Source organism: Pleurodeles waltl, chromosome 5, assembly GCF_031143425.1.
Source record: "Pleurodeles waltl isolate 20211129_DDA chromosome 5, aPleWal1.hap1.20221129, whole genome shotgun sequence".
NCBI classification, from domain to species: Eukaryota; Metazoa; Chordata; class Amphibia; order Caudata; family Salamandridae; genus Pleurodeles; species Pleurodeles waltl.
In genome coordinates this window covers 1,368,778,229-1,368,850,317 of record NC_090444.1, presented here as the reverse complement: position 1 = coordinate 1,368,850,317, position 72,089 = coordinate 1,368,778,229, and the positions used below count along the sequence as shown (strand labels likewise).

The window sequence follows — 72,089 nt, the reverse complement described above, 5'->3', positions numbered from 1 at the left end:
ACGTTTTGCTTTTTACAGTCCCCCTGGGGTACCGCTCTGCTGCCCCAGGATCTTCCCCTTTGTCGCTGTTGGGGGCCACTGCCCTGTTACAATGTCCATAATTAGTATGGTCACATGACAAGAATATTTGTGAGTATTGAAGATGCCGTGAACCACTGGACTGAAACAGATCAATGTTGTGGTGATGCTGACAGCAGATGTGTCCACTTCTATAAAGCATAAATAGATGTTGCGCCAGCCACAAATTGTCAGTGCTTCATAATTCATAAATAGGAATCATGTATTACTTTACAGAAAATATGAACTGCTATGATTGAAACCTAAACTGCATCATATATACGTAGTGCAGTCATAAATATGCATTTCTCTTTGTAACCCCATCAGACATTGGTTGGTTAATGCAATAACAATAATAAAATTATAACCATCATTTATGTAGCCCTCATTAAACATGCAGTGTCTCCTCTTGGTGCATGTTAGTAAGAGGAAGGGCCACTGGAATGATGCAGTTCTGTGACTCTGGCATATTCTGCAAACAGGCAAATCCTTTGCAGAGGTCATCTGTCACTTTTTAGTTGCTGACTCTTGTGGTCATGCGTTAAACTGGTAGTAATAAGGAGAAATCTTTGCTCAGACTGTATTAATGTGTGTTATATGACAAAACAGCAAAATAATGTTGCCACCAAATGTGCACCATTAAGCAGCACAATTTGTACCTTCTAGCCACATAAGTTAGGCACCTCTGCCACATACTTTTGCCCACCATTTTCTGCATAATTCCAGTGGCCCTGATAATAGGTGATCTGAGGAGAAGACACAAAGGCACAGCACATGAGGCAAGCAAATACACATGTTGAAGTATTTATTACCATGTAAATCAGTACAGAAGGTAGGTGATCAGTCATGTATGTGGCATTGTACCACCAGCAGCATGATTTTACCACCTATTCCCTGATTAGCTTCTCCTCTTTCAAAGCTGACATACAACATTCTGAGGAACCACATGGCATCACACACAAAAACATGATAAAACAGGAAAGGACGAAGAGACAGGCACAATATATATTATCTTCCAACCATTTGTTTTGCACACTTTCGCCTTCTGTGTGGCGTCATCTGAAGCTGTGGCACCCTTTCCGCTGGGTTCTGAAAGTTCTCACTAACTGGGATTGTGGTGGTCTGGGTTCAGTGTGTTAGTTCAGTGACGGCCAGTCTCCTCCATGCATTGATGGTGTGAAAAATCATTCAAAGGCTCAGGTGGTATCACCCTGGATGATGAAAGGCCAAGCTAGCCCCTCTGGGAATCAAACATTTAATCCTTGCTGCCACACAGATATTTGCTGAGGACACATTAGGCCTCTGGGCTTCCTAGCCCATATTCAGGCTACCTTCCCTTAAAGGTTGTAGATCTCAAATTTCAAATATTTGTAATGTGAACAAAATGTGTGATGCAATCATGTTGTCTTATACAAAAAAAGACTTAAGTAACAACAACACATTTGAGTTACATAAGTACAAGCAGCGGCTGGTCCTGGTGGCCGCAGTTTGTGAAACAACAGTTCTCCTGTTTAAAACATCTACTGCCCCTGGAGTCTTTACTGTTACTCTCCAGGATTGACTTTGAGATGTAGTCCTTGGGGTGTGTACCCATATAAACAAATACACATATATTCCTATATACACGGGGAGGCATGGTGAAGCACTGAGAGGTACACCAGTAGAAGCAGGAGTGAAAAAGGCCACTTAGGGTCAGAAAGATATTTTCTTGAAATTGATTTTCCATGTAATTCGTAACCAAGGCAGTCAGAAACAATGCATAAAGTTTACATCAAATGATGCATGATGCATGGGAACTTAGTGGAGTGGTTACGTGAAGCCTGGGGTTGGAAGAGAGGAGAGCAGGTTAAACATTACTGGACAAGGACAGAATATGCATGAATCATTATACACAGGAGTCCAGAGGGTGATGTGGAAGCACTCTGCGTCTGTGACAGCGAATGTGGGCTGTATTCGAGGTGGAGCCTCTTCAAACAGGAAGCAGTGCTTTTTGAGCTCTGTTTTAGACAGGTCACAGTAGCTGTGAGGAGACTGTCAAAGCCATGACACCAGTGATTTCTGAGAGGAGGAAGTGATGTAGTTTGCTCCACTTTTGTGCCATATGATACCCTGCTCCTCTCACTGTGACACCCTTGTGTTAGTTTCTTTGCACTACAGGGTTATTTAAATGGCTGCCTCTACTAACTGAACTCTATTTGAAGAGGCCCAATTTACATCCAAAGGCTAAATGTTTTTTGCTATCATGCTTGAGGGGATGAAGTGCTTGGGTCTGGAGTCACAACTCCTTTTCCACCATTTTGGAGGCAGCACCTTTCGCCATCTTCTTTCCTAGAACTAACCTATGTGCTTGGTTGGTGACTCTACGGAGGTTATCAAGAGCACCTGCTATCACTTAATGTTAAGTTCTACTCAAGTAAGTTGGTTAATACACCCACTGCAGATATCTTGACAGAACGAGAATTTCACAGTTCACAATCCTAACGTAGCTTTTCTCCGCAAGGTTGATGCAAATTAACTATAACGATTTTGTTAAGAATGGCCCTAGCTTTGCAGCACTATGAAATGGCTGTACCTATATTACCAATTGCTATATTAAAATAAAAAACGAGTTATTTCCAGACTGCCCCAACACGCACCAGACAAAGAACCCCAGGATAAAGGATGTGGCGTAAGGGCCAGAGTTTCCGAACTTGGGGCTCGGGAACACGGTTCAAACCTCGGCGCCGGCTCAACATCCTGTGATTTAGTGCAAATCATTTAATCTCCCCATACTACCAAAAAAGAATGTGTTCTCGTGTAATGTAACTGGTGCTCATGTAAAGCGCTGTAATACCTTTGTATTGTGTTCGCACTAACTGAACTCTATTTGAAGAGGCTCAATTTACATCCAAAGGCTAGATGCTTTTCACTATCAAGTTTGAGGCCATGAAGTGCTTGGGTCTGGATTCATGACTCCTTTTCCACCATTTTGAAGAAAACACCTTTCACCATCTTCTTGCCTCGAGCTAACCTATGTGCTTAGTTGATTACCCTCCGGAGGTTATCAAGAGCACGTGCTATTGCCTACTGTTAAGCTCTACTCAAGTCAGTTGGTTAATGCACCCACTGCAGAGGTCTTAACAGAATTACAATGTGACAGATTACAATCTTGACATAGCTATTTTACCTCTTCATGTCTGCAAGGTCAAAGCAAAAGAATTATAGCGATTTTGTTAAGTGCTATGAAATGGCAGAACCTGTATAACCAAGTGCTATATTAAAAAAATGAGTTATTGCCAGACTACCCCAACACGCACCAGTCAAAGAACCCTAGGGGAGAGGATGTGATTTAAGGGCCAGAGCTGCAGACTTTAGAGCTGGGGAACACGGTTTGAGTCTTGGAGCCAGCTCACCATCCTGTGATTCTGGGAAAATCACTTAATCTCCCCTTGCTACCAAAAATAAATGTCTTCTTATGTAATGTAACCAGTACTCATGTAAAGCTTTGTAATACCTTTGTGTTAGAAATGGGGTCTCTATTTGGCAGGGGTATGCACCCTTATCCAAGTAGGAATCACAATCCTAGTCAGGGTAAGTCACAACACAATCCAAATTATCCTGTGCCCACCCTCCAGTGGCTTGGCACTGAGCAGTCAGGCTTTAACCTAGAAGTCAATGTGTAAAGTATTTGTGCAGAACTTTATACAATAACACAATGAAAACACCACAAAAAGACACCACACAGGTTTAGAAAAATATATGATATTTATCTAGTTAAAGTATTTATAAAACAATGTAAAATCAATGTGCAGTAATTAAATTCTGAGTTCTTTGAGGTTTAAATCAACTACAGTACTGAGAAGACACAATAGCTCCCACTGGGGTTACCATGGTGTCACTAACAGAGTCGTTCCCAACAATCCAACACCACTGGTGCCGGTCACGGAATCGCATGGACCCTAGGTACAGTAGCTTGTGAAATTGAAGCAAACGAAGAACAAGTGTGCCACACAGAGTCGGAGAAAGACGTCACTGTAGTCAGTGTGCCGTCAGTCCCTTACAGCATCCGCAAAAAGAGGTGTTGGTTTCACGCACCAAAGCTGGTGGAGGTGAAGCGTCGATCCCGTCTGGATGCAGGGGGAGATGAGGCGTTCTTTTGAGAGATGTGTCAATCTTTTATGACCCGACAGGGTGCTGTTTCCGGTCCGTCAGGAAGTGATGTGTCCACTTCACAGGGTTGCGATGACCCTGTGTAACGTCAGCGGAGTTGCGGCAATGTCAGAATTGCGTTACAGGCTGCGGTTGTTCCATGCAGCAAGGTCCACGGAGCGGGAGCAGGCTGCTGTGTCGCTGGTGTCTCTGAAGTGATTACGAAGTTGCTGAAGTCGGTGTACTAGCAAAAAGCTAGCAGTGGAGGTCTTTGTAGTCCCTGAGACCCCAAAGCAGGATGCACACTCAATCCAAGCCCTTGGAGAGCACTTTTGGGGGAAGGTAGAGTCTTTCCAGCACAGTCAGGGGCCAGCAGGGCAGCAGGGCAGCAGGGCAACAGCAGGGTAACAGTCCTTTGAAGCAAAGCAGTCCAGTGAGCCCTTTGGGCAGCCGGGCAGTTCCTCTGACAGGATGCAGGTGTAGGTCCAGAAGTGTCTGAGTTGGTGGGGTCAGAGACCTAGTTTATATACCCCAAAATGCCTTTGAAGTAGGGGAGGCTTCAAGGAGTGGTTTTGAAGTGCACAAGTTACTCTTTTAGGCCAGTCCTGCCCGCCAGGGTCCCAGTGGGGGGATATCAGTCCATTGTGTGAGGGCAGGCCACTGGTCTTTGAAATGTAAGTGTCAGGCCCTCCACCCTTCTAGCCCAGGAAGATCCATTCAGTAAGGAGATGAATGCAGATGTGACTTAGTGCCCTGTTTTTACGGTTGTCTGGGTGAAAGGCACATGGGAGCTGTCAACCAGCACAGGCCAGACGTTGATTGGAGACAGGCTGTAAGGCACAGATGATTTTAAGTGCAGAGAAATGTTCACTTTCTAAAAGTGCCATTTCTAAAATAGTAATATAAAATCCAACCTCACCAATAAGCAGGAATTTCTATTACTGTTCTGGCCATACTCAATATGACCTGGTTACCCCTTTCAGATCAAAATCTACCACTCACAAAGAATATAAGGGCAGATCTAATGCATTCTATGAAAGGTGCCAACCTCACAGTAGTGGAAAATGAATTTAGAAGGTGCCCATTAGCAGGACATATAAAACATACATGTACATGCCCTGCCTCTTACCTACCCAACACTCTCCCCTATGGGTTATCAAGGGCCTACTTTAGGGGTGACATGTGTAGCAAAAGGGGAGTTTAAGGCTTGGTAAGTACTTTTAAAGCCAAGTCGAAGTGGTGGTGAAACTGCACACAGAAGCTTTCAATGGCAGGCCTGAGACATGGTTGAGGTGCTACTTGTGTGGGTGGCATAATCAGTGCTGCAGGCCCACTAGTAGCTTTCAATTTACAGGCTCTGGGCACGTGAAGTGCCCTTTAATAGGGACTTATAAGTAAATCAGATATGTCAGTTGGGGATGAACCAATGTTACCATGTTTAAGGGAGAGAGCATCTGCATTTTAGCACTGGTTAGAAGTGGTAAAGTGCACAGAGCCCTAAAACCAGCCAAAACAGTGTCAGAAAAGTGGAGGGAGGCAAGCAAAAGGTTGGGGGATGACCACTCTAAGGCTGTCTGGTCTAACACTTTGGATCAACCTGGCACTAACAGAACTCTATTTGAAGAGGCTCAATTTACATCCAAAGGCTAGATGCTTTTTGCAATCAAGCTTGAGGCCTTGAAGTGCTTGAGTCTAGAGTCACAATTCCTTTTCCACCATTTTGGAGACAACACCTTTCACCATCTTCTTGCCTAGAGCTAACCTATGTGCTTGGTTGGTGACCCTCTGGGGGTTATCAAGAGCATGTGCTATCGCCTAGTGTTAAGCTCTACTTATGTCAGTTGGTTAATGCACCCACTGCAGAGTTCTTGACAGAACGAGAATGTCATAGAATGTCATTACAATCTTAACATAGTTTTTTTACCTCTTCATCTCTGCAAGGTGGATGCAAATGAATTATGACAACTTTGTTGAGAATAGCACCTGCTTTGCAGTGCTATGAAATGGCAGAACCTGTATTATCAATTGCTATATTTAAAAAAATAGTTATTGCCAGACTACCCCAACATGCACCAGACAAACACACCTAGGATAGAGGATGTGATGTAAGAGCCAGTGTTGCGGACTTTGGACTGAGGAACATGGTTTGAGTCTCTGTTCCGGCTCACCATCCTATGATTCTGGGCAAATCATTTAATCTCCCCTTGCTACCAAAAATTTATGTGCTCTTGTGTAATGTAACTGGTGCTCATATAAAGCGCTGTAATACCTTTGAATCGAGTTCATGCTATATAAAATTGCACAAAAAATAAATACATAAAATACTCCAATACCTTTGTGTCGAGTTCAGGCTACATAAAACTTCAAAATAAAATAAAAGAGACTCCGCAGACATCGTAAAGAAACAGCAAGATGGCCAAAAACAAGGGAGAGGAAGAAACAAAATACCGCCATGAGTATGAAGCGGTGAGGCAAAAGAAAAAATAGTGTGCCAAAATAAGGTACGTGCCGGATTGTGCAATAATCCATGTAACGGGGTCAGTCTCAAGGCGGTAACAAAACAGCCTCAAGGGGGAACAAACGTAAAGCATTTACCAATGACATGAAGGGATTTTTGAAAGGCAGTCCCAGGAACAAATGAAAGTGATAAGAGTGAGATAGGCATGGGTAAAGCCCACAGAATAGATTACAACTTGTTGAGAAGAGCAGTGCTTGCATGCTGCTATGCTCGACCTAAAAACCAGAGCAACTTTTGCAGAGCACCACTAATACGGTTGAGACAACACAAAGAACTAGACATAGTAAGTAATCTAAATGGCTGTGTTTTCTCAGATGTTGTGTGACACCTTTAATATCGGGGACAACTAACACATCAAGGTTTATCTTTGTACCACAACAACTCCCAGCACAAGCGCAACCACTGCTGACGGCCTTTTCTACACGTCCGGAGCAATGCGTAGCATAGTCACGCAAGCATTACCATGCTTGCCTGAACCACTCATGTGCCTGAACCATGCAAATGCGTGATTAAGGCACCATGCATATGCATGGTTCAGGCACACAGCAGGAACAGCTGGGAGAGGAATGCAGTGGCCCGGTAAATGGGTGGTGGGTGGGGGGATTTTTAAGGATTGGGTGGGGTAGAATTTAGAGTTCAGGGTGGGGGTGGGGGTTTTGGGTACTTTTAAGGACAGGATGGGGTAGGTTTTAGGGCTCAGGGTGGGGGTGGGGGCTTGAGGTCGTTTTTAGTACAGGGTGCAGTAGTTTTTAGGGCAGGGTGGGGTAGGTTTAAGGTGGGGGCAGCGGGCAGAGTACTTTTTAGGATAGGGCAGGGTAGGATTTAGGGTGGGGGTTGCAGTAGTTTTTAGGAAAGGGTGGGGTAGTTTTTAGGACAGGGTAGATTTTAGGGTTGGTGCGAGAGGTCAGTGTAGTTTTTTCGGCCAGGGTGGGGTAGGTTTTAGGGTTCAAGGCGGGCCTAGCAGTTTCATATGAAAAAGAAGTTTTTGTCCTTTATACGACTGCTTTAATTATACTCTGTGACCGGGTCTGTTTTTTCCCTCCACTGCTGGCTCTAGCAGCGGTGATTCTGATGTCAGAACTCAATTGTAATAAATCATTACAATTTAAGGACTACCTAATTTCTTTATAATGGGCAAATGGGTGTGCCACAAGTTGCCCACGATAAAGAAATTAGAGACCAGTTTCTATACAGGAATTGCAGAATCCTATATTGTTCAAAATGTAGCCCTTTTCTTTTTTTCAGTGAATATATACATATATATATATATATATACAAGATGTTTTGAATCAGTTAACTAAAATGAAAGAACGAATTAAGAATAAAGAAGAAATCAAATCACGCAAGGCACATAAATTCAACAGAGATAAATTAGATTATGAACATGGAAGAATTTATACATTCGCACGTAAGTATGACATTTTAAGAACAAAAGATGTGCCAATGAGTGGAATAGAGGCTGTTGTACATCAGGCCTCTACCGATAACAGTTCGGAGGTAAGTTCCTCTGCAGATGAGGCACCACACAACAAATTGGATTTTCAGGGGGAATTGCGACTTATGCAGATGGCCACGCCACCCGCTGGCCCAAATCGAAGACGGGGCCGAGGAGGCGGAAAATGAGGCGGGGGAAGAGGAAGAGGCAACAAACACAAGGAATAAAATCTAGCACTCATCCTCTGACCGGTCTGCATCACCCCAGCACCATTGTAACATCTCCAAAGCCACTCTAACGGATAATCAATCACGTATTCTTGAGTTGGGACTTAGTTTTTGTCCTTATGTCCAATGGGACTATGTCAATACACGTATTGAACTATACAAATTTGTTCGTAAACTACGACTGATCAAACATTTTTCCAACAAGGACAAAACCTTCAGCTCCCAAAGGGGGAGTAGTATGGGTCCTTCCTCAAGATTCAACATTGAGGACAGTTCTGAATTGATTGCCATCAATGATCTAGCAAAAGAGGGCAATATGTGTGGACATTCGATCAATGAGGACACCAACACAAATATCATGATGTTGAATGAAATGGGCTTTGTTACTGATCAGCATAGCACCAGTCGTTTGAAACTTTTGAGTAAATTCAATCCTCCATTACCTAGTGGAAATTTAATCGACACATTTCACGAGTTGGTGGTCGGGGGCATTGATAAATTTCGGATGAAATCTCCATCTAAAAATATGGGTAGATCGAACTTCACCCAACAAGATTGGAAAGATTTGAATATATTGAGATTCAACACGTCTATCATCATTAAGCACTCCGACAAAGGCGGAAACATTGTTATCATGGATACACAAGAATACATTAAAGAAGCCCATCGACAATTGACCAACATTGATCACTATGATAAGTTACGGACCAATCCTATGGTTCAATATCAACAAACCTATCATGAGATGCTCAAAGATTGGCACATCCAACATTTGATTGATTATGATGAATATCTATAGCTTAAGATTGAAGATCCTAAAATTCCATGCATTTACTTTTTGCCCAAAATTCATAAAAATAAGTCACATCCCCCAGGCAGACCGATTGTTAGTATGAACCAGTCTCTGTTGGAAAATACTTCAAGATACTTAGAGATGTTTCTGTGCACCTTTGTTACCGAATTACCCTCATACTTATGTGACACTAACGATTTCCTGACCAAGATACACAATATTCCTTGGCACAAAGACTATCTAATGGTCACTATGGACGTGGCCTCTTTGTATACTTCCATTAAGCATCAATATGGAATACAAGCATGCAGATATTTCTTAAGAACATGGCCTATTGAGTTTTTTGAACACACAGAAATGCTTTTGTCTGTGTTACAATTTTGTTTGACCCATAACCTCTTCATGTTCGACAATGAATGCTTTTTGCAAAAACAGGGGACGGCTATGGGTGCTTCCTTTGCTCCCACTTATGCTAACATTTATATGGGTTGGTGGGAGAAAGAGGTGGCTTGGTCTGAGATTAATGACACCTACATGGACAAAGTGATACTTTGGGAGCGTTATATTGACGATCTTTTTATCTTCTGGGATGGCTCTGATCAATCATTATTGGATTATGTAAATGTACTCAATGAAAATTAGTTTAACTTTCACTTAGAGATTACTTTCAGTAGAGACACTATTGAAGTTTTAGATGTTTTACCGGAAGTAAAAAATTATCGATTAGAGACCACCATCTATCGAAAAACCCACGGCGTGCAATTCTATTCTGCATGCCAACAGTGGGCATCCCATGACAATAAAATGGAGTATACCCTATAGCCAATTTCTGCGGGCTCGCAGAATACGTTCTGATGACAGTAGATTTGATATGGAAATCTTGACCATGACAGAAAGATTTTTAAGTAGAGGATACCCTTTTAAAATCTTGGTTGATGCACTGAACAGAGTCAAAGAGAAAAACAGGGACGAGTTACTGTTTAAGAACACACCCATAGACAATGAGACCAAACAATCATCCCCTAGAATATTTTTAGAATTCAATCAACAACATGGCTCATTGAAAAATATTTTACAAAATAATTGGCATATCTTACAGAATGATCCGAATATTAAAGATATCATTGGCCAACACCCTTCCATAACCTATCGTAAGGATCGCTCATTAGGAAATCACTTGACTCAAAGTTTTTTCTCTATGAAAGACAATACATCATGGTTGAGCAAAAAAAGTTTGGGGTTTTGGAAATGTGGCCATTGTAAGGCATGTAAATATGCACAGAACATGCAAAACTATCAAACATTTGATGGTCGTCATTGTGAGATTAAGGATCGGATCACATGTGAAACCGAATATGTGGTCTATGTTGTTGAATGTGGATGTCGAAAAAAATACATTGGTAGTACCATCCATAAATTGAAGATCAGATTTTTACAACATTTCAGAGCCATTAAAAATCATGATAGAACGTATCCTTTGGCTAAACATTTTTGGGATACACACAATGGCGATTGTAGCACTTTAGTATTCTATGGAATTAAATTCATCAAAAGTAATCCTAGGTTGGGTGATAGAACATTAGACCTTAGACAAATGGAATTGAAGATGATTTTATTACTAGGATCTGAATCTTCTTGGGGTCACAATCTTGATGCTGAAATACATGTTCATTTATGAAACACTAAAGATATTGAATTTTATTAGAAGTCGATTGGAATGAAAAATTGTATTTATTGTTAAATTGTCAGCATCCATGGGATCTTGTAGACTCTATATGGGTCCACATTTGCTATGAACCATGCGGTTTTGAATCTCTTTAAGTTTGCCTTATCAAACACAGAAAAGCATTTTTTTATTTTTTATTTTTATTTCTCTTCCTACATTTGTATGATACGCAGGGAAGCAAATTGTCCATCATTGTTTTTAACATGTGACGTTCACATTATTTATATAGATGTGTGTTTGATGATTTTTTTGCACTTTGCACTTTATTTAGCGGCTTTTCTCTTTGCACATTCATATATTAGTGATTGAACAAATGATGAAGAACCATCATATTGCACTTTAAATTTCAAATTAAATTTCATTCAATCTCATTGCATGCTCAGGACACTAGGCACTTTGAACAACTATTGTCAATTATTAATTTTAAGAATTGAATGATAAAAGGCTCTTCGGTTTGAGTCATACTATATGATGTCATCTATGTAAGACGCCCACAGAAAAAAAATCCTCTGCTTAGTTCAGTAGTATATCTAGACGATTTATTATTATTTACAGCACGTGACACTTTATCTCGATCTCGATTTTAGAAAACAATGGTCATTTTACTGATTGTTTATTTGATCAAAAATATGTGTAAATTGAAGCATTTAATTATATGATAATAATTAAATATTTATCTTTTCTATGATTGCATGTATAAATATTTGATCAAAAACATTTGCTAGAATATCTGCTGATACATTTAAATAACATTTAGCATTGGATTTAATAATGATATGATATTTGATTCCATTAGGACATATTGTTCGGGGCTCTCTTACAATGTAGTAGTGCCATCTTAAGTGGTAATGAACAGCATTTATGTTTGTTCATTGTTTGCAGCTATCATAATGATTGATGTATGCACTTAATTGTTAGAATTTCTATCAATGTCCATGTTAGCATGCAATAACATACATAAATTTATGTGAAGGCAATATTATGAATATAATATATACGTTAAAGTCAACTAATTGCATGCTAAAAGATGGCCGCACCATAAGCTTGCACTAGCATGGTATGGAAACAAATGATGGTTTTTAAATTATGTATATAGGAAGCCGTTTTACCGGCCGAGTTTGTCCAGTAGAAGGCGTTTGCCGAAACGCGTTGACAGTCTTTGCAGAAGACCATGGTTTGATTACATGGAATAAAGCTGATGAAATTCATCAATGAATATTGATTTTGTCTTTGTCCTCGTGAGTCGGTGAAGGAATTGGTGCAGCCGTTTGGTGGTTATTGTCCCACCAGTTGTGGAATAATATATATATATATATATATATATATATATATATATATATATATATATATATATATATATATTTATAAAGGGAAAAAAGCAATCAACCTGCAGGACATAAATTGTGTCTCCCAGAATTGGAAATCACGTAGTCACACAATAATGGTATTCCTGCCAATAAATGAACATGTGGTTGATATAAAGTCAACGTTTCCACCCTATAAATATGAATTTGAAAGGGTGTTTCTCAGGACAATTGTAGCTACTTGAAAAAGAAAGGAATTGTCAGAAGGATACGTGATGTAAAAATATTTTTGGAAAGATATGAGTCAGCTGCCAGCTCACCAGACCTGACAAGAGGCTATATTTCTCAAAAGAGAAGAAAGAAGGAGATTAAAACATTTGAAAGTTGAGAGGTCCGGAAGATCTGGGGTGCTGTTTCCACTTGCTTTGGGATTCGGTGGCTCAAGTCTTCTTAGACATTCCTGAAGATCTCCCACCTGTCCTCTCCCAGGGAATTCAGGACAGTTGAGATTCGGCCAAGTTCACAGTTCGTTGTGGCTTGGACACCACCAATTCCATCAGGTGGGTCATTTGCACTAGTTTAACCATGTGTTGCCATGCTTGGCTACAGTCAACAGGTTTTTCAGGCACTGTCCTTTCAACCCATATGGGCATGCCATTTTACAGGACTCGCTTGCTTGGGGACAAGACAGATTCAGTTCTAGAGCAGTTCAAGAACAGTAGGGCTATGACACGCTCTCTTAGCTTATCAGCCCCATCTCGCCAGCTGCATCAGTATCACTGTTCTTTTCAAGGCTTCCGCAGAGACACCCTATACCATTAGCCAGTTCAGCCTCAGCAAGATGACTAGCAGTTTCACAGTAGAGGCTGTGGTGCCCATCACCCTTGTGGTCATGGTCAAAGGGTCACTCAGCCCACTGCTCCCCCGCACCTCTGCAGCTCCACCTGCCAAACCCCTTCAGCATTGCCTTTAGTGGAGCAGAGCCACCCAGTTAGAGGAAGGATTGGACGATACTTGCTTGGTGGGCAAGCCATAACATCAGACCAGTGGGTCCTAGAAATTGTTTAAAACCGTTGTGCACTACCCTCCCGTTCCATGCTGCCACACCTTCCTCTGTCCCCCCAGTGACTGAAAGATGTCAATCTGTAAATTTTCTGGCAGGAACTGGAAGATCTTTTAGTCAAAAGGGGTATTGAGAGGGTGCCTCTGCCAGACGAAGGTCGTGACTGTTATTCCAGCTACTTTCTGGTGCCAAAGAAGGAAGGATGACTTCATCCCATTTTAGACCTGAGCTCTTTCAACACCTTCCTTTGGAAGGAAAAATTCAAGTTACTCATGCTGGCCCAGGTCTTGTCTACCCTCTACCTTGGAGACCAGATGGTGGTGTAGGACCTGTAGAATGCCTTTTTCCATACACTCGTCCAGCAGGCCCTTTGGCCCTACCTGCCATTTTTGGTGGGACAGGAGCATTTCCAATTGCTGTGCTCTCCTTTGGTCTCACCAATCCATCTCAGTTGTTCATGAAAGTGATAGTAGCACCACTCCTTCGGGTGTTGGGTGCCAGTCTTCCTCTACCTCGACATCTGGCAGTTGAAGGGATGCTCACCTCCAGACTACGGCAAACCTTCTGTTATCTTTAGGATTCACTGTCAACATGCTAAAGTCACACCTGACTCCTTCTCAAATGCTCCCCTCATTGGAGCCATTCTGGACAATGTTCGGTTTTGTGCCTTTCCCCAGAAAGGAGAGACCAGGACATTCAGGCTATGATCCTGCAATTTTAGCCTCAGTCCTGCATTTCAGTGAGGTCAACTATGATGCTGCTGGGACTAATGGCTTCCTGCATCTTGCTGGTCAAGAATGCCAGGTGGCATATGTGGGCTCTGCAGTGGGATCGGAAGTCTCAGAGAATCCACATCAAGGAGACATCTCCAACCACATTCGGACTGTGGAGCAAATTGCAAAAGATCTGTAGTGGTGGTTGCTAGGCTGTGAATGGGTCTCCCTTCCCCATCCGGAGCTGACAGTTGTGACCAATGCATTGCTTCTGGGATGGGGTGGCCATCTGGGAGAAGTGGAGATCACAGGCCTCTGGTAATTGGCAAAATCCTGGCTCCATATCAACAGTCTGGAAATGAGGACCATCCGCTTGACATTGAAAGTCTTCCTTCTGTCCATCAAAGGGAGATGGGTACAGGTGTTCATGGACAAAACCCCCCCAATGTGGTACTGCAACACACAGGGGTGCTGGGTTACTTACCCGGTGCCAGGAGGCCCTGCGCCTCTGGAAATAGCTAGACCACCATAGAATTTCCAGTGGTGAACCACTTGGCAGGATTGCTGAATGCCAGGGCAGATGAGCTCAGCCGTCAGTGCATAGTGAATCATGAATGGAAGTTACACTTTTAGGTGGCACATGGTCTCTTCCACGAATTAGGAGAACCTTGGTTTGATCACTTTGTTACCGATGACAATGCGTAATGTCAGCACTTCTGTGCATTGTAGTTTGCAAGGTGTCTTTTGCTTGGAAATGCATCGGCCTCATGTGAAACTTGGCACTGCTGTATGCCTTTCCGCTGATACCACTCCTGTCCTGACTTCTTAATAAGATCAGGATCTCCAATGTCAAAGTCATCTTAGTGCCTCTGGATTAGGTACAGAAGGTATGGTATACAGAACGTCTGGGCATGAGGATCTGTCTCCCAATTTGGCTGCTTCTTCATGAGGATTCCACAGATCAGGGTTCTGCGTCCAAGCCTTCGCAATCTTCACCGTCATGCTTGGAGTTTGAGCAGCAACAGCTGAACACCTTCAACCTTATTATGGAGGTGGTTGATGTTATCTGAGCAGCCATGCATGCCACAACCAAAACTATATATGCCTTTTTCAGACAAATTTGTGGCTTGTGCGGTACTTGGCAGATAGGCCCCCTGCAGGAAATGTTATCAGATGGTTTGCTGTTTATTTTGTCCGGAGTCTGCCTATCCTTTGCTCTGGGTTCAGTTAAAGGGTACCTTTCTTCTCTTTTGGCCTTTTCACAGTTGGTGGATCAACCCTCATTGTTTAAGTCTCCAGTTGTTATGTGTTTTTTGAAAGGTTTACAATGTTTGTTTCCTCCCTCTCCCTTTGTGAAGCCACATTGGCACCTTAACGTGGTCTTTACACTTCTGATGTGTACTCCCTTTGAGCCACTTCACAGGTGTCCCTCTCAAGCTCAAGACAGTGTTTCTCGAGTGGGAAATCAGCTCTTTGTAGGGTTCTCTTGATGGAAAAAAAGGCTGTGCAGAAGGGAACCATCTCCAGCTAGATCGTGCTTTGCTAAGGTCTGCTATGCATGGGCCAAAAAGCTGCCTCCTGAAGGACTACATGCTCATTCTACCAAGATCAAAGCTGCTATCACTGCATTGGCATGGGGAGTCCCTGTCATTGACATTTGCAGGGGGCTACATGAGTGTTCCCCCATAAGTTTACTAAATATTATTGTCTCAACAGTCAGGTTCTCCAATAAGGGAATTTTGCCTACTCAGTCCTGCTGGACTTTCTGGTTTGAGTCCATTCACAGATCCACCTCTGACTAAGTATTGCTTTGGGATCTATTCAAAAGTGGAAGAATCTGCAGCTAGAAGTCTCTATCAGAAGCACAAATTACTTACGTTTGTAATGTTCTCTCTAGTAGAGACTCTAACTAGCAAAGATTCCTCACTGACCCTCACATCCTTCTAGTTCTTTGTTTAGACTCTATCTTTTAATAAGATTCCAAGCCAAGAAAACTGCACCCTGATTACAAATAATTTGCTCTTGTAGCTCTGAATGTGGTGGCGCAGACGCCTTGAAAGCAACTGACATCAGTGCATAGGAGTGGTGCCTATGCATGCTTTGCACATCATTTTTGGAGTGGAACGGCATAAATGGGGATCTACACAGCGCCACCTACCGGCATGCAGAGGTAACAGATCCAGTCTGATGCCTGTGGAATATACAAAAGATAAGGAATCTGCATCTCGATAGTCTCTACAAGAAAGAGCATTACTGAAGGTAAGTAGCTTGTTCATCAGTCTCAAAGTTTTAAAGTAAACTTGGAAAATTCCATAAACTTCAATATATTTCACTGATCAAACACTGAGCTACGAATAATAGATCTTGTTGAAATAAAATGGTAGCATATAGATGGATTGTAATAACTACTCATAATCCAATTCAGTTGGGAAACTGTGGGAGAGATGAGTCAAAAGAGCAAATATCAGTACAGCTAAATAATTGCACAAGACAGAAATATAAGAATTGATCAGTCCAAGTAGTGAAACACATGGTGCAGTTTTATATTGGACATGTTGAGTAACGCAGGTCCCGAATTACACTTTTCCAAAAACATCGGCGCATTCAGTGGTTTAAAGAAACTTTTAATCATTGCTCTGTAGTGGTAATCATGTCTGTGGCATTGCAGAATCTCAAATAGCTCTGGACAGAAATACTGCGTTCTTTGTCTTCTATTCTGATAGCAGTCCAGATTTCGAGCTTTGAGAATGTTATCAATATTCTGAGAGATTGACTTCAGTTGAATGCATCGGTAGGGTAGCTATTCCCAACTAAATTCAGAATCATTTAAATTGTTTGGTCAAACATAACTTGGGATGCTTTTATTTTAACCTGTGTACAAGTAAGCTGTTTGACAAAGTAGTAGCCAGAAAATTGAAATACCCCCAGAATAGCTCAATTTTCTCTTCCATCCAAACATCTATCCATTAATTCTTTCAGCCTTCTATCTACGTGTTGATATCCACCATTTCACCTTTACATTTTGTTAACCATTCATTCTTTCAAGCATCATTCAATCATTCATCATTCCAGCCATCTATTTGCCATTTCATCAATCTGTTCAGACATCCATCATCTATGCATGCATCCATCCATGCATCCATCTACCCATACATCCATCATTTGACTTACTCATCGATCAATAATGTCTTTCATCTATCAGTGTATCCTCTTGTTCATCCATTTATCCATACGTCCATCCATTCATCTTTTCAGATTTCTATTTACTTTGCCATCCAGCCATATGCTCAGATTTCCATTTACTATGCCATCCATCCACCCATCCTCTTAGATCTCCATTTTACTATGGCATCCTTTCACCTACCTATCCATCTTCTCAGATTTCTATTTACTCTGCTATCCTTTCACTCTCCAATCCATCCATCCAGTCTATCGGATTTCCATCTACTCTGCCAACCTTTCACCCATCCACCCAACCATCCTCTCAGATTTCAGTTTACTCTACCATCTTTTCACCCACCCATTTATCCTCTCAGATTTCCATTTACTCTGCTATCCTTTCACGCTCTGATCCATCCATCTCTGATTTCCCTTTACTCTGCCATCCTTTCACCCCTCAAGCCATCTATACATCATCTCAAATTTCTATTTAGTCTCCCATCCATCCACACATTCATCCTCACAGATTTCCGGTTACTTTACCATCCTTTCACATCCATCCATCTTCTTAGATTTCCATTTACTCTGACTTCTATCTATCCATCCATCCTCTGTTTTCCATTCACTCTACCCCCCTGTCACGCAGGCATCTATTTACCCTCTTAGATTTTCATTTACCCTGCCATTCATTCATCCATCCATCCATCAATCCATCCATCCACCCTCCCTCTCAGATTTCCATTAACTCTGCAATCCTATCATCCACCAATCTATCCATCATCTCACCCACCAATCCTTTTATCTACTCATCCACCCATCCTTTCACCTGTGCATATTTTCACTAACCTATTCATCCATCCTTTTATCCACCCATCCTTTTACCTGCCCAACCTTTCACTTAACCCACCCATCCTCTCACTTACCCATCCAGCCATCCTTTCACATACTCATCCTTTAAGCCACCTTTCCATTCCTTCACCCACTGATCTGTTCACTCATTCATCATCCATCCTTTCACCCACTCATCCATCCTATCGTCCCCCACTCTTTCATCCACTCATCCATCCCCTTGTCCATCCTTCTTTCCCCTTCTATCAAACCATCCTTCTCTTTTTTCTTTTTAGTGTCAATGATGAGCTTTTATCTAGCAGGTTGCAGATAAAAAGAGGTCCAAAAAGAACCCCACCCCCCGCTGTAGCTGTAGGCGCGGATGGGGTGTATTGGGAGTTCATGACGCCCTTGCTGTTTGTGATCGATCACTCATGGAGAGATGGTATGAGAGGAACAGACTTCTAGCCCATATAAAGGAGGGATCCAAACTTTAGAATATGTTTTGTTCATATTTTCCCATTTCAAAACAAGACATAAAACCCATTTGAGATCGATAATGCTGAGGTTGGGCATACTCCCTCTGCAAAGGATGCCCTGGAACTAATATTAACTTCTGTGTTCCCTGCAGACTGCGATACATCCTAAATTGTTTTGCCTCATTGCATTTTGAAAGTGCATTAATATCAATTTGAGTACTAGGGTTGAGACATTGAAACTTTTAATATAAAACATATTCACATAATATTTCACAGGGATGTAATCCATATTAACAGTACATGCACTATCGTCTCACTCTTATTTGCACTCGTACTCATAAACGCTCGCTCAACGCAAGGTCATACATCTTACTTTGTTGAGCTGATCACTCATCACAAGATAGCCTCTTCATCATAGAGAGCTGCCTCTTTCCCTTCTCAGACTGCGCCTTTGATTCATTTATCTGTAACATTAACTATGCACCCACAAAAGACATCATCCACGGATTCTACAATCAGATTAGAAGTGTTTTTCCATCCTCCTGCTCTTTTGAGCACCCTTGTTCCAGATTAACCCTCACACTACCCCTTTTCGCACCTTTTATCTCGTCTCCCGCCCACCCAGATATCGGGTGACCAGGCGCCTCGGTTTTACGCCAGCTTTACCGGCAGATTTCGGGCAATTTAGCTCATGTCCCGGTTTTTAAAGAGGGTCGCCTGCAATCTATGTGAAGTGATTTTTTTTGCTTTCCAAAGCAGAGATAGTTAGCAGGTGTTATTAGAAAGAAATTTAATGAACAGGCATTACACTAGTTTAACAAAATTATGTTTTATTTATGTTCTTAATGTCTCTTCAGTAATTCTATGTTGATTAGAGCTGTCATTATGTGCGCTCGGTTGAAGTAAAATTGTTGTCCTATTTTTGTGAAATGTCCCGCTTTTTGGCTTTAAAACTCAGGTCACCCTATCCTGATACACTAACTGTCTTGTTGCTGACTGGCGTGATTTCATATTCTCAGCCTCGACCTCATCCTAACAACATATATCTTGGTGGTTTTCACTTCCTGTGACCACTCTCTAACGGTAGGAACGATTCCTTTCTTGACATAATTTCCTCTGTTAAATTGGCCTAATGCTCTTGCAGTGCTCTGCAAATGCAACGGCTTTGATCATGGTAGTCTAACTAGCCAATACCCACTCTACAGACTGTTACTTTCTATCTATATTGCCATCCGTCGACACTCTCACCATGGACAGCAAAAACAATCTGTAATAAATAAATGCTCACTGAAGAACTTCCCATCAGTCACTCTGCCCCTAATACTGATCTTACTCCCTTCTGTTACCCACTCTGCTTGAGAGAGATTTGTTTCAAAGATCTTAGCAGGCACAAATGTCCCCTTTCACTCAAGAAAGTAAAACATAAAGCCTTTGTACCTTAGTACACTCAGCAATTGCACAGAAAAAGAAACTTGAATTGACATGACGTTATTCCACTCACTTCCGCACATAAAATATTTCTACCACCTCACTACTTCTTACGAACTATCGTCGATACTAACAGCGCAGGTAAAGCAATATAAAAATGCTCAAATATTAGTTTAACCCTTTCTGTGAACCTCCTATTCCACATACCATAATATATCAATTAAAATTAATGAATATTTTTGTAAAATTGACACAATCAGATAATATTGTCATCTGTATCACACATGCTGCAAACCCTGACAACCACCCCATTGTACACAGCAAGTCACCTTATGATAACGACTGTAGGAAAGTGCCCTCTTTCTTGGCATGGTTACCCCCATGTTCTGCCTGTTGTCAGTGTGTTTGACTGTGTCTACTTGGATCCTGCTAACCAGGACCCCAATAGTTATGCTCTCTCCTGTAAACTGTACCTTTTTCTGCCCACAAGTGGCATACTGGTCCCCCATATGAGTCCCTAGTATATGGTACCCAGGGCATTGGGGTTCCAGGGGATCCCTACGGGCTGCAGCAGTTATTCTGCCACCCATTGGAAGCCCATGCAAAGGGTACTGCAGGCCTGCCATTAAAGCCTGCGTGAAACGGGTGCATGCACCCATTTTCACTACAGGGCACTGCACCAGGTCACTATAAGTCACCCCTATGGTAGGCCCTCTCAGCCCAGAGGGCAGGATGCAGGTACCTGTGTGTGAGGGCATTCCTGCACTAGCAGAGGTGCCCCCACAAACTCCAGGCCAATTTTCCTGGACTTTGTGAGCTCGGGTACGCCACTTTATGCGTCTACTGGACCTAGGTCACTACCTATGTCCAGCTGCATAATGGTAACTCCGAACCTGGGCATGTTTGGTATCAAACAAGTCGGAATCATACGCCAATAGCTTTGCAAGTATTGGAAGTATGATTTTGTGCACTCTGGGGGCTCCTTAGAGGACCCCCCAGCATTGCTACCACCAGTCTTACAGGGTTTTCTGGGCAGCCCAAGCTGCTGCCACCCCTCAGACAGGTTTCTGCCCTCCTGCTGCTTGATCTGATCAAGCTCAGGAAGGCAGAACAAAGGATTTCCTTTGGGAGAGGGAGATAACTCACTCTCCCTTTGGAAATAGGTATGACTGGCTTGGGAGGTGTAGCCTCCCCAAGCCACTGGTATGCTTTAGGGGCACATTTGGTGCCCTCCATGCACAAACCAGTCCACTTCAGTTCAGGGACCCCCAGTTCCTGCTCTAGTGAAAAACTTGACAATGTAAAGGGGAGGGACCACTCCCCTGGCCATCACCATGCCAGGGGTGGTGCTCAGAGCTCCTCCAGAGAGTCCCTGGGTTCTGCCATCTTGTTTCAAGGTAGGTAGGGAACTCTGGGAGCATCTGAGTGGACAGGCCAGGCAGGTGACACCAGAGCCTCCTCCTGATAGGTGCTTACCTTGCTAGGTGACAATCCCCCTTTCATGGCTATTTAGGGTCTCTCTCTTGGGTGGGTAGTCTGCTTCTGGTTGCAAGATTGCAGGAGGACTCCTCTGCAACCTCTGCTTCGACTTCTGGGCTCCAGAACTACAACTGGAACCTCCAGGTCCCGACAAGCTGCCTCCAAGAAGAAGAACTCTTCTGCAACATTGTTTCCAGGGCTCCTGTCAGCAATTGCAACATTCCCACTGGCAGTGCATCCACTGAGAGCGGCGTGTCTTTAGTCTGCACTAGAAGAAAGAAGGAATGTCCCTTGGAGTAAAGGAGTCACTCCCCTGCATCCGCAGGCACCTGCTGCAACGACGACCGGCTGCGTGGCTCTCTCCTCATCTTGAGCTGCGTGGATCCTGCATCACAGGTGGTGGTCCAGAGTAGTCACCTTGGTCATCTCTGCCAGCTGTCCAACTTTGGTGGATGTAAGCCTTTGCCTTTTAGGGGTGTTACCAGCGAAAGAGCTTTTCTCTTATCTCGCACTTGGGTATTTCAAGATAGATGATAGATTGAGTGTTCCTTCCAGAAATGATCAGCTTGTGTGGCAGGTTTTCAAGGATGACTTGTAGTGCCTTAGAGGTGAAGCAGGCTTTATGGTTTGTGTTGTGAGCATCAACGAGTAGCCAGTATAGGTAGGATAAGATTTGTGAGATATAGTTACATTTTAGAACTCCTGACATCTGCAGGCAGCAAAGTGAAGGGCAGCTCTGAGGGTTGCAAATTTGTCCTTGAAACCGGTGAGTAGCACATTTTGATTTTCAATCCTCAAAACGACCATTGTTTGCACCACACCCTTTAATTCCTTTCTGGGGAGAAGGTTACTGCCATTTCTTGTGAGTGATCAGTCCAGGTTAGAAGGGCTCAAACATTACTTAAGGAAGAGTAATTCAGTTTTTGTTCATTGCTCTTTGGTTGTGTGGTCTACTTCCAATGATGCAGGATGTCGGAATATACAGGATATATTTACAATCTGTTCTCAAATGTAACGTTGTTGACTGGATATTGGTCGAACAGCATTCCACACTTATACAGTGCACCAAGTGTCCCTGTATAAAGGTTGAGGAGAATCAGAACTACGATCGAGTCTTGAGGTACTCTGAAAGATGGAGTTTGACACATTGGAATCTATTTAATGTGTAGAATCTGAACCACTTAATAACAGCACAAGCTTATGTACGCGGGAGAGGAGTATGTCATGGTCAATCGCGTCAAAAAAACTGACAAAAGATAAAGTAGTACTAGCTAGCAAGTACTTCAAAGAGCGGGAGGCTGTCATTGCCTATTCTGAGGAGGACAGTTTCTACAAAAGTTGGGTCTATAACCTATTCAGAAAAAGGTAAAGGAGTTGATGATTGAAGATGCAGTTCTTGAGATGACCGACAAGGTATTTTGAAGGCTTTTTTGCAGTGCATGTACACCCTTTGATGGCTCTTATAGTCTTTTGTGTGTTTTAGTCTTTGAAGTTTGCTTCTATGTTTTTGATTTTTTTACTACAAGTATGGTATTAAAAAAAATGAATAGAAGTACACATGGTTAGATCAGTCCACAGGGAAAGGATCTGAGGTTTGTAAATTTTTAGTTGAGCAGTAAATAAGAGAAGCTAGTATTCATGCAAGGACTTTTGTGACGTCCTTATTGACCTTTTTGAGGCCGTCCTAAAGACATAGATATCAGTCAAGGTTCAATGGGCCTGCAACATCGTCAGCGATACAACTTCCTATTTTCCCTGCCCTTTGATGGAAGGCTGCACATGTTTTTGTGGTCCGTATTTCTAGTTTCCCAGTGAAAACAAGATTGTCTTCTTATGGTCCTCAATGCTGGATGCCTTATTTGTTGGTCAGAAAGTTCTTCCTTGAAACAACGTACCATGGACAGGAAAAAATATGTCAGTTATTTATTTCTCTCTCTCCCAGTATGTTTTCATTCTTTCGAGAACTATGTTCACCATCTGTTGATCTTACTACTCATTTAAAGCACATTTGACTTTTTACTCAACATTTTACATTTTCAGACTACCTGCATGTCATGACCATAAGGATGTTCAAACACTTAACTTCGAGACTATGATAAAAGGCATCCCTGAAATTAACCAACTGAAAAACAGTATCATTTAAAATGCATATATTACTATATATTACAGCTAATCTCCTTAAAATATAAAAAAAACTTTTGAAAAGGTGATACTGCATTTTTAGGTCGAACGTGCAAGCGCTTTAACCTGTTGTAGGTGTTGTGGACTTTTACCACACCCATCACTTTCACTCCTTCGTAGGCTTGCCTTTCAATAATCACTTGATGTCATTGGTAAATGTTTTACGTTTGTCCCGCCTTGAGGCTGTTTTTGTCATGCCTTGCAGGCTGCCCCTCTTAAATGGATTATTGCATGATCACTGATATACTTCAGCGTGGGCAAACTATCTTATTTTTCTTTTGTTTCTCCTTTTCCTGCTGCATAGGCGGCCATGGCGATCACAGCGTGAACAGCGCAGCTCAGCGTAAACGCCATTGGTGGCATTGAAGCGCTGGTCACATTGTTCACACTGCTACCTAATCAGAGTAATTTCTTGTGGCTCTCCCCTTAAAATACTTGAAATTGGTAAATTCTTTACAGTAAAACAGAAATCCTCAAAGCGAAAGTGGTTCTCCCGGCACACCGGGAGAGCCGATAATACAATATTCACTGCACTCGGGAAACTTCCCCCATAATGCTTTGCAGGGCATTACTTTGACAAAACATTTTTGCTCATAACTCAGCCTGTGGTGGCCCTAGAACAATGGCACCACCACCAAAACATTCAGCACAATATGCTCTTTCTGTCTACATCCTCCCTGGGTCCCGAAACTAGGTTATTGGGGACCCCAATATAATAACCCCTTCCACCATTCAGTGTCTTTTTAAGTGCTCTCATGGCTGGAATGTTTTTTTTTTCCTTTTTTTTGGTCCTCATTTACCTCCCATCATTCCACGCAGAGAGGGGTGGAGGGTCTTTCAGTGCAGATTTGACCAATTTTGCTTGTAGCCCATCTCCGCCAGACCACACCTGTTTGGAAATATGACCTTGTCATAACCACGTGCCAACATATTGTCGACATATGGTGGTATACTCGGAAGTCTATATAATCATAGGACCGTAGAAAGCTTACTGCGCACCCATACCCTCTCCCATACCCAACCATTGTTTCAGTAGGTTCCAAAATCTATTTTTCTTACTGTCCTTACCCGTATCTAACTTCAAATTGTACATTAAGGAATCTTTCCAGTCTGAAAAAGTAGGAGGGAAAATACTGATCCATTTTTTTACAAATCTCCCTTCTCGCCACAAGCATCATATAAAAAAAGCAATTTAGAGCCATCCCTGTTAATTGTCAGTGATTCATGCAAACATCCAAAAATCACTAATGGGATGCTTATCTTAGAGCTTATGGGGAGTATTTTACTGATTGGTTCACCAACCTCTTCCCAAAACTTACTAACCTGCTGTGGACATTCCACAAACATATGTATATCATCTGCAGATGCCGCCTCATACTTTTTGCATCTGATCGTGTTTCCCTGGTCCAGTCTGGAGAGCTTTGCAGGTGTCGAAAAGACTCTATGGATTGAAAGCAAATGAATTAGTCTTAACGCAGCAGGTTTAACTGTGTTAAATAAAAGTGTAATAGATACTTGCCATAAGTCTTTTCCCTGAAGCTCCAGTAAGCACTCTTTCCATAACTCTTCCGGAAGGGTAAATTCACAGCCCACAATATCCATAATCAGCCAGTACCATCTAGCCACTTCCTTCTTCAACTGAGTTTCCAAATGCATCTGGTCCTCCAAATTATTAGTACCCCCCGACTTCCTCATGCAAATTCCTCACCCAGCTTTTTATCCGGAGATATTTAAATTTGGACAGATTACCCTCTGCCTCTTCATTAAGGTTTTCATACAACCTGACTTCTCCATTATAACAAAATTTTCCCCACTGTGAGAATCCTGCTTCTTTCAATGAGGTTGCCAAGCGTTGGTCCACTCCGGTGAACCTGGGGAGTCCCAAACAGGGGCATGTTCGCTATAGTATGACAGGTTTGTAGCCCTCCTGACCGCATACCAAAGTTTGGCTAAATCCTGTAACACCTTAAATCTGACTTTCTTAAAGAATTTAGGGTCTCCAAACTTATGTAAAAAGCTTTTCTGCAACTCGTTGTTCCTCCATCATTGCTATCAATGTCTGCCCCAGCTCCGAGCAACCTTGTTGATTAAAAGTCTCCCTCACATTTTTCAGAAAGCAACCCCATGCGTAATATTGCAAATCCGGTACCGCCAGCCCTCCTTTCTCTTTCTTTCTTCTCAACTTTTTCCAAGAGATACGAACTCCTTTAGATGCCCAAATAAAACTACTAATTTTCCCCTGGAGTTTCCTTAGGAGTCCTTGTTATACATTAATGGTACTGAGTTGAAAATAAATGTAAATTTAGGTACAATCACCATCTTAATTAAGTTTACTTGTCCTATAATAGTTAGGGGGAGATTGATTTAAAAATCTCTTCATTAAGTGATCTACATCCTTCATCACCTTCATAAGATTTATTTCTGCTAATTTACTTATGTCATGAGTTATAGTGATCCCTAAATATTTAACCTCCTCCTTTTTAATTATAGGGCTGTTTATTTCCATATTCCAATCCATAACCTCTGTCTTTTGATTATTGACGGCATAACCAGAGATTCCCCCAAATTCTACCATCAGTTCTTCCAAAATCAGTTTAGCCTGACTTAAATTAGATGTATAAATCATCAGATCGTCTGCATATACAGAGAGCTTCCTAGATAGATTCCTGCACACAAATGGGGGAATTCTCTGATCACTTCTGATTCTACTTGCCAATGGCTCAATATAAATATTGAACAATAACGGAGATAGCAGGCACCTCTGTCTCGTTCCCTTTTCTATCTTAAAGGAGGAAGTAAGAGAACCATTAACCAGAATTCTTGCACAATGGTCATGGTAGATTTTTTGTAATGTCCTAGTAAAATGTCCACCAAGATTATAGACCTCACATGCCATATTTAAGTCGCTCCAATTAACTGCGTCAAACGCCTTTGTGGCGTCAACCATTACAACTCCTAAAGGGGCTTGACATGTGTTAGCTAAGTCGATTGACCATACCAGGCCATGTATCAATTCATGCATATGTCTCCCTTTTAGAAAACCTTTCTGATCTATGTGTATGAGCTTCCCCGTAACACCCCCTAATCTGTCTGTCAGGATTTTTGCAAAAATGTTATAATCACAGTTTAAAAGAGATATTGGGCAATATGACTCACAATTTCTAGAGTCTTTATCTAGTTTTAAAATTATTGTAATAATAGCTTCCCTCCAGGAGGGGGGGGAGCCCCCCTTCGGCCTCTATAGTGTTAATACACAGTTCTCTCAAAAAACTCATAATACTACTTCCCAATGCTCTATAGACTGCAATGAGTAACCCGTCTGGCCCTAGTGCCTTACCTAGTTTGCCAGGCTTTATGGCCTGCTCTACTTTTACCATCTCAATCAGTTCATTAACCGCCTTATTTTCATCCTCACACAGGGCGGCCAATTCTAACCCCCCTAGCCATCTCTTCACTGACTCTTCTGACACCTCTAATTCCTCTGTATATAATTCCTTAAAAATCTTAGGAAGCTTCCTTCCACCTCCTTCATACTTTTCCTAACCTTCCCTGAAATTCCATCACAAATTTCTGCCATTTCTAAAGATATCAGTTTTTATTTCCAGGCCAGCATTTTGCCACTGTTTTCACCATACTCAAAATGGGCCGGCCTATTAACCTCACATCTCAATCTAATCCTTTTATCTATAACTGCTGCCAGTTCCGAGTGGGCCTCCTTGTCTTGTTTATATAACTGGTCAACTTCTCCCTCCTCGAGGTCCATACATGCAAATCTCTGCTCGACCTGCTGTATCCGATTTTCTAACCTACTTATCTCTTCATTATATATTTTTCTCCTATATGAGGCTACCCTTATCAGCCTCCCCCACACAAAAGCTTTAAAAGTGTCCCATACTACTGCTAACGAGGCTGCTCCTTTATTAAAATTGAAAAATAATTCTTCTGTTTCTGCCTGTAACTCTGTGACTACCTCTTCATCTAATAATAGCGTTCTATCTAAGGTCCACTTTCTTTCCCCCTTATTTACCGGCCAACTAAGCTTCAAACTAATAGCTGAATGGTCTGATAAGTGAGCTCCAACATGTATTACTTCCTCCACAAACACTTTTAAGCTATCATCTATTTAAAAATTGTCAATTTTAGACTGATGTCTATATTTTTTATTGTTATAAGTATAACCTCTCTCAAGCCCCCTCTTTTCTCTCCATACATCATGTAGTCCAAATTGGGTCATTATTACTCGCACCTGAGCTTGCATTTTCTCAATAACTCTCGACCTGCTACGCGAGGGCCTGTCCAGCTCGTAATTTAATGCAACATTAAAATCCCCCATCCATCTTATAGGGTCCCAATATTGCAGTAAAAGGTGTGACAACTCTCTCAATGGGGCTATATCATCTCTGTTAGGACCATAATATCCCACCAATGTGAAGGCACAATCGTACGCAAGTAATTTCCCCACCACCCATCTCCCAGATTTATCTACCGGGCCCTGAACAAAGGTTATAGTAGCATGGTTCTTAATTAAGATGGCCACCCCCTTACTACCTTCTGTATAATTGGAGCTAACTCTCTGCTGTACCCATCTGCATGACTAAAAAACCTCAAAACAGATGGGCTTCCTGCAGAATCAACACATCGAATGGGGCATCCTTCAAATATTGCACCAACCTCTTTTGTCTGCTCTTCTCCTGCAGGCCATTAACATTCCAAGACAGGAGTTTAAAGTCTTTTACCGTCATCCTCCCAAATAAGACCCAAGACCCCTCCTTGCATCTCTTCTTTCCCCAACTCCCTCTCTTTCCACATCATCAAGGACCTTTTTTTCCTTTTTTCCCTTTATGCTCCCTACCCTGTGGTCCCTATCACCATCTCCTCTCCCCCAAACCGTCCCATCCCTATATATACCCCAGGAGAACCCACCCTATCTTCTTGAATCCAGCGTTACCGCCTATGGAGGGTGGAGGCTTACACAGAGCCAGTACCCTTCTCTAAATTCTTAATCAGAGCATCTACATCATTCCAATCCCTGAAATTATACATTTTGTTATTCACCATTACTCTTAAGGATGCAGGGAACCTTAATTGGGCTGTTGCTCCCAACCTTTTTAATGTATCAATTATTTTCCCCAACACACATTGTTTATTTGGGGTGATAAACGCTAAATCTGATCTGATTTCAAAAGGGACCCCATCTACTGAAAGTGATTTCTTTTTTAATGTCACTGCCAAAATGCATTCTTTAATTGCGTATATATGGAAATAGACCAAGATTTTCCTTGGTTTATCCCTATTGGGGGGCATTTTCGCTGGGACCCTGTGTACTCTTTGAATATCCTTTGTGATATCATCCTCCATATCCTCAAAGTTTACTTCTTGTTCTGTTATTCGTACCACAAGCCCTTTCAAGTCATCTCCCTCCAATCCCTCGGGGACTCTTAGAAACCTCAGGTTGTTTCTCCTTTGATTATTTTCCAAAGACTCCATCTTGTCCATTACCCCCACTTCTCCTGCTTACAAACCTTTGATTTGCTCTTTATTTTCCTCCACAGCAGGCCTAAACCACCAACCTCCTCCTCCAGGGCAGCTGTCCGGCTTGCAAGCTCATCTATTTTTTTACCGAAATCTTCACATAGTATTTTGATCTCCACCTGATTAGTTTTGGAAGTCTCATAGCCACCCCTCAGTTCCATAGGTAATGCTTTTAGCATACATGTGATGGAGTGGCTAGACAGATTTTCATGATCATTTCCTTTCAGGGGGTCTACTTCACCTAAAGACTGTGCATCCACTTGACTGTCCCCACACCCTCCTCCTGGTGCTCCCTGATTTCCCAGTCATACTTTGGGGGAACTATGCTGTACCATAACCACATTATCTGTCAGGGTGGTTATATCAGACCCCCTGTCCTCACTTCTAGACAAGGGCAGTACTCTCTCCGCACATTTTATTTCCTCACTGGTCGACATTTTTGGTCCTGGTAACACTCTAAAATAAATTCCTAATGACGGAGTAACTCTCACTTTCCTATTAATTATGGTTCCCAAATTACTTAGGGTAGATTTCCTCTTGTTATTATTGTTGGTTTGCTCTTCCTTATTCCTCACCATAATCTGCTTCTGGAGGGTCTTGCAGTTTTCTACTTCCGCCCTCTTTTTAGCTCTTTTAGCACTTAGCAAGGAGTAGGCTGTGCCACCACTACATCTCCTAGACACCACCTTCCCTCCTTCCTTTTTGGCCAGAGCCAACCCCTCTGCCCTATCCACCATGTGATCTGGGGAGGCCAGAGGTACTTCAGTACCACTTAATTGCGGGATGATATTTTTAAAACAAAATGTACCTCTGACACTTCTTCAAAATCCCTGTCCGTCTCTTACTGCAGTTGTTGAAGAAAGCTCCTCTCCACCTCCTCCTAGGCTTCCTCCTCTTGTGCCTCCTTTTGTGCCTGTTCTTGCTCTGCCACTCTTTACCCGGAATGCGATTCTTGCCACTGTCTCCCTCCCACGATGAATGTACGCCGCGGCTCTCAGTAATGGCATGGCCTGCCTCAGACCTTAGGTGCTGCGCGCCCCCTCCAACGTGGTGTTTTCTGCAGTGTCCGTAACTTGATGCTGCAGCCCCTGCCTCCATCTCACACTCCCCCAGCCTCCGGTGAGTCGTCTGTGTTAAAATTACATTTTACGTCTCCGAGTCCACGGAGCCCTCCGCAACCGGCTCCTTAGCCGGCCACCATGTTATCCTTCCCCTCATGGGTGGAACTTTTGTTTTATAGCTGAAAGTAGTTTGTGTTTTTAGGGTCTTGCTTGTAATATCATTCCTATAGGCCTGCTACCTCTGAAAATGTCTAATGCACTATGCCTTCTATGGGCTAAATATTTGGGTGCACTGTAATTTTTAATACCCTTTTCTTTTTATGTGGTTATGTTCTCTAAGGGTTAACTATATATGTATATACATGACACTGCTTCTTACAAATGTTATTTTCATTGTGGTATTCTCTAGGGGCTTTTCTAAGCATTACAGTCATATCAACATACTAAAATACCTGTAACAGAAGGAAACTTGCCCCATAATGCTTTGCAGGGCATTACGTTGACAAAACATTTTTACTCACAACTCAGCCTGTGGTGGTCCTAGGACAATGGGACAGCCACCACGGTGCTTAATTTGTGCTTGCTGTTTCCGGTGATGAGCACTGGCACTTATTTCTGAGGGCCGGCGCTTAGTTTTGTGTCTCAAGCATTTACTGTGAGCAAAAGACACGTGGGAAAGATGGAGGAAGAGAAAAAAGAAGCGTCAGAAAGGGGAAAAGCAGGAAGCTGCAAGAGCGAGCTGAAGGGGCGGGGAGTGGCTATTAATGGATTGAAGAGGCCAAAGGTGGCTTCAGGATTACTCTGCCTCAGTATTCCGTGCTCGCACTTTTAATTGCAGCAGCCGCGTGTTTAAGAGGAGAGCTTTTAGCACCGGCACCTTTTTATTTATAAATTAAGCACTGAGCCACCAACATGTTCAGCATGATACACTATTTCTATCTACACCATCCCTGGGTTCCCACACTAGGTTAGTGGGGGACCCCAAAATAATAAACCCTCCCACAGTTCAGTGTTTTTTTAAGTGCTCTCATGGCTGGAACATTTGTTTTACAGCTGAGAGTAGTTTATGTTTTAAGGGTCTTGTTTGTAATATCATTGCTATAGGCCTGCTACCCCTGAAAATGTTTAATACACTATGCCTTCTAGGGGCTAAATATATGGTTACACTGCTTTACTTTTTTTCATGCGGTTATACACTTTAGAGGCTAACAATATGGTTACGTGACCATGTTTCTTACAAATGGTAATTTTGTGTTTTGAGCATTACAGTCTAATTACAAAAATGTATTTCTGATAAAGGTTTATATGATAATTGTATATGTTTTTATAAGCTCTTCTTATTACAATTATGACCATGATTCAGTCAACTTTATCATCCTTCTTACACTGTGACTGTTTGAATACTCTTGATATGTTTGGGTGACCCTTCTAGTTTATTTCTCCTCTGTGTCTGTCTTGTGTCTTTTTGGGGGGAATTGTGTTAGCCAGCCAGCAACTCTGATAGTGGGGTGGTGAAAGTGGTATTCTATTGGAATTAGCATGGCAGGTTTAAATTAGGATGCTAAATAGCAACATTGTCATTTTTTGCTACAGATAGAGGAAGAAGGTAAATGGAAGTGCTTTAGTTATATGCAGGGCCACTAGAATTATATGGCAAGAAAAGACAAAATTATGAGACAGAGTTGGCCAATTTATGTGGCAAGAAAAGTCCAGTTATGAATTTACAATGCCAATAGCTCTAACTCAAGAAAATGCAAGACCTATTGTATTGCAAATGCTTGTTTATCTTGTTCGGGTTTACCTGTTAAAATACGATCCAAGGTGTATATAAGTACTACAGATCCTTTGTTTGAAAAACTTGAAATAATCTTTTTACCATTGTCATATAGGCAGTATTGTGGAACGGAACTGACCAAATATAAAGTCTCAGCTATTCAGTTTGACATTTTGGATCCAAATCCACAAACGTTATGAGCCAAGTTCAACTTAGGTGTGTAGAAAACATATCTGCGGGTGCAATTCCTCAGATACTGATTCACAGAATCAGGATATGGCAAAAATTACACCTGCCCATGCAACGTCCAAATAAGGAATATCTCCAAGCACGTTGGATTTTCCGTAGTCATACGATACTGGACTTGTGCCTGAGAATTACCCAGGAGGTTGGCAATGGGACATACAGGAAACACCCACAAACTTGTAAGTTTGCACGCCCTATCCCACCCAGGACACAGTTGTAAATATACCCCACTAAAATTCTGGAAGAGCACGCCATCTGAAGTCCACAACATTACAGGCAGAGACTTGTCAATTTTTTTTCTATGAAGAAGACAGAAAAAAGGGTTGCTTTGTGTGCTCTTGAGCAATTCTGGCGCTTTTCCGATCTGAGAGCCATCTGAAACAGAGAGAGCTGAGGAGGAATGCTCCTGGAAAGGTCAGACATCCACACATTCCCACGACTACCCCGATGGATTTTTGTATATCTCCAAAAGGCATGTACATACTTGGGATGTAGTTGAAAACTACGAGAGAATTTCTGACTTTTTAAGATAAACATGTGGACGACAACTTTACAACTAAATCCTTTAAAATAGCCAGACAATAAGAACGGAAACATTTGTTTTATTATCTTTATCAGGCCACACAGCATTAAAAAATCAATTTAGAAACGTTAATCGAAACGTTAGAAGTGCACATCAGAGCAGTGTAAAACTCGAATTAAAATATTTGTAGCTGGAAGGTGAAGAAACATTGCATTAGGCCCTTTCCTATGTAGCCCGAGGACATGTTGTGCCAGTAGGATGTCAGCGAGCTCTAAATAGAGTGGAATAACGTGCCTGCAGAAACTCTCGGTGGAATGGGTCTGTGTGATGGGTGTCCATGTGAGACAGTTGTTTTTGAGGCGCATGTGTTGTGTGCGAAGGGAGAGGTGTCTGCTGAGGAGCGGTTTCTTCGTGAAGGATGTCTGTGAGAAAGAGTATCAGTACTGGGGGTCTGTGTAAGTGCATCTGTGTGAGGAATGCTTTCTGTGTTAGACTCTGTGGGGGAGATGTGCTTGAGGACTGGTGTGTGCTTGAGAATGCCACAGTGAAAGAGGGGTGCTGTGTGAGGGGGGATCTGTCAGAGGTGACCTGTGAGGAAGAGAGGGGGAGTGGAGTTATTTGTGACGTGGTGTTTGGGTGAAGAGGCGAGGAGGTGTGGTGTTGCTGTTAGTGTGATGGGTGCGTGAGGAAAGTGCGGTTACGGTAGAAGAGGCACACGTGTGAAGTGGGCTGCTTGTGAGGGGTGAATTTGAGGGAGGATGCCCCTGGAATAGGGTGACCAGTCGTCCCGGATTTCCTCTCACAGTCCCAGTTTTTAGAGGACTGTCCAGGGGTTCCAACGCCTCCCTTAATTTTAAATAAATGTCCTGGTTTTTGGGACAAAATTCAGATCATTAAATAAATGTCCCGGTTTTTGGGAGAAAGGTCAGATCATCTATGGAAGCATTAGTTAAAGACACCTATAACGTTTGAAATAATTAAAGTGATTTATCTGTTACTGTCAGGCAACACAGCCCCCTGTCTGCTCCCAGTAGAGATACAAGTGGGGAGCAGAAAGAGGCGAGTGGGGGTGGGTTGGGGCGTGGGGGTGCAGGGTGGGAGGTCAAGCCATAACTAATTTTATATATGTAGTCTTGTAAATGTGTGTGTGTGTATATATTTATAAATATAACCACACACATATATAAGCACACATTCACAAAGTTACACAAAAAACGGGACAGGTCAGATATAAAAGTGAGAGTAAAGTATTTTATGTCTGACCTGTCCCGGTTTTTGCTCCTCAAAATCTGGTCACCCTACCCTGGGAGTTTTAAAATGTTTACGTACGGGCTATGCTAGTTACTAAAATCTTCTGAGTTGAACTTGCACAGGGAAAGGTTTCAAATTTCCAAAACCCTATTTCCTCTCCATGTCGTCATAGAAAATAGCTGAAAATATTTCTTGAAAGATAAAATGGAGGCATTCCAATAGTTCACTTCAGGTGGGCACTGTGTACTTGAAGGGGCCCTGCCTGAATACGTTGCTGTCGGGATAGAGCCACGTCCACATTGTATGCCTTAAATCACACTGGAGTGTCCTGATGTCAGGAGCGTACCAAGGCTTGCTAGCACTACCCCCTAAACACAAGACCATATTTGCCACACACGTCATTAATGGATCCTCAGTGGCCAGGAGCAGAAAGAACATAATCACCAGCTCTTTTAGATATGTTTTGCCACAGAACTCCACATGCCTCAAAACACCACTCAGCTCTGACTTTCGAGCAGTATTTATTATTTCCTATGCTTTAGAGATTTCATTACCACCATTAGCTACAAAAATAAAATAAATAAGAGCTTTTTTAGATGCAATTAGCTTAAAGTCTTTGCTTGTTGAGGGTTCAGTCTTTTTCTGTGGTGGGTCCGCTTTTTTGCCTCTCCATTGCTGGAACCTGCTATTCCTAAACGACCACTCTGAAGTCCTGCACCACCCAGTGGCTGCTTCATTTGGGACATAACGTGTCCAGGAGCAGTTCTTCAACGTTAGCGTCCAACCAGACTGGTCGAAAGAAGAGTTTGGTGATTGTCCCAGCAGAGACAGCTTCCAAGATAGCCAGTGACCCCAGTATCCAGGTCAGTCGGGCCTGACTGCTGCTGTTAGCCAGGGAGCTAAATTCCATCAGCGTGTACTGGGCTTCTTGCTGCAGGGTCTGGACGAAGCGGGGAAACCGGAGGCCGCGAACCCCTGCAACCAAAATAAGCAATCGATAAGTTAAATGCCTGTCTCTGGCCCCTTTTGTCACAACAAGGTCACAAGATTGAATTCTGGCATGGCCAACTCGCCAATCCATCCTTTTAGGGATGGTAAATTCCATACCATCAAGTTGGATAATGGTAACACCTCTTGTTTATAGTGGTAACAGACTATACAAACATTTGTAGGAAGCATTGTATAAACATTATCATTCAGCTGCTAATATATATGCGATAAAGTACACTCTGCTGTGCATTGTAAGGATATTGCAAGTTACAGAGGGGTTCCATGACCAGTCAGAGGCATGAGGGCAAAGGGCGAAATCCTTCATAAGGTTATGTAGCTACAAGGTGGCTTGCAATATCCTTATCATGTACAGCGCTACAAGGTGGCATGCAATATCCTTATCGTGTTACAGCAGGGGGTATTTTATTCCTTTTAATACATGGTCATCACCTTTCCCCCAAACCACGTATCTCCTTGGTGCGTAGCTCCTTCATATGAAAGAAAGAGCATGTTTGCAAACATGAAGAATAAAACTAGAATCTGCCAATAGTGCAAAATGAACACCTCAAAAAGCTGTGAAATATTTGTTGCAAAAATATATTATAATCATTTTAATATAAGTAGCTTGGAATCTGTAGAAACATGCAGAAAGATTCTATCTTTTCGATAATTACCTAAGGAGTGTAAAAATAAATATTGCCGTAAATATCTCCTTTCTTCTTGTAACAGTACAGCTAGAAAAACAAAGCAGAGGAAAGAAAAGTAACATTCTATTCTTTAAACAGCTGCTTTAATTATTCTTTGTAACCTGACCTGCCTTTCTCCTTGGCTGCTGGCTTTCACAGCAGGCATTGTGATTTTCGAATACAACTGTTATATCATTACAGTGGAGCTGCTATACCATTTCCTTAAAAGAGGCGATAGGGTGCGTCACAAGTCACCTATTATAAAGAAATTCAAGACTTTTTTACACGGGGATTGCAGAATCCCATGAATTATATATAGAATTATAGATGGGTAACAGTGAATTATGGAGGTGTTTTTGAGAAAGGGGTTCTGAGTGATTCCAAATAGACAACAAGATTGAAGCTCGAGGTGTCTATGATGTCAGTCAGAACTGGAGGTGAAAAACATTCCCGTAATTCACTTTTTACCCATCAATATCTTTATGTCATGTATCGCTCCCAAAATCATCTGCCGCTGCTTTCGACTGCTATGTAGAGGCAGTGTAATGGGGTAGCCATACATAACATGGTCTCTGTTACCTACTCCTGTCACAAAGAGAAAAAAATAAAAAACAACCTTACCTGCCGCCCATGATCCATCCCCACCACCTTCCCTGCCTTTCATCTCCCTCTTGCAGTTGTGCTTTCTGCTTTCAGCCAAAGCATTGTGCAGAGCTGCATTGACAGTCTCTCAGAGAAACCTGTCAGCTTGGCCTTAAAGGCCTTTAGGGGGAGAAATGCTGGGTAATGAGTTTTGTTATCAAATGTCCCTATGTAAGACCAATGAGTTGCTAGATTTAGTAACAGAAATAAACACCAGTGGCTCACACAACAAAGTTATAATTCTCAAGACTGCATCAATTGTGGAGTCGTGTGAATGGGTTCTGATTCCTGTGTCCAAATTAAAATAAATTGTATTTCTTTCCGTCAGCGCTTGCAACCACAGGTGTTTACCATTCGTTAGATTTGTAACACACATGGCATAACACTTACCTAGGCACATTATCCTTCTTCTGGCCCTCAAGCCTTGGTCCCTCCCTGGACTTCTAAGAAATAAAGGAATTTGGGGGTACTTGTGTCAGTCTTCTCCACACTGATCACAGAGTCAAGCTACTGAAATGCTTTATCTTTGCCCGGCTCAACTGTTGTAATATCATCTATGCTGGTCTTTGCAAGAAGTTAATCACCAGGTTACAGTGCAGCCAGAATGTGACTAAAACATCTGTAAATGGGATTACATCAACCCCACCTCAAATGGCTTACAGTAAATGTAGATTTAAATGTAAGGCCTTTGGCGCCACTTAATAGGCTTGACTGAGACAAGGCCAAGTATACCTGCAGAAACAGACTCCTCACCATGTCCCAACCAGAAACCTTTGTTCAAGGTCTCGTGACCCAATGATCTTTCAAAAGAATGAAACACAGAGGCAGATAGATCGCAGGGTGTGGAGGTCCCTAGACTGTGGAACTTTCTAAACCCAGACTTCAAATCCGAACCCGATCACAAACAATTCAGAACATCTTTAAAAACTGAACTATTTAAATGTGCTTTCAACTAAATCAGCTCAGAACACATATGCTGGAAGTAGAGATGGGGGTGCTGCAGCACCCCCAAAATGCAGATGCTGGGGTTCAGAAGGGGAATCAGCAATGAAGATGCTTTTAAACCTTGTGTTAATCTTGTCACATTTGCCCTGCGTTCAAAGATAGAGGTCAAATGTCTGACTATATTTTCTAACAAATTAGTGCTTATTCATTTAACCTGAAAATTGGTTATTAGTTGTTTTATAAAGTGAACGATCTGATAACTGTGCTAAGGTTCTGAGAGTGGAAGGAGAGGCTGTAGATGTAATTTTTGTCCTAGGACACTACAAAATGTAGATACTTGCCAATGAACTGTACAAATGTTTCAAAATATATCAGCAGTTAGGAGAATATAAATGAAGCACAGTTTTTACATTTCTTAAGTGTGATGGAGACAAGTATTTTAATATGATAAAATCAAATCAAGACACTTTTGGTGATGTGCAAACGGTAAATATTTGATATAACCCGATTTCCATACCTTATTATTGTGGGCTATATAGTCTTGTAAGTAAAAATGCATGTTAATGTGAATTTTGTGGCCAATTTAATAGAAAATGTGCTGTCTATAAATACCAGTGTACTAAAACAACACCAAGTTTTAGTAATGTATTTGCGACAGTGTACTATAAAATGCACCACTGGCCACATACTACACTTTTACTGCTCTCCTTCTAAAAGAGCGTGGCACATTTGCTACACTTGTTCTTTGTGTGACGTGGATTTTTCACAATCCCTATGACTTTAGGAAATGTAAACATTGAGGGCAGCACCCCCACTCTGGAAATGTTTCCAGCACCACTGGCTCCGAATAGGGGTTGTAATTGATGAATATCCGACATGGAGATCCACCCTACCCGATGGGCCTTTTAACCTCACATTTCATCGCACCCTGCCTTCTTGAAATTATGAAATACCAAACTGTAAGTCATAGAGGTTTGCAAAACCTTCCAATAAATAAACAAGATCGTATAACATAGTAAGTTTTCTTATTTAGTTGGCAGATTTTCTGATTTAATTTTCGAAATGTAATGAAATATTGTTTTTTGGTCTGTTTGTTTTCTACTAATATTGTAAGGCCACAATACCACATTATACCAAGTGGCACCAACTCCACTGTCATCTTGTGGTTAATTGTCACTCCACTCTAAAGTAAGCTATGACAATCATAACTAACAACCATTGTTTATTTTTCCACTTGCTGCTGTCCTTGTTTTAAATGCATTCAGTCTTCTTTACTGGTGTAACGGTTAAATGCTCTTATTGATGCTAAATAAGTCTGTTCTCAAATTTTTAAATTGTGAAAAATTTAACTTATGAGTAATCAATAAACGAGATGCTGTGTCCTCCGCCCTAATTTCGAGAACAGTTGGTATAGGCTTTTGGTTTTGTGTCTGTGATAGGCAGCCCTGCACGAGGTTTTGAGTTTTCGCTGCTATGGCACTATCTTTACCAACATGATACACACGGGGCGTTTCAAAACCACATTTTGTTTAAGTACACTTGAAGAAAGACTAGGTTTCAGAAGCACTATAGTGCGATTATTCAAAGACTCGTCATTCAATTGTTTTTAATTGTCTACGTTTAAAGTATATGGGATTCGAGCAAAACATGACAAGTTGACAAAGGACGCCAAACCTTTTCACAGTAATGTCTGAAAAATATTTGAGTGGTGAAATTTAGAAAGGTAATTCGCCTGCCTTTAGCTGAATCCTAGGTATTGGATGGAGCTCGTCTCCAAATTCTTTTTTTTCCTCAAAATGCACTGTTAAACGGTAAATTGCGAACACGTAGTTTCTCTGGTATTTTGGAAAATGGCATATGTTCAAAGGGATTGGGCTTCTCAGCATGTATATACAAAACAGTATAAAGCAGTACGTTTTAATAACACATTTTGATACAGTGAAAAGAACAAAACCGGGCGATTTACTTGAATTATTTCGAGTAGTGCGCTTCTTTCACCTTAGCAACAATATAGGCCCATATTTATACTTTTTGACGCTAAACTGCGCTAACGCAGTTTAGCGTCAAAAAGTTTTGCGCCGTCTAACGCCATTCTGAAGCGCCATGCGGGCGCCGTATTTATGGAATGGCGTTAGACGGCGCAATCAGACCGGCGCTGCCTGGTTTGCGTGGGAAAAAACCACGTAGACCAGACAGCGCCGACGTAGGGGGAAAATGGCGCATGGGCGTCTTAAAATGGGGCAAGTCAGGTTACGTCGAAAAAATCGTCTTAACCCGACTTGCGCCATTTTTTAACGACGCCCATCCCCCATCAACATGACTCCTATCATTGTAAAGATAGGAGTCATGCCCCCTTGCCCAATGGCCATGCCCAGGGGACTTCTGTCCCCTGGGCATGGTCATTGGGCATAGTGGCATGTAGGGGGGCACAAATAAGGCCCCCCTATGCCACCAAAAACAAATATAAAAAATAAAAAATTATACTTACGTGAACTTACCTGAATGTCCCTGGGGTGGGTCCCTCCATCCTTGGGGGTCCTCCTGGGGTGGGCAAGGGTGGCAGGGGGGGTCCCTGGGGGCATGGGAGGGCACCTGTGGGCTCATTTTGAGCCCACAGGCCCCTTAACGCCTGCCCTGAGCAGGCGTTAAAATGTGGCGCAAATGCGCCGTTTTTTGCCACGCCAACTCCCGGGCGTCTCTTTTGCCCGGGAGTATAAATACCACGTAAAGGCCTGGGAGTCATTTTTTAGACGGGAACGCCTCCCTTGCATATCATTAACGCAAGGAAGGGGTTCACGCACATTCCAGGAACTTTGGCGCTATTCGCCTCTAACGCCATAGTATAAATATGGCGTTAGTTGGCGTTAGTTTTGCGTCGAAATTGCGTCAAAAAAAACGACGCAATTTCGGCGCAAACGGAGTATAAATATGGCCCATAGTGTTTAGCGTGACTAACTCGCCCTTCAAAAATCGGCGGCAGTAAAACTGAAAGAGGAACTGTTGGCGCGCCTTAGTTTTGGGACCTGGGGCCTCATTTACAAGAAACTAACGCATCGTCATGGATGCATCAGATTTCTTGCGCCTGCCGCACAGATGCGCTGTATTTACAATACAGAGCTCCATGACGCACGTTTTCACAGATGCGTCAGAAATTCTGATGCATCTGTGGGCGCTAAAGTGATGCATTGCTGGAGTTGCGTCGTTTAACTGATGCAACTCCAGCAATGCCAGGAGAGTCCCATTGGAAAAAGTCCTGTGTCAATTTTACGCCTGGTGTGAGCAGGCGGTTAAATTTTGACACAATGAAGTCGTAGAGTGACGCAGTGAAAAGCTGTAATTTTCACTGTGTCAGTTCTACATGGCTTTTTCTGTAGTAACGCCTATCCTGCATCCATTATACCTGGTGCATTATAATGTGATGCAGGGCTTTACAAACAGATGCATTGGGCACAATGTGTCAGTTTGTAAATATGGAGCAGTGTAGTACACTGCTAGCGCCGCCACTGCGTAAAAAAAAAAAAAAAAAAAGACGCAGCAGCAGCACAAGGGGCTTGTAAATGAGGGCCCTAGTGTTTATGTGAAATGCATCAATCCAACAGCACTCTATTGTAGCCCTGGACAAGCCCTGTTCTGGCAAAGGCATTACATACTGGATCAATAACATATACTATCCACCCTGAGCTAAAGAACGAAATGTACCATTTCAGGCAAGAATTACAGCTTGTAGGTCAGTGGTAACCACACAGGCTCAAGGCAGTAAACGCATCTCCAAACAGGTGGATAACTTGCAATGCCCTCCTTCAGTTACTGGGTGTAGAGTAGCACTCACAAGCAGTACACATGCGCACTGTACTAAGGGTAGTCAATGCCACCGCTCCAGGTATGACCCAATAACTGAGGCCTGGGCAGGTCAGTTTGGCTCAGTTGCAAACCCTGTTCCGTAGGGATCTGATTTTTTTTTGGGTCTGTTTAAGTCTGTCTGGGCCAGAGACCATGAGTGAACCATTTGACCATTTGTGCTCACAGGGTGCATACAGAATCTGGAGATGGCAAGCTATAGCAGTGGACAGGTTTGGGTTGAACAACAGATTAAATAATTATGAGTGACAATCACAAAATCGACATGGTTTCCATTAATTTGTCTCTTAGTGAATCCTAGGTGGAAGCTAAACTCTTCTCCCAGTCCGCACCATGTTGCACCCTTATTGTGAGTGTGTAGCTCAGAACAGGACAGTGTGAAGTAACTTTTTCTGAACAAATATGCTGTCTCCTCCAATGGTGCAACCTCACCTTCTAGGGAGAGCAAGGCACTGACATAGGGAGCAGCAGTTCAGTCTGCCGAGGTGCATGTCACTGCAGCAAAAACTGACCAGATAGTGCTTCACAAGGGGGCTGGCTCCCTTGTAGGTGGGTGCAGTGTCTCTACATCTGCCTGCATTAGGAATCCTGGGCAGTTACTTAGAGCCCTGTGACACCTTGGGGACACACTGAATATGTGTCATTTCCTATGTGGTGCACAGCTAGTGTCCCTCCTATGAGTATGTTACTGCCTGCACCCATGTCTTATGGAGCAAGAAATAGACCGTGTTCCCTTATTTGCATGGGGCCAACCTCTATTTAAATGGAGGTAAGCCCCCTTGAGATCATGCAGGAGCAAATAGGGTTCCCACACAATCAGTATTACAGAAGGAGACACCCAATAGTATGAGGTGCCCCAGGAGTGTTAACACCCTTTGTGCCCCCAGGGCGCTTATATAATAAGGCTCCAGGGGGCACATTACATAAAGTTTGCCACAATGTAAATACAGGACACGTCCATTTTGCCTTGTTTTGCTACTTGCATAATATAGAAAAAAGCAAACAATTTTGTAATGAAGAAAGACTTTTGCACAAGGACAGAAATGTGAACTAGGATTACGGTACCATTGCTGTACCTAAAGAATATTGGGCCAGATGTACAAAGGTTTTCACTGGTCGCAAAAGGCCCATAAGCTCGTTTTCAACCGTTAAATGCCTTCTGACATGTACCATCCCCATTTTGCAAGTCAGTAACCTACTACCGACTCACCAAATCGGTCTGCGATTCGCTAATAGGAAGGGGGGTGCCAACGGCGGAACGTTCCTAATTGCGACTTGCAAGGAAATGTAAGAATATTTTGTGACCGGGAATGCGGTCACAAAACATTCGCATTTACCACCAACTTTAAGTTGGTGGTAACCCATTCGCAAACAGGAAGAGGTCCCAAAGGGACCACCTCCCCTTTATGAATGATACCAAAAAGGTTTTTTCAGAGCAGGCAGTGGCCCCACGGACAACAGCCTACACTGAAAAAATGAAAAGAAAACGTTAAATTTTTATTTTTGAAATGCATCCCAGCTTCCTTTAAGGAAAACGGGTTGCATTAAAAAAAACTGCATTATTTAAAGAGCAGTCACAGCCACCATCCCTGTGAGTGTGACCATTCCCAAATGGTTCGCAAACTGTGACCTGTCTCATGAATATTAATGAGGTAGGTCCCTTGCAATTCATTTGGGAATCGCAAAGAGTGTGGTTAACACTGTTGTACATTTTATTTTGCGACTTGCAAACAAATTGCAAATAGCGAGTTGCAAAATAAAATGTTATATTATATGGCCCTTTTTTGCTTATGGATGACTGCACCAATGTCATAGCATTATTAACAAAAGAATCCTTGTCCATGCCCAATTTTAAAACAAATAGAGCAAAGAGAGTTTGCACAGCTTTTGGATTAATAAGAGAAAATGAATGAAAAAACTTTGCATCAAACAAAATAATTATTCACATTTAAAAAGTAGAAAATACATATATTCTTCATTTCTTATCATGTAAATTCACAACAAATAATGTCAAATCAATTTGTGCCATGTTTGCTTTTGAGCAAATACTCCATTTCTCCATATCCTATCACACAAGCAACAAAAATGGTCAAAATGAATTTGCCCAGATTTTTTGCATCGGTGCAAATTTTCGGTACTTCGACCCCAAGACCATGCTGACTTAGGGCATGTGTTGGACGTGCATGGTATTCAATCATATAAAGATCGAACGCGAATTGTTTTTCACAGGAGTCAATACATTATGGTATTACATCAGGAGTGCCTTTACTTCGCAGGTAAAATTTGTACTACTTTAATGTATGTATACATAAGTATATGTATATATATTCAAAAATATTTAGATTGAAATAATTACAATATTTGTTATATACTGTTATTACTTCTTTTGATTAAAATTAATAGAATTTTAATTTAATATCTCAAAATACCATTCCCTGAACCCCGAACACCCCTTCCACTCCTATACACTGACCATCCCTCAGCCCTAAAAAACTCCTTACTACCCCATACACTACTCAGCCATGAGCCTTAAAATCTCCTTACTACACTTCACAACCCATCCCTAAGTCGTAACAACTCAGTACCCCCATACACTACCATTCCCTTAATCCAAAATAAACCTTACTCTCCTGATACACTAGACATTCCTGAGCCTTGAAACTCGCTATCCTATAGACTACCCATTTTGAGCCCTAAAACCTCATTATTACCTCCTAAATAATACACTACCCATCCCTCACACAAAAAAGACTCCTTACTGCCCCATGCACAACCCATCTCTGGGCCCTAAAAACTACTCACCAACCCTACATATTACCAATCTCTGAGGCATCGAAACTCCTCAATACACCCATACAATACCATCCCCTTAACCCTTAAACCTCCTTTCTACCCCAATACGCTACCCATCGCTGATCCCTAAAAACTCCCCACCACCCAGACTACCCATTCATGAGCTATGAAAAGTCCTCACTACCTCTATATACTACCCAAACCTGAACCCCAAATATGCCATACTACTCTTATAAACTAACCATCCCTCACTACACCTATATAAACTTAAAAAATGAAAACCATAAACTTAAATGTAAACGTTTTTTCCAAATGAATTGCTTATTATTTATTAATTTAAATGTAATTACTTAAAATTGCAGGATTTTATTTGATTTTTACTTAAATTTAATTAATTTTTATTTAATTCAAATCACTATTACATTTCTGAGCAACGAACCTCTCCGTACATATGTTTTTATACATATATATATATATATATATATATAGGTTAGACACTTACAACTAACTTATCTGTGAAGTAAAACAGTGAAAACCTATCTGTGATGTAAAGAAAAGACTTCCAATGTAACTCATGTAATAGAAAAACTCTGATGTAGAACCTGCGAAATAAAGGTGACATAGAGTAGAGATCATTTGACTAACCAGGAACATATTCCTGCACTAATGGGTAACGTGGACTTTCTTTATCAATGCAAGAGATATCTATAGGTCTATCTCAGGGTTTAGAAAAGTCTAACTAAAGTAGGGACAGCTGTCACATCTATACACATGCCAAATTTTGGGAAAATTCCCATCGACTCCTACTAGTTTATTTAAAAAACAATCATGTTTGGGATTCTTTTTTCGGTCAAATTTGGATTCTACAGTTGATATAGAAAACACATTTGTCAGTTGTTTTCCACTGAACTATACTGGTGTAATGTTCACTGGTGTCATTTTGTAGTAGGTCATTAAAACAGTTTTAAAAATGACATCTCATAAAAGTAGAAAAATAAGAAGAGATCAGTGGAGCTGTGTAATTAATCTCGACCACTTTTAATTAAGGGGCCCACATTTCCTAAATTACCATTTTGATTGTCTAAATGTCCCCAAATAGGAGGGATATGCCTAGGCCGACTCCAAACTCGCATTGCCACAGGACTCGAGCTGTACTAGTTCCGTACAGAATGAACCTTATCTGACAGTTCGGTCTGGATGCAGCTCCAGTGTAGGTAGGGTCCAAATTGGTTTGCTTATGTCTGGTTCGTATCTGTAAATGCACAGACTGCTAACAATGATGGACTGGAATACGGCCCAGAGTGGCTAACAGCAGCCGAGACTACTTTAAGAATTCCATCCATCTATATGGGCTGGCTTAGACTCCCTAACTGGGAGCGCTATGGCTGATGTGGGTCCCGAGCTCCCTCTGCCGTTGGATTCAAGCAACACATCACTGGTGAGGCCCAACAAAGTTGAAAATTTCCTATGGTTGTTTGTGTTTCTGTTCTAAGAGGACTTGGCCAGGCACTTCGGACTGGGCTGTCCCTTGCGAGGCGAGGCCAAGACTGGCTGCTCCCTGTCTGTAATGGCAAAATGATCGAATAGTCCCAGGGTGATTGTTGGTGGCTAAAATTAATTTGAGCAGACGACCCATCACTTCCTGTGCTTTCTAATTAAAAACAGTATTTGTTTCTATACTTTGATTACACACTTCATGGACATATATTGTTAAAGAATTTTGAAACTAACTCCTGTAGCTTTTCTCTGGACTGTAGTTTTTTCATAATATTTTATAGAATGCGATTTGGAAAACAAAGCACAGAAAGCCTGAAGGAGTCCATAATCTGAGTGAAGGAGGCTGTAGAATCATGGCTACTAAATGACTTTTCACAGCTTTATTAACTTGTTGTGGTACTTCCTTCTACAGCAGGCAGCAAATAACCCATGCATCTCTACTCCTTTCCAGCCCCAACAATGAACCAGACTTTTCCTCATCACTCAGTTCCCCTTATCTCTTATTATTCACAATGGTAAGCCCATTTTATTTCTCTCGTCCTATGCATAGAAATATAATTATACTGACCTACTTTCAAGTCACAACTAAAGCACCAGAGGCTTTTTATTATTTTGTTACGTGCACTAGGTTTGTGCTCACCCTTGAAGGCAGAATACAAGAGACCATAGGGGCACCCTGGCCTCAGGTCAGACACCATACATAGTGGCAGCATGGGAGATCTAGAGTGACCTGTACAAGTTGTTTTTGATGAGCAAGGAGTGGGACTGCCAAGGCTAGGAGTGCACTTGTCCACACGGCGCTCCATGGACATCCGACCCGCGATAGGTGCAGGCCTATAATTGTTTCAAAACTGAGTCTCCCTTTTATATGATAGCTCAGTGGTCTGCCTGCAAATCCAGGTTTGAATGCTGTTGGGCCTAATCTGCGATTTTGCCCTTGAAAGGTTGATTTAAAAAAAATAAGAAATGATAGTCTTAAAATATCACCACTGTGGCAGTAAGTGATATATAAATGCAGCAATGTTCTTTTAAAGTGGGTTTGTTTAAAGGGCTGATCATGGGTGTAAAATCGTGGGGTACAGAAAGGTTTCCCTCCACCCCCCAGATTTTGCTGTGGGGCAATGTACGGGAAAATATCCCCCAAACGATTTTGAAGTAGAAAGTGAAAATTAAACAGTGGGAGACAGAAAGCATCTTCCTAGAACCATGCTGCATATCACTGAATTCTCCGTGAAGCGCTGTAACCAGAGGAGCAAACTTGGGGCTTTATTATAAGTTTGGAAGTCCCACCGCAGGACCGCCAAATTCGCAGGGAGGACGCCATGGCAGTGGCGTCCCCTAAGCATATTACAATGTTCCCACCGGGCTGACCGGCAGGAACACTATAATATGCGTTCTCGCATGGCCGACTGGCGCGAACAGTGCTACGTTGTAATGTGACAGTTGGAAGGCCTGGAGTGTGGCGTTCCAACCATCACTGCGAGTGTGGTGTCCTTGGACTGCGCACTCATAATGAGACCCTTTGTTTGGAAACCAATACCTCTTTATTATAGTAAATATTTAATTCCCATCATTGCGGTGCGTCTCCTAAGATCATGCCAGGCATGCCAAGGGAGTAAGGGAAGGCAGGAGATGCTATTTATGTTAATATTACCGCTGGCTCTCCTGGCCTAAGAAAGAGAACAATTTTAGGAGAGCCTCAACACTTAAATGACCATACATAAATAAATAAATAAATAAATAAAAGAGGCCGTGAATCCCCTACAGTGTTTACTCCTTATGTCACTTCTATAGAATGAGGGGCTTGGAAATTGCAGCATGATTTTTGATGAACATGTTCTGTCACTGTGTTTGAACTTCAGTGTTTGAGGGGATATTCTAAATAAGAAAGAACATTTTGAAATCTTATGACTGCGCCCATGCACATGTACGTGTGTGTGTATAATGCCAGTTTGAAGTAAGGAGTGATAATTGTGATTATTGAATACCACTAACTGAATAACTTAACACAAATCACTGACCTTTAGTGGTAAAGAGAATGGAGAAGGATGTAATCCTACAGTAGCTGAACTGCACAATATGCAATCTTGGACTACAATTGCAGCTTTCCCACTTAACCAAATAGTGTGATCCCTGGCCCATCACATTATTTCAGTATGTATGCTTTTTTCTTTAGCAATGACACACTGAAGTAATTCAAAACAGGATTTGTGCTCTGCCAAACCCCCACTTAAATATGGTTAATATCAAATGATATTGTTTCACATTTAATAACAACAAAGACTATAAAAATAGAGAGCATGACAAACTGAAACATTTTGGGAGCAGGTGAGTGAGCATCTGAAGGCTTGTGACAAACGTCTTGCATTTGCTCAGATCGAGGTCCTGTTTGACCCTCATGCCCAAAGCGAGCCGAGCTTTCAGGTTACCGTGACACCTACGCTCTACCCTCCTGAGCCAAGAATTAGAGATAAACCGTAAACCTTCGATGTAAAAAAGGAGAAAGAGACATCACTTTACTGATACCTTGGAATCAATCCTGGCGTGTGGCCTTAAGGATTTTTAGGGCCTCCGTTCAAACAACTTTTAATTGTATTATTCACTCTCCCCAAGACTGTACCCCCAGAAATATAGGCCCAGATTTAAGAGGGCATAGCTCCTCCTTGTGCCACATCAGCATCATTTGTTTACGCTAATGTGGCCCAATGAGGCCAAAATCAGATTTACAAAGAGACGCAATGCATGAATTGCGCCACTTTGTAACCCCTTGTGCCACATTATGCCTGCGCAAGGCATAATGTATGCAAGGCATATTGTATGCAAGGGGGCGTTCCCCGGTTAGGGGGGCTGAAAAAATGGTGCAAAGAAATCTAAAAGATTTCTTGGCGCCAGTTTTTGCTGCATTTTTTAACGCCTGCTCAGAGGAGGCGTTAAAAGGGGGCACACCACTGGATACAATTGGTCCCTATGTACTGTTCAGGGTTGGCATAAAAATGTTGGAGCTAACCCTGAACAGTACATCAATAGCATCAAAAATATTGACAATATTACCCCCTTCCCTGCGCCACAGTGCACCGTATTTTAAATAAGGCACACACATGGTGGGGTAGGTGGGCGCTAAGAGGCGATTTTCTTAAATCTGCCCCATTGTGTCTCCTAAGCCCTTTGGGGTGGGTGAAACGAGCTGCCAGAATACCAAAGCCCTATCTCGATTAGCAGCAACTGGAAGTGCCGTTGACATTTTGAGCGACGAGGCCAATGACTGAACGGGCATGGAATCAGGGGCACCCTCTGACTCACCCGAGTAGGTGCGATGCCCGCTGAACAGCAGCTGAGTGAGGTGTATGCCACTGTTGGATACTCCAGTCTACACTGATGTTTTTCCTAACTTCTCACAACCGCTAATGGTTTTATGTTCTTGTCTGCAGCATTCAAAGCCCGAAGTGGGACTTCCAAGCGCTGCAAAAGAATTTTGGGCAGACGCAACTGTAAAAAGAGAATATTAATGGCTTTCCGGAATAACTCTAGGCTTGGAATTTTGCAAACCTGAGATGGAAGTTCATGAGAAATGAGTGCTTAACAAAGCACTTACTGGTTATACAAAATGAATGCGTTGTGGAGACCTTCAAGAGAGAAATAAGGATCTGGGCAAACCAGACGCTGCAGCTAAATAGAAACAAAGGCCCATATTTATACTTTTTTTAGCGCCGCATTTGCGCCCTTTTTGACGCAAAAACGGCGCAAACTTACAAAATACAATTGTATTTTGTAAGTTTGCGCCGTTTTTGCGTCAAAATGCAGCGCAAATGCGGTGCTAAAAAAGAATAAATATGGGCCAAAATGTATGTAAAGGTGCAATTCGATCTCAGACGAAACTACGAAATATCCGACTTCCAGGAATTTCACACTATGCATCACTCAAGACGGATTTTGGTTGGTTAATCGAACAAATAAATATCGCCAATATTGCCAACAGCTCTACGAAATGATGATCTGTCATAAAAAGGCGTTACAAAAGTGTAATTGAAATCGTTCCATTCAAAATAATTGTGGATGCTTTTTAGATGTTACTTTATATATGTGTAAAACTAGTATCACTTCATAATTTACTGCATTATAAAAATTTCGAACTTAAACACCCCTTACTTTCACAGGCGTGCGGGTTAAAATCGTTCTATATATGTGACTGTATTTTAATACAACTGATTGATACACAGTTTATCATTTGCGGAAGGATGAAGGGCTGAGAAGGGAATACAAATCTGCGTTGTTGAGGATGTGCTTTAATACCAGCAGCATGCGTTTAACCTAATAAACAATGTTACCGCTTACACAAGCGTAATGGTCCACCCTCGACTAGCATTTGATGTCTAAGTAAATATTTTTTTGCATAGATTTAGGATCCACGCATACCTGCTACACTGTGATATCTACAGTCACGCTGCAAAATAAACACACATTTATATGTAATATTCTTCTCGTTTTGTGCCAATGTATAATATACATTGTGTATGAAGCGTATCCAGTGTGTTTCTGATGTGAGCAAACCCTCTAAACTAGAGATGCATAGGGGAGTTCTACATTTCCATTACAATTATTTGTTCAGGTTTGCACCTGCTTTGCTTTGCGCGGTAATTATTTCGGTAGCTCCTACCTGGATTAAAGAGAACAATACCCTTGAGGTATGCGTATTCTTTTGCACAGATGTCCAAGCTCCAAACCTTGCCCATGAAACTCTTCATCCTCTGAACTTCTGCGAACGGCGCGCCAAGAGGGGCAATCCTACGCATTTCATCCTCAGTGTCAGATTGGTTCAGGAGGATCTGTTTCAGCAAACTGGGCGCTGAAATGTCTGTCGTGTCAAAATCCACCTTCTCCTGAGCCAGACCCAGGACAAAGAGAGGGGCCCAGCACCCTTGCACCAAGAGCCTCTGGTCCCCCGGTGGCAGCTGGTTAAAAGAGGGCAGGTTTTGGATGAATGCCGCAGTCTTCAGGAGCACTTCCGATGCCCTCTTGGAGGTGAGCTCCGGGGTGGAAAGGACCACTTGGCGGTTCTCGAGGCAGGGGCAGGCCTCCCTCGGAGATCTCTGTTGTTGCTGGTGGTAGCGGAGGGAAGGAGGTCGCCATCTTCCTTCTGACCTTTGCTCCGCGCTGAGGATGCCGAGCAAGATGCTGTCGGGAGTAGCGGCCTTGCACTGACATTTGCCAGCGTTTGCATGCCTCCCATCGCAAGCCATGTCGCCTCTCGAGCCGCCTCTGCCGTCTGATCCCCAGCCAGCTTGCAGCGCCTGCCTCCCTGCGCAGCGTGTGCGTGGGTCTAGGCCCCGGACCCGTGCTTGCCAAACCGGTAGGCGCTCTGCGCTTTTTATAACACGCTCCAAGTTGAACGGCAGCCCGTGACCCTGTGCAGCGAAATTGCCTTGAACTTTATTTGCTCTGGAGTGTTTTCATTCATAACCAAACAAGGCGGGGCCCGCGCGAATCAGCGGCGATATCTGCCCTTGCTGCAGCCGGGATTATCTGAATGAGAAGGGCTTGTGACTGTCGCCCGCGCGCGCCTGGCGGAACAAAGGGCCCGGGGGGGTGTGAAGGTTTTACTATTTGACATCATTGAAATGCTGCAGCTATCCGGGCTCCGAGCGACCAAGGACTCTTCTCAAGCTGCCAACAGTCCTTGTTTTACAATTGCGAGTAATGTATCATATTTAGCCTGGCCTTGAGGGAAAAGTCAACAGAAAAATATGTTAATTGCCGAAGCAGCAAGCCCCTTGTGATTTTTTTGTTAAAGATAGATGACCTTGTTTATCAGCTAGCATGCCCAGGGACGTCCAGGTTGAAAGTCATATTTGAAACTGTTGTTTGCTGGTGAACATCCTGTACCTCGGGTTGTTTTACGATAAACTGTACAATTTAGGAGGCCGCGAAGAATTGCATGCTCATGTTTTCGTTAAGGCTGCCAGTAATCTCTTACTCTCATGTATTTAACTTAGTGCCTCCTTGGCGCTCTTGAGTAACCTCGTGAACACTATCGACATGAAGTGAGGGCGGTTGGACGTCCAAGGCCGCTTGTTTGCCGGAGATGCATTACGGGCTGGGGTGGGGTTCTCCCTAGGCCACGACCCCTTCAACTCACGCCGGCTACTGTCACATGCAGTCAGGGGCCTGTGCGAAAAGTCCCACTGCAAAGTAGTCAAAGTGGCTGCAATTGTGATGCCCTCTTTTGATAAAGTTTTGATTTAGCCCTGTCATGCACTTTTTGCCTTTGAGAAATCTACGTAGAAGTGGCGGTATCAGTCTCCCCTTCATGTTAAAGATTTAATTGACAAAGACAGTAGTTCAGGCTTTTCATGAGTGCATCTGGGTACGCAGAGATGAGGGCATCACATGGTGCGCTTTTCTTTCAGTTGCTGAAAGAAAAGCTCATCATGTGATGTTGAATTGTTATATGTAATGCAGCATGAGGGAAAGGTTGCATATACACATATAATTTAGGAGTTAACGTTTGTAAAGCTTATCATGCGGGCATTAGACGTTTGTACATCAAACGTTGTTTTTATGTAATCTGTAGTAAAATATGAATATATATCTATAAGGAAAGTGCATTTCTTAATGTTAAGTAGAAACAATATTTTGAGATAGCCATTGAAAGTATGCCTACAAGCTGGAGTAGAAGAAAATGTATTATGTGAGTAACAGTTGATACTTATTAACCTGTGCATGGTGGAATGACACTGCTGCATATGATGTACCTGTGCATGGGAATGACAAACTGCTGCATATGATACATTTGTGAATGGGAAATGACACTGCTGCATATGATGCATCTGTGCATGGGGAATGACACTGCTGCATATGATGCATCTGTGCATAGGGAATGACACTGCTGCATATGATGCATCTGTGCATAGGGAATGACTGCTGCATATGATGCATCTGTGCATAGGCAATGACACACTGCTGCGTATGATACATATGTGAATGGGAAATTACACTGCTGCATACGATGCATCTGTGCATGGGGAATGACTGCTGCATATGATGCACCCGTGCATGGGGAATGACACTGCTGCATATGATGCATATGTGCATGGGGAATGACACTGCTGCATACAATGCATCTGTGCATGGGGAATGACGCTGCTGCATTTGATGCACCCGTGCATGGGGAATGACATTGCTGCATTTGATGCATCTGTGCATGAGGAATGACACTGCTGCAGTTGATGCACCTGTGCATGGGGAATGACACTGCTGCATATGATGCATCTGTCCATGGGAAATGACACTGCTGCATTTGATGCAACTGTGCATGGGGAATGACACACTGCTGCATATGATGCATATGTGAATGGGAAATGATACTGCTGCATATGATGCATCTGTGCATGGGGAGTGACACTGCTGCATATGATGCAAATGTGAATGGGAAATGACACTGCTGCATATGATGCATCTGTGCAAGGGGAATGACACTGCTGCATATGATGCATCTTCATGGGGAATGACACACCGCTGCCTATGATGCATCTGTGCATGGGGAATGATACACTTCTGCATATGATACATATGTGAATGGGAAATGACACTGCTGCATATGATGCACATGTGCATGGGAAATGGCACTGCTGCATATGATGCATCTGTTCATGGGGAATGACACTGCTGCATTTGATGCACCCGTGCATGGGGAATGACACTGCTGCATTTGATGCATCTGTGCATGGGGAATGACACTGCTGCATATGATGCATCTCTGCATGGGGAATAAAACACTGCTGCCTACGATGCATCTGTGCATGGGGAATGACACACTGCTTCATATGATGCATATGTGAATGGGAAATGGCACTGCTGCATATAATGCATCGGTGAATAGGAGATGACACTGCTGCGTATGATGTACCTGTGCATGGGGAATGACATTGCTGCGTATGATGCATCTGTGCATGGGGAATTGCATTGCTGCATATGATGCATGTATGATTTGGAAACCTCACTGCTGTATATGATGCATCTGTGCATGGGGAATTACACTGTTACATATGATGCATGTGTGAATTGGAAATTACACTGCTGCATATGATGCATCTGTGCATGGGGAATGGCTGCTGCATATGATGTATATGTGAATGGGAAATTTCACTGCTGTGTATGATGTACCTGTGCATGGGGAATGACACACTGCTGCCTATGATGCATCTGTGCATGGGGAATGACGAAGCTGCAGATGTATCTGTGCATGGGGAATTACACACTGCTGCCTATGATGCTTCTGTGCTGCCTATGAGGCATCTGTGCAGGGGGAATAACACTGCTGCATATGATGCATCTGTGCATGGAGAATGGCACTGCTGTGTATGATGCATATGTGAATGGGAAATGATACTACTGCATATGAAGCATCTGTGCATGGAGAATGACACTGCTGCGTATGATGCATATGTTAATGGGAAATTATACTACTGCGTATGATGCATCTGTGCATGGGGAATGACACTGCTGCGTATGATGCATGGGGAATGACACTGCTGCATATGATGCATCTGTGCATGGGGAATGACACACTTCTGCGTATGAAGTAGCTGGTCATGGGGAATGACACTGCTGCAGATGATGCATCTGCGCTTGGGGAATGACACACTGCTTTCTATAATGCATCTGTGCATGGGGAATGGCACTGATGCCTATGATGTAGCTGTGCATGGGGAATGACACTGCTGCAGATGATGCACCTGTGCATGGGGAGTGACACTGCTGCATATGATGCAAATGTGAATGGGAAATGACACTGCTGCATATGATGCATATGTGCAAGGGGAATGACACTGCTGCATATGATGCATCTCTGCATGGGGAATGACACACTGCTGCCTATGATACATCTGTGCATGGGGAATGATACACTGCTGCGTATGATACATATGTGAATGGGAAATGACACTGCTGCATATGATGCACCTGTGCACGGGGAATGGCACTGCTGCATATGATGTAGCTGTGCATGGGGAATGACACTGCTGCAGATGATGCACCTGTGCATGGGGAGTGACACTGCTGCATATGATGCAAATGTGAATGGGAAATGACATTGCTGCATTTGATGCATCTGTGCATGGGGAATGACACCGCTGCATATGATGCATCTATGCATGGGGAATGACACACTTCTGCCTACGATGCATCTGTGCATGGGGAATGACACACTGCTGCATATGATGCATATGTGAATGGGAAATGGCACTGCTGCATATAATGCATCGGTGAATAGGAGATGACACTTCTGCGTAAGATGTACCTGTGCATGGGGAATGACATTGCTGCCTATGATGCATCTGTGCATGGGGAATGACATTGCTGCATATGATGCATGTATGAATTGGAAACTACACTGCTGCATATGATGCATCTGTGCATGGGGAATTAGACTGTTACATATGATGCATGTGTGAATTGGAAATGACATTGCTGCATATGATGCATCTGTGCATGGGGAATGACTGCTGCATATGATGTATATGTGAATGGGAAATTTCACTGCTGCGTATGATGTACCTGTGCATGGGGAATGACACACTGCTGCGTATGATGTACCTGTGCATGGGGAATGACACACTGCTGCCTATGATGCATCTGTGCATGGGGAATGACGCAGCTGCATATGATGTATCTGTGCATGGGGAATTACACACTGCTGCCTATGATGCTTCTGTGCTGCCTATGAGGCATCGGTGCAGGGGGAATAACACTGCTGCATATGATGCATCTGTGCATGGAGAATGACACTGCTGCTTATGATGCATATGTGAATGGGAAATGATACTACTGCATATGATGCATCTGTGCATGGGGAATGACACTGCTGCGTATGATGCATGGGGAATGACACTGCTGCATATGATGCATCTGTGCATGGGGAATGAAACACTTCTGCGTATGAAGTAGCTGTGCATGGGGAATGATACTGCTGCAGATGATGCATCTGTGCTTGGGGAATGACACACTGCTTTCTATAATGCATCTGTGCATGGGGAATGGCACTGATGCCTATGATGTAGCTGTGCATGAGAAATGACACTGCTGCAGATGATGCACATGTGCATGGGGAATCAAACACTGCTTCGTATGATGCATCTGTGCATGGGGAATGGCACTGTTGTGTATGATGTAGCTGTACATGGGGAATGACACACTGCTGCATATGATGTACATGTGCATGGGGAATGACACACTGCTGTGTATGGCGTAGGATGTACCTGTGCATGGGGAACAAGACCTGTGCATGCTGTGTATGATGTGGCTGTGCATGGGGAATGACACACTGTTGCATATGATGCACCTCTGCATGGGGAATGACACACTGCCGTCTATGATGTAGCTGTGCATGGGGAATGATGCACTGCTGTGTAGGGCGTATGATGAACCTGTGCATGAAGAATGACACACTGCTGCGTATAATGTACCTGTACATGGGGAATGACACACTGCTGCATATAATGTACCTGTACATGGGGAATGACACACTGCTGTGCATGATGTAACTGCGCATGGGGAATGACACTGCTGCATATGATGGACCTGTGGGTGGGGAATGACACTGCTGCTTATGATGTACCTGCACACGGGGAATGACACACTGCTGCATATGATGTATCTGTTCTGAGAGTATCCAGAAGCATATAAGTTACCTAGAGGTGGGGGAGCCCAAAAATTACCAGAGAGAGCCCTTACAGAAGTCGAGCCGCAAAAACGTTTTGATACGCATATCAAGCAATAAATATCATATACAAATATTAAAAAGTGACTTCAAATTTAAAACAGTGTACTTGTTTGACATGCAGAAGCGTTTCACCTTAGTACATTAGACTCATCACTGCAGTGAGAACCATTTATTAAAAGTGATTTATGTCCCCCCCCACCAAGATGACAATGCCAACAATGAACTAAGAGGCAAATTAGTTGTCACGCTCGCCCTGTATGAGGCCTAGATTCTTATTATATAAGTTAAGCAATATTGTAGACTATTAAATCAAACACAAGGGATTTTTCCAGTGCACATTCTGAACTCGCATGTTAGCAGGTGCTCGTCATATGTGATGAAGAAAAAGGAGGCTGGGTGAAAGAAAATATTTGCATAGGATCACACAGTTTGGTCAAGCAGGGAGCTGGGGTTTCACACTGTGCAATTAAACCGCAATATGCGTATCACGTTACTTCTCTGTGTGTGGGGTTAGAGCACACGTGACAGCATGAATACTTGTTCATTTTGGGACCAGAGGTCCAAGTGGAGGTTGAGCTGAGACAGATGCAGGAGGCTAGCTCGAGCTTTCAGTAACTCGCCCACCGGTAAGGTTCTTTGTGTTAGAAAAGCTTGCACTGCTGCTATGCACGCTTCACCTGTATTATATGCCAGTGAAATTTAGTGATCACCTCTTCAGTATTCAAAAGCCAAAACGATTGACCCTATGAAAAGGGGCATGGGACTGAGGCACAGGGAGCAAAGTTGTCAGGGAAGCACAAGTGCAAGGAGAGATCATGGTGTATAACAGTAGTGCAGGATGCCAGGGGCACAGGCCTTCTTTGCACCAAAAGTAAATGTGCAGCACAGACAGAAGCAGTGCATTCTCTCCCCCGCCGACAGAGAACAGGTACAGTATGGACACACAAACACACGTAGGTTCAACATATGTGTCCGCAGTGGGAATTAAAATCAGGGTGTATCATGGGTGTTTGTATGTGCAATGTCTGTATGTATGGATGCCTCTGTGTCCACATTGAAGAATGTAACGTTTTTGCTTTGTCGCATGCAAGCATAGAAACAATTTGGTGCATGTATTCCTCCGTGTGCGTGCACTGTACAAAAGACAAACCTCTTTACTTTGTCAGTTCTTGTTAACAAATGCAGCGGGCAGCAAACCTATAGAAGTAGTAGGTGATTTCTTGACAAATTCATCTGCCTTTCATGTGTACAAATCACATGATACGTGAAAAAAGCCCCTCCTGCATGCGTGTGATATTCAGTGATAATTCAGACAATCGTCATCTGAGAATGCATAATTGTTTTCACTTCCCCTTTCACTGGAGACAAGCAGAATATGATTTTCCAGACACAGCAAAAAATCTACATGAGAAGTTGGCCCAATGTCTGGGGTTTTCTCTTGCGGCAGAATGTGTGCAGCCAGGATAATTTCCAGTTTGTGATTTACAGCTTCGGCAGACATTGAGCATATTTCACGATGGATGCAAAATTATAGCTCACGACTAAAATCTGTTGACCATGTGGTGGGGGCGGGGAGGAGGTCCTGAAACCTGCAAAAAACTTTTGCCATGATGATGTTTTTTTATTCTTCAATGAGGAAGGCTGTTGGTCGGTCTATTCGCTCGAAAGCCTGGCATACTACACACTTATCTATCATATCAACATCTGTGGGACGTACACACATGAGCCAAACCTTTTCTAAAATTCGCACTTTTGCTTGACTACTACATGATGGATTACATGTGCTGCTCTCTGTCAGTGCCTGTCCACATGTGTGGCAAGTTGGCAATGTCGCAAAACGTACTGGACTCTCTGTACGTGGTCAGTACGCCCCTAACCGTTTATTCTCTTGTGATTTATGGATTTGCTTTCGTTTCAAGGAAGGACAGTTATGGCTCTACCCTTGAAATAACAATGTCAGTGGCTTTTTGTAAAAAATTGTATTATTTGTGGTGGGTGACTACCCACTTCAAGGAATAATCACAACCCTTGTCAGGGTGAACCTTCAAAGCCACTAGAGTAACCTGAACTCAGCACAATGGCATGGAGCAGACAGGCTTAACTTAAGTCAATGTGTAAAGTATTTATGCAGTGCCAAAACAGTAATAAAGTCAAAATGTCAAGCTCTAAAAAATCCTAAGCAAATTAGAAAAATAGAGTAAAATTTATTAGAACATTGGAATGTTGAGAGCTCTTTTGACAAAAATAGAGCTGCAGCGGCCTATATAAACTGATATAGGCCCGCTGCTCTGAACATTTCAATCTTCTAATTCACATTCTCTGCCTTTCTCTTCCCTCTGCCGCTCCAAATATGTGGAGTGGGCAAAGGAAAGCAAACAGCAGAGGCTGTGGTGCAGGGCATACCGGAGCATTCTGCCTTCCTTCTTCCTCCTTCCATAGCTCACAGAATCATTTGAGCCCTGGAAGGAGGGAGGGGCAATGCTGCTCAGCTCCTGGATCTCCCAGGCCTGGCTGATTGAGAAAAAACAGTTTAACGAAGCCAAGGTATAACAAGGGGCTGACTTCAGCCCCCTTTTACATCCTCTGCTGTGAATGTTAAACAGCTCACAGCCGTTGCCGTGCGCACGGTGTTGTCTGTAGTACATTCACATCAAGAGCTGTGAAACGAAAGTTTCGGAGCCCAATAGAGATTTCAACCCCCTCAGGTTCCAACAGGCCTTTGTGTTTTTTAATTATAACATTCTGCCCTCTTGGGGTGGAATGTTCTAATAGACTTATAGCCCACTGTAGCTGGGGTATACCGGCCATTAAAAGGCCTGCTCCCTTATTAACGGTCCTCGCCTTTGGATCAGGCCTTTAATGCTGGAGCAGGCCTTTAATGGTTCGTATAGCCCGCTACAGTGGGCTATAATGGTATAATAAACAAAATGACACCAACATGATACAGATATAATAAGGGGGACTCAAGATATGAATTTTAAAAGATTTAAGTAGAAATAGCGATAAAAAGCTCAAAGCACCAATGTTAGCCTATAGTCGTTGTAGAAAAGGATCTAGGTGCAATTTGAGGCTGACCATGATGGAGTGCGGGTCTGATACACCAACCAGGTTCATCCTAGTAAAAGGTTTATCTTCTGACTAAGTCTAAGTACCGAATCACCACAGGTGTGCAATTTTAAAGCCCCAATACATCAGGAGTGACACTTAAAGACTCAGGCAGGGGTCCACAAAAGAGTCCAGCCCAATGCCAGTTGCCACTGTTCAGCTGGTTACTTCCAGGAAAATGCCTCTTACAACCTATTTCCTCCCTGTAGCCACACAGATGTTCAACCAACTGACCTTTGGAGTCCACTTTTTTGTCCTGGCTACAAGAGGAAGCAGGCCCAGTCCTTCAAGGCTTCTTCTAGGTCACAGACAGAAGGTCCAGTCTTCTTCGCTTTTTTTGCTGGTCCAAAAAGTGTTTCGAAGTGTGTGCCTGGAGGTGCCACATTTATGCCTAAAACCAGCTAGGGGGGTGGGTGACTCATGGGCACTCACTAACCAATGGGGTAAAAGTTCCCAGCTCTAACTCTGCCCACTCTTTCATTAGTTCCTGTTTGCCTCTCTGTAAACAGGCCCAAAAAGCAATGTGTTGGGACACTTTAAGATGGCAAAAGACTTCAGCCACACATACATGGGCTCTAAGGGCTGTAGTTGTGTGAGGATTGCACTATGGTGATACTAGTCCCTTCCCACATATAGTACAAAGTTCAAATTTGGAGTAGGCACTGTACCTACAACAAAGCAAGAGATAGAAGTCAGGTAGGCCTAAAGCAGGGTCCTCCAGCAACCATGATGAGATATACAAGAATTGTCTTGGCTTCCCATTCTCCTCCCTTTCATATGCACCCAAGTGTTATATGTAAACCCAGCAGACTTGTCAAGTAGAATTTGACACTGAAACATGATTTTACTATAGTGTCTAAAGGCATGCCCACAGCCTCACCCTACATATTATCTGAAGGCCATAGGAGCCATCTCTGCCCATTTAGGCCATCCTATTGTTGCTCCTGGGAGGGATTTCCCACATTTTAACACATATACAAGGCTACTCAGTGGTTGGGAGAAGCTGAAAATCCAGTGCAAATTAGACTCCAGGAATTTCAGGCAGGGAAAAGGTAACGTTCAAAAATGACTTTTTCTTAATAGTGTTTCAAAATACAACTTTACAATTGAATTGGATTTTTATTAACAATTAAATATAGTTGTTTCATTGTTTTCATAGCAGGTCCCATTACCGAGATATAATATTAACAGAACCAGATCATAAGGATGGGTGTTCTCTTACATTGCTCCTAGAGTATGGAATGGCCTCCCACTCCACATCAGAGTCTTATTCTCTCTTCTTGATTTCCACAAAGAGCTGAAGACCTGGCTTTCCAATAGGCAGGGCTAGGACACACACCTGCTCCATGCTAGGATACCCTCACTGGTGATAGTGTGCTTTACAAATACACATTACATGTCATAATAGTATTAGGGGCATATTTATACTCTGTTTGCGCCTGATTTGCGTCGTTTTTATTGACGCAAATCCGACGCAAAACTAACTCCATATTTATACTTTGGCGTTAGACGCGTCGAGCGCCAAAGATCTTGGAGTTTGCGTCATTTTTTAGCGTGGACACCTTCCTTGCGTTAATGATATGCAAGGGAGGCGTTCCCTACTAAAAAATGACTCCGAGGCATGTGCGTCGTATTTATACTCCCGGGCAACAATGACGCCCGGGAGTGGGCGGGTCCAAAAAAATGACGTCTACCCTTGTTAGCGTCATTTTTTAACGCCTGCTCAGGGCAGGCGTTAAGGGACCTGTGGGCTCGGAAGGAGCCCAGAGGTGCCCTCCCATGCCCCCAGGGACACCCCCTGCCACCCTTGCCCACCCCAGGAGGACGCCCAAGGATGGAGGGACCCATCCCAGGGAACTTAAGGTAAGTTCAGGTAAGTAATTTTTTAAAATATTTTTTTTGGCATAGGGGGGCCTGATTTGTGCCCCCCTACATGCCACTATGCCCAATGACCATGCCCAGGGGACACAAGTCCCCTGGGCATGGCCATTGGGCAAGGGGGCATGACTCCTGTCTTTGCTAAGACAGGAGTCATTTCAATGGGGGTTGGGAGTCCAAAAAAACGGCGCAATTTGGGTTGAGGCAAAAATTTTGCCTCAGCCTGAGTTGCCCCATTTTTTGACGCCCAAGCTCCATATTCCCCTACGCCGGCGCTGCCTGGTGGAAGTCATTTTTTTTTACGCACACCAGGCAGCTCCGCCGGCTAACGCCGGCTAACGTCATTGAATAAATACGGCGCCCGCATGGCGCTTCAGAATGGCGTTAGCCGGCGTTAAATTTTTTGACGCACAACTGCGTTGGCGCAGTTGTGCGTCGAAAAGTATAAATATGGCCCTTAGTATCTTAATCTACTGTGTTTTTTTACAAATGAAATCTAGGCTATTCACAGTGAAAATAACTGTATGGTCTTGTCACTGTAGCAACATGGTAATATTACGTTTTCTACATATCCCACTTTTAAATGCTGTGAACATTAGCTTGTGGGTCGCAAAGCTCACATAGAAGTGACTTACTAATATTTGAAAGGGACGTTTTTACCTGCTAAATGGGTTTATTTTGATAGGTCGCAGTGCATGTTTTGCACTGTTACAGTCAGACTACAGCGGTAGGCCTAAAGCCATATTAGCATTATCACTATAGTGAATGGCACAATAGGTGCTGCTGTCCAGTAGTGACATTTATCTTTCAAGCACTGAATATATTTTATACCATATACTAGGGACTTATAGGTAAGCTTAATATACCAGTTAGGAGTATGCCAACTCAACCATGTTTAAAGGGGAAGCACAGGCACTTTACCGCTGGTTAGCAGGGCTAAGGTGCCCAGAGTTCTAAAGCAAATTAAAAGATGGGGGTCAAGCAAAACGTGAAAAATCTGTGATAACTTTGCAGAAAAGGCAGATTTCCTGCAGGACTCCTCCGCCATGGACTGTTTAAGGAGGGCCTGTTGTCGTTTCTTCTTTCCTCTCCACCGCTGCATTCTTCAGTCTAACAGACTACAGAGCATATTTATGATTAGTGTATACTCAGGACATGACTGTCTTTTCATGCCTATTCCAGTATAAAATGTTTGTTTGTGTTTAAAGATGAAAATAAATAAAAAAAGATTACTATGGCCCTCATTCAAAATTGGAGGTATTGACCGCCTACTGGCACGGCGACAGCGGCGAACATACCGCCGCCGTGGCTCTCAGCCGTCAACCGGTATCATGACCGCCGACGGTATGCCGCCAGAATGCTGGCGGAACACCACCGACGGTCATGGCGGTGGACAGCAGTGAGGTGGCGCTGCCTACAGCAGCACCGCCACGCCAGTGAAACACCACCGACTGTATTATGACCAATGATACGGCCTGGTGGTGTTTTGCTGGCGGACGCTGCTGCTGACAGCAGTGCCGCAGACCGTCTCCAGCCAGAGGACCCCCTGCAAGCAGGTAAGTTGGGTTCTCCGACCGGAGAGGGGGGTGTTGTGTGTATGTGGGGGGGTGTTGTATGTATGTATTGGTATGCGTGTATGCGGGTGTGAGTCGCGTAGGATGCATGCATGAATGAGTGATTGTAAGTGTTGTGTGTTGTGAATGCATGTGTGTGACAAGGTTTGTTGCTGTGTGTTGCGGTGTGTGGGTATGTATGTGTGCATGCATGGGTGGTGGTGGGTATGCAGTTGTGCATGTGTGTATATGGGTGCTCGTGTGGGTGTGTATATGTACGGGGGGCAGGAGAGGGAGGGTGGGGGAGGACTCTGGGGAGGGGGGCGGGGGAGACCCCTATCAGTGCCAGGGAAGAAGTTCCCTGGCACTGATAGTGCCTACCGCCATGGTTTTCGTGGCGGTACATTTGGCACGAAAACCATGGCGGTAGGCCGGGTTGTAATCCTGAGAGTGGGATTGTGGCCGCCGCCCTGGCGGTCGGTGTGTTAAAGTGGCAGATTTGGATGGCGGTAACCGCAATGGTCCAAATCCCATTTTTTTTATTGCCGGCCTGTTGGCGGTATTACCGCTGCTTTAACACCGACCGCCAGGGTTGTAATGAGGGCCTATATGTCCTACATTCCATATACTGTTTCATGCTATAGTTTATCATCATGGCCCTTTACTTTCCAACTACATTCATGACCCAACATGGTACCTAGGGATAGGGAAACACCTACAGCACACACTTAAAGAAAACCACATTCTCAGCATAACTAACCCTTAGTAAGATTGAAAGTAATCTTGTACTGGCCTGGAAACCACCAGCAGTTTTCACCCTGATCAGAAGCCTCACACTTCTCTGGACTATAAAGCACCAACTTGATGGAAATAGTTAGTGGCTAGGTACCTTCCAAGACAGGTTATACTGGATAATGTTGGGTTTACATTTACAATATGGACCTGGAGTCAGACAAGGTTTTCCTTGGTACCTTCAAAGTACCATAAGAAACTTCAAACTCAACACACAATAGCTTCAGTGTTCATTTCATGACTGATTTCCAATGGAACCTGTCAGATCACATCTTCGAGTACTTCCCATTTCACTGGCTTAGTTTTTAAACCCACTAGATCAAACATTTGTTGATTCCTGTTTGGCTTCAGTACTCTCTACAAGATAAAAGTGTTTTCTCTGGAGTGGGAAGGGGAACATCAAGGTTGACTTGCCTATGTCTCACTTCTCACCCAGAAAACTCACATGTGCATCTCCTTGGCCAACCTCTGCCCTTATTGTTGCTTAAAAAGCTGTCGTTCAATGCACTACTGCTGGAAATATAGTGGATAAATATTTCTGTTTTACCACTGGTTCAACTGGCTGTAGAACATCAGCCATACTATTGTCTTCACTCACAATTACAATAACAATATTGATGGTAACACTTTTTTCCTCCCCCTCTGGAAATTATTGTGTCAGTGGCATCAAGATTGTCATTATAATTGTATGAAATACTGTGTATTTTGATATTGTTAGAAAAAAGTGTTCCATCTGTATTGAAGAGAGACACTGCATATTCAACACTGCTTTGCGTACCATAGGAACTAAAATATAGACCGATGAAACAGTCCTTCAGCACAAACTGTTGTTTTATTTGTTCTCTCCATTATGTCTTGTCGCTCACTTTTAGTACCTCCATGTTTCCTTAACAATCACTGCTACAGGGCCCACTGTGACATTTTGAGATTGGTCATGAATAATCTGAGTTTTGTTCATATTAACAATTTTCTGATATCTTTGGGAATCTCACCTGTACATTTACCTTTTCTTATGCTTGGTATATCACCATCTCACCACAGTGCAAATCATTGGTGCAAACTCAAGTACAAGCTGCACTTGAGTGAATGGACCTTTAGTTCTGTGCTGAGGTTTTACATCAGCAAATCAACAATACATCAATGACAGTGAAGCCCCCTGGACTCACAGTGTTGACAGAGAGTAGTAGATTTGCAAACCATAAAGGTTTATTAGCAGATTAGTAAAGTTACAAAATCAAATTGTTACATTAGTCATTAATTGATGTTAATCATTTAAATGCATTGGTCAGATGATTCAAAGTGATTCAAAATAGCAAATATGAAGGCAAATTATTTAAAGTTGACACAAGCAAATCCAGCAAGTTTCAGTTGCCACTGAAGGAAAATTACCCTACATACTGAGCAAAAAAAAGACAGGAAAATGCGAGAGAAGTAAAGCATAAGAAGTCAGTAAGTCAATCCTCTAAAAGGCAGAATCAAATAAAGATTCAGTCAGATAAGTGAAAATGGATTTGCTCTGGAGTCTTACTCTTTGTGCAGGGGCTAATAAGGCATCTAGTCTGAAGAGAGTGGAAAGGGACATCTGAATCTAACTAGCTCAGCAATGCACAATTAAATCATACAATACTCAACAAGATGCAACACTCCCACAGTTCTCAGAGAGAGTGGACCAATCATGATTGAACGTTCACCGGTCAGATGATTTTAGCCTTCTTCCCAGCCATCGCACAATGTACGTTTTGTGCTGCAAATCCTTCAAGAGATATCTCGTAACACATAATGGTCACCTTGCCCCAGGCACAGGTGTAGAGCATCACTATCTCCTCTCTATGGAATACATATATATACCCATTTCTCACATAAGACAAAACATTTGTAACAATCTAACTAACACAAACTAATACAGCTTGGCTTTTGAAACAAGAGAAAGAAAAAACACAGCAGCCAAAAGTACATTTCATGTTTAAACTGAGGCCTACATTAACTTTGGCTAACACAACATGAACATGATCAACCTTAATGTGAAAATCACACTTTATATTTTTTTATATGTGGTGCAAGTTAATACATATGATAATTACAATGAAAAATAGTGACAGAGTGTCCCCAATGGACAGTTCAAGGTGTATTGTGGTTCAAACAGTTTGCTGTTTGACTTAGGGATCTTGTTCATCTATTCACATTATGCTATATGCTTATCGTACTCTTTCTTACCAATTGAGTTACATAAAATTAGAGGTGGACGAGCCACTGAAAACTCAAGCAGGATGTTTGGCTCTAGCTCAGCTCAAGGTCCTCTGACCCCAAAATGAGCCGAGTTTTAATATGGCTTCTGCGTGCCACCCACGCTGTAACCTATTGTGCCATGAATTTAAAAAAATCATTAACCTTTGAGGTAAAAAAGGAAAGGGAAATAGATACCCATCCAGTGGCTGAAAGGTACAATGTTAAGTCAAAATACCCAGGACTTTTCTGGGACTCATCAAATAGGGTGATGCTAGGCAATTTTTTTATTTCATGCTGCTCCTTTTTTCCTTATTTAATTTGAGAGCAATTTGAAATATGTGATCTCAGGGTGCGTTCTTCACAATCACCTCCCTTGTGTCTGAGTTAAATAGATTATAATGTTTCTCTGTGCAAGAATCTAGGACACATACAGGGTGCAGATTACAGCTGATTTAGTTCACTTTTGGCATTGCTTTCTTCATGGTGGGGGACTGGGAGGACATGAGTATTTTTAGGTTCATGTTTAAAAACTGTAATTTTTAATAAATGATCCTCTCAATGCAGTTGAGGGAGCGCAGCTTATATAATCAATATTAACATGAAATGTTTATGAACTAATGTACAATAATGCCGCATAGAAACCGTATTAATATGTTTTGCTAAAACGTGTGTTTGAAATGTACCCACGGGGAGTGGACGCCAATGTATACGGGGACTAATGAAAATGACTAATGGTGATGAATTATTACATTAAAGATGGTTTTTACACTAATTATTAATGGTTATGTTGCTAAAGTTATGCTAATAAATCATTAGGACCTAGTTAGCATGAGTTAAGGCCTAGCTACCTGACACTCATATTAAATGTGTTTTTCTAATGTGCAGTGTGCTGACTTGCTAAAGGGCATTAACTCTTGTTTTTCTCCCAACTTGAAGCTGAATGTAACTGCAGTAGATCCGTTCTCATGAAATTCGTCTTGCTTGTAGAAACATTTTAGTTGAATGCAACACTGTAGATTACTCGTAGGTACAAGGTCACCTGAACCGGTACAGACAATGGAGCCACTGACCAAAGATGCACAAAGAATCACAAGAGGATGAAATCATACCGGACATTCTACCTCTAAAGACGTCAATCATAAGGACCAATAAAATGCATGAGAACTGTTATGGGGTGACAAATTCGATGAGCTAATTTGAGTTAATTGGATAGAGATAGTGGGGTGCAACCCCTTGTCCAACCAAATTTTACGGGAATGTACAACGAAAAAGAGATAAAAACCTATGACACGGGGAGTAACTTAGATTGGTTAGGGAAATGCTATTGATATGATCCAGAAACTTTGTCACTCTGTTTGGTGACTTACTAGATTGGTTCTTGAAACCATCCATGCCTTATATTGCCTGTTTATACTTTACCTCCTTATGAGGGAAGTACCCTTTTGCCCTTCCTGTCTGAGCTGAGTTCCTGACAGATGGCAAACCAACTGATGTCCTGAGGACGAAGACAGAACCTGAGTGCTGACCCAAAGACGGAGGGTAACTATATGACAATGGAATTGTAATTGTCTGTTTGCTTTTCCTTTCTAGGTACCAACTGCTTCTTTTGACAGAGACCATAGTTAGATGTTTTTCCAAATTGGTGTTACTAAATTGTTTTGCATGAAGCCCAACATGCCAATGCTAATTCGAGGTTAGGACAGATGTTCATTAAACTGACGCAAATAGACAAATGACTGAATCTATGCTTTGTTGAATAATGCGCTAATATTACTCTGACTCTGCTAAGGATAACCTACGTTCACGCCTTGCTATATTCTGATGTTTGTGATTCTTTCTTTGATGAAATCTTATCAGAATTGCCATATTGTGACTACGCTAATGTGCTTCTTGGTTTTGAGACTAATATACTTATTAGTAGAATTGTAATCAATAGGGAATAAATATCACAAAATTCATATTAAACTGGTGTGGTTATTCATGACTGAAAGGTCATGGTGGTTTCTGAGTCTTATTAAATGTCATTAACTAAGGTGAAATGCATTGTTATAATAAATATTATTGACATTATTGACGTAGTGATTGACATGTTGATTAGCTATCTCATCCTAAGGTGTCTTCAATCAGGGTCAAAAGATTCATTGGCCTAAAACGAGTCCCAAAGTGAGTAAATTAGTCATAAAGGGGCGCGTTAGCAGTTCTGGTAGCAGAGCGACGGTTTGGCCCTTTGGGGCCCTAGGACGGAGAATCATTGCTTAGACTTGTTTTTTGAGATAATGCAAATTGGAGGTATGATGTGTTTCTAAATTCCCCATGACTTTCCCGGAATCTCGGAGCCTGCCTAAGTGAGTTGGGAATGTTCTCGGCGTTTTAGCATGTGTGGTGTAGAATTTGCACTTGCTCAGCTTATGCATATTGCAGGTGTTTTGTGAAGTTTGTGTGTTTAGGCCAGGTAATGTTGTTTTAGTAGGAGTGGGCATACTCTGCAGTATGAGAGTAGGAAAGTCGGCGAACTTCATGTGAGTGTGGCGCTTTGTGCTAAAAAATTATCCACATGGTTGGTGTTGGTGATGTACGGACCCGTCGTGGTCTAAGACTCCGGAGTATATTGCCAAGTGTAGGAGACACTTGGGTTTATGTTGTAATTTGTGCGGTTTAATAGGTCGATTGGGCGTGGTTGACAAGTCAAGTTTGAGTCAAAGTGTGTGAGTGAAACCTTTGATGGAGATTTGGCAAGTTCTAAAGTGCACTAGAACAAACCATTAACAAGTCGAGAGTAGGATTTGCGGGTCGAATTCTGCTTGCGAGTGCGGGAGCTGAGAAGGAGAGAGTAGCTGCCGAGGCTTCAAGTGAAATCTCTGTAAAGTTCTGAAGCGATTGTGTTACCCTTCCTGTAGTAAACCGACAAATGTGTTTTTTTTTTTTGTTTTTTTTTTGTTGTTAAAGGTGCTCGCAATATATTGCATTAGTTTTGTGTGAATCCAGTGTGAGGAGGACAAGCCGCAAGACTTTGTCAGCTGCCGTGTGTGAGTGTAACGTCAGTGGTGCCACGCTGGGATAGGTCAGTTGCTGAGAGGGGTCGCGCACGGATTGGCAGCCGTCCGTGAGAGGCAATAGGTTGAGAAAGGTGGGTGAAGAGTGTTCTGGGAATTAAAGTCACTTCCTGATAAGATTCTGAAACAAAATAAAAGATGCAAAAATGAAGTTTTTCAAGGCGCTAAAGAGTACTTTGAAGGGAGACGTATATATTAGGGCGAGTGAAGGGGAGCCTACACCACCTGAGGGTACCCCAGCTTATATTGTAATGGAGGAAAAGGGAGCTGCACCATGTCTTTGGATGAAACAGTGGTGCAAATTAACAGAGAAGGAGGGATGATTAGCGTTTCCGGAGCATGGAACGTTCAATACAAGAATCTTAGAGAACTTGAGGTGGATGTTAAGTGTACAAAAGCCGCCTCTGAGACCAGCTCAGTATGAGGCATTAGCAGTCTGGGATTTAATGGCCATACGACAAAGACAGCAAAGACTTGAAAGGAGAATGAAAAGGGCAGAAAAGACTTTAGCTGAGACTAGATGGGACAATGAGAGCAGAATATGGAGAAGGGGAATAGTCGACGGGCTTAAATTGTTTCCGGTAATAACCCAGGAAGATGAGACACAGGGAAAGAAAGCCACCTGTGGGACAGACAAGGGCTCTAGCAAGCCAAAAGAGACTCAGAGATCTTGGGTAGATGAAGATGATTCAGACGATGAAGAGTTTCTTAATCAGTTGTTACATGATCGCCCGCCACCATATGCCATAAATGACACTGCCCTGAGCACTAGTGCGGGTCCTGAGGATGCGGCACAGAGTAAGGGAATTACAAATACAGTGCAGACAAGTGATACAGTTTTGATACAAAATGGTGTCAGTGTACCCACTGCACCAGACACGCAGATACAGTTGCAACCTCTGCCGATACAGAGGCTCTATCCAGACATCCCAGTACTAGAGACAAATACGAGTCTGATGGTGCCACCTGATCCGATATACACGAGATCAAAGCTAGTTCAGATTGAGCCAACTACGCAATTGCTGCCCCAGCCGCAGCAACAGCTGATTCCAAGTTACAATCCAGTGGCAAGACCGCAGTCAGTACCTGCAGCACCCACGATGAGTCAAGCTTTGGGAGTTAATGCTCCACGGGGTTTGGGACCTGGTCAGACACCAGCTGCCATATCGTTACCAATTACTGTTGGTCCACCAGTACCGCTGTATGCGTAGGATAAGCCTGGCGTGTGTGATCAGGGAGTGATGATCCAAGAGGCAATAAGAGGAGGGTTCACAGGAACTCCCCAACTAATGACACCAAGAGAACAAGTAGAAGGACTCAGATTTTTGTTAGACCTCAGTCCAATTGGGGCTCCTTTGGAGACAATGAGGCAAGCAGGGTTAAGTGTACTAGCCCCGCAGACACTGAGTTAAATACGTCACAGACACCATTGATGCAGTCAGGAAACATTTTGTTGCAAGGTTTTTCCGCACAACAGTTGAAGAGTGGTTAGAAAAGATCAATGCTTCACAAGCTACTGCAGCGACCGCAGAGAGGTCAGAGAAGGATGAATACTTAAACTTTGTAAGACTGGGTGTGGAAGCTGCCAAACTAGTAGAAGGAACAATGGGGGTGAACAGATTAGAGTCATACACAGAAGCAGAATTGAGGTATCTGTGCCCCAAAATCACTAAAGAAGTGGGCAAGGTGCATCAGAGGTTGGCAAATCTGGCAGACAAATACGATATAGACATTGAGAATACTAAACATTTGAAAAGAAGCTACAGATTAGATTTAGATTCTAAAGATTTTGATCACATGAGGTCTACCGGAATGAAAGCGCATCTTAAAGAAATACTGCAAAGTGCGCAAATTTGGGGAGCGTTAGAGAAATGGGAAGGCAGATGGGCAAAGAAAAGAGACAAAGAAAAGGGTGATAGTCCGGAACCAAAGCAGGCTAAAGCCGCACCGGACTCAGGGACAATAAAAATGTTACCAATGAGAGAGACAGCCGGAGGGGTGCTAGTCCATGTACCATGGTCTAGGAGTGATATTTTGTCCTTTACAAATGATTATCCCAGGTTGAGGGAGAAACCAATAGAGTGGTACCAGCAGACGGACAGGTTTGTGAAACTTGCAAAATGTCTTTGGGAGGACTTGAATACCCTGTTTGAGATTATAGTTCCACCTGACTTATGGCTTGAATGCAAGAGAGGTGTGGATTGGCAGACACAGGAACCGGCAAGGGATAAGGTGACTGGAGCACCATCCGAGGAGGTGATGAAGTATTATCATAAAGTGATTGAGTTTTTGAAGCAAAAAGTGTCGCCGAAAGTGACTGATTGGCAAAAAATCAATCGAACCTCACAGGAAGCCAAAGAGTCGATTCATGCTTACTATGAGAGACTGTTGAAAGCGTTCAAGCACTACAGTGGCACTGAGACCATAGAACCGAAAGACATGAATCATCTTGTGTTCAGGTTTGTTGAAGGGCTGAGACCAGAGATTAGTCAGATGATTAAGAATCATTTGATCTGTTGGCAAGCGAAGCCGATTGATGAGGTGTTGCAGTATGCAAAATACTGCAGTGACGAGATTGAGTTGAAGCAGAGAAAGTTGAAGGAGAAAGTAATGGTGATGCAGATTAAGACAGCACAGGCAGGTATGCAGGGAAATGGAATTCAGCAAATGGTACAGCAGCAACCGCAAGGGAATGGCATGTTTCAGGCACAGCCGAGAGGCCAAGGTCGAGGTTTTGTGAACCGTGGTCCAGACCTGAATACTGTTGTGGTTCAAAATGATGTGCAGGAGATGAAAAAGGTGTCACCATGTCACGCGTGCGGGGGCGTGGGGCATTGGAAGCGGGAATGTCCAATGGTGGTGCAGGATGGTGTTGTTCAACAAAGCAATGATGTCAGTACATTTCAAAATATGAGGGGTCCAAAATCAAAACTTCCAGAATAACATGGTCCAGATGCAGGGATTACAGCCCGTACAGCAAATGCAAATGCCGCATGTTCAACCAGCACAAATGCAGCACGTACAGCAGCAGGTTCCCATGGTAGCTAGACAGCAAATGCAAATGCCATTGGCTCCAATGGTACAGCAACAGGTGATGCTTCCTCAACAGGTCACAGGCCAAATGTTGAGTCAAAATAACACAGTACAACAGTTCCCATTGCGTGGTGAGGATGGAATAAACGATGAATGGTCGGATGATTGTTCAGACAGTGAGGAGTGTAGGCTTGCAGCGTCCCTAGAAGTAGATCAGAGGGGACCCTATGTAGAGGGAAAGGTGATGGGTCACAAGGTTTTATTCCTGGTTGACACTGGAGCTACATGCTCTACAGTCAGAAGTGCAGAGGTTCAGAAATTGCCACTTTCAGGACGTACCATAAGGGTGGTAGGAGTAGCAAATCAGTTCCTGACAAATCCGATAACAGACCTGGTTCAAGTTGAGATTGGCAACT

The 72,089-nt window shown here is 42.8% G+C and overlaps 1 protein-coding gene across 1 annotated transcript; it reads right to left on the bottom strand.

Moving 5' to 3' along the window:
* Positions 1 to 32,717: 32,717 nt before the first annotated feature.
* On the bottom strand, positions 32,718 to 50,859 carry LOC138296477 (nuclear receptor subfamily 0 group B member 2-like). The gene is made up of 2 exons (XM_069235623.1): positions 49,971 to 50,859; positions 32,718 to 34,880 (listed from the first exon to the last, which is right to left on the bottom strand). The coding sequence occupies exons 1-2, from the start codon at positions 50,551 to 50,553 to the stop codon at positions 34,639 to 34,641; spliced, it is 825 nt and encodes a 274-aa protein (XP_069091724.1). The 5' UTR covers positions 50,554 to 50,859; the 3' UTR covers positions 32,718 to 34,638.
* Between the last annotated feature and the right edge of the window lie 21,230 nt (positions 50,860 to 72,089).

Coding starts and splice junctions, on each gene's coding strand:
- LOC138296477 (XM_069235623.1), bottom strand. CDS start 50,553: ATGGCTTGCGATGGGAGGCATGCAAACGCTGGCAAATGTCAGTGCAAG. Junction 34,881..49,970: donor TATTGTTCTCTTTAATCCAG/GTAGGAGCTACC, acceptor TTTTGGTTGCAG/GGGTTCGCGGCCTCCGGTTT.